Source organism: Thrips palmi, unplaced genomic scaffold, assembly GCF_012932325.1.
Source record: "Thrips palmi isolate BJ-2018 unplaced genomic scaffold, TpBJ-2018v1 HiC_scaffold_5, whole genome shotgun sequence".
Taxonomy (NCBI): domain Eukaryota; kingdom Metazoa; phylum Arthropoda; class Insecta; order Thysanoptera; family Thripidae; genus Thrips; species Thrips palmi.
Window position 1 is genome coordinate 18,263,000 of NW_023144632.1, and position 68,612 is coordinate 18,331,611.

General features: G+C 48.0%; 6 protein-coding genes across 10 annotated transcripts in view; 1 reads left to right on the forward strand and 5 right to left on the reverse strand.

Moving 5' to 3' along the window:
• Window positions 1–22,496: 22,496 nt before the first annotated feature.
• On the reverse strand, window positions 22,497–23,192 carry LOC117651231 (protein unc-13 homolog C-like). The gene has a single exon (XM_034395048.1). It carries the CDS (start codon window positions 23,190–23,192, stop codon window positions 22,497–22,499), a length of 696 nt encoding a protein of 231 aa, XP_034250939.1.
• Window positions 23,193–39,481: 16,289 nt separating this feature from the next.
• LOC117651071 (multidrug resistance-associated protein 5-like) lies at window positions 39,482–48,077 on the forward strand. 3 transcript variants are annotated; one of them, XM_034394802.1, is made up of 25 exons: window positions 39,482–39,616; window positions 39,756–39,918; window positions 40,130–40,279; window positions 40,373–40,531; window positions 40,600–40,747; window positions 40,848–40,990; window positions 41,069–41,159; window positions 41,268–41,441; window positions 41,527–41,674; window positions 41,756–41,904; window positions 42,325–42,435; window positions 43,745–43,920; window positions 44,006–44,108; window positions 44,178–44,374; window positions 44,484–44,633; window positions 44,715–45,276; window positions 45,371–45,517; window positions 45,663–45,792; window positions 45,886–46,039; window positions 46,231–46,359; window positions 46,446–46,537; window positions 46,619–46,963; window positions 47,038–47,221; window positions 47,311–47,668; window positions 47,760–48,077. In XM_034394802.1, the coding sequence occupies exons 2-25, from the start codon at window positions 39,812–39,814 to the stop codon at window positions 47,841–47,843; spliced, it is 4,191 nt and encodes a 1,396-aa protein (XP_034250693.1). In that variant the 5' UTR covers window positions 39,482–39,616; window positions 39,756–39,811; the 3' UTR covers window positions 47,844–48,077. The 3 variants fall into 3 exon arrangements, with proteins under 3 accessions (XP_034250693.1, XP_034250694.1, XP_034250695.1); XM_034394803.1 differs by lacking the exon at window positions 42,325–42,435 and adding an exon at window positions 43,075–43,185; XM_034394804.1 differs by lacking the exon at window positions 42,325–42,435.
• On the reverse strand, window positions 47,974–49,810 carry LOC117651232. Its single transcript, XM_034395049.1, has 3 exons — window positions 49,766–49,810; window positions 48,485–49,015; window positions 47,974–48,402 (listed from the first exon to the last, which is right to left on the reverse strand). Exons 1-3 carry the CDS (start codon window positions 49,808–49,810, stop codon window positions 48,115–48,117), a joined length of 864 nt encoding a protein of 287 aa, XP_034250940.1. The 3' UTR covers window positions 47,974–48,114.
• Window positions 49,556–55,519, reverse strand: LOC117651076 (protein transport protein Sec23A). Of its 3 annotated transcripts, none has more exons than XM_034394816.1 (14): window positions 55,343–55,519; window positions 54,039–54,740; window positions 53,818–53,962; window positions 53,129–53,403; window positions 52,896–53,038; window positions 52,638–52,789; window positions 52,443–52,549; window positions 52,204–52,357; window positions 51,945–52,096; window positions 51,696–51,870; window positions 51,441–51,596; window positions 51,291–51,356; window positions 50,936–50,956; window positions 49,556–49,922 (listed from the first exon to the last, which is right to left on the reverse strand). In XM_034394816.1, the coding sequence occupies exons 2-14, from the start codon at window positions 54,737–54,739 to the stop codon at window positions 49,833–49,835; spliced, it is 2,337 nt and encodes a 778-aa protein (XP_034250707.1). In that variant the 5' UTR covers window position 54,740; window positions 55,343–55,519; the 3' UTR covers window positions 49,556–49,832. The 3 variants fall into 3 exon arrangements, with proteins under 3 accessions (XP_034250707.1, XP_034250708.1, XP_034250709.1); XM_034394817.1 differs by lacking the exon at window positions 55,343–55,519 and adding an exon at window positions 55,121–55,269; XM_034394818.1 differs by lacking the exon at window positions 50,936–50,956 and having other exon boundaries at window positions 55,343–55,518.
• A 749-nt stretch (window positions 55,520–56,268) lies between these two features.
• On the reverse strand, window positions 56,269–58,584 carry LOC117651087 (glutamate-rich WD repeat-containing protein 1). The gene is made up of 8 exons (XM_034394832.1): window positions 58,290–58,584; window positions 58,007–58,140; window positions 57,738–57,893; window positions 57,412–57,640; window positions 57,147–57,321; window positions 56,896–57,064; window positions 56,639–56,809; window positions 56,269–56,532 (listed from the first exon to the last, which is right to left on the reverse strand). The coding sequence occupies exons 1-8, from the start codon at window positions 58,462–58,464 to the stop codon at window positions 56,395–56,397; spliced, it is 1,347 nt and encodes a 448-aa protein (XP_034250723.1). The 5' UTR covers window positions 58,465–58,584; the 3' UTR covers window positions 56,269–56,394.
• A 3,049-nt stretch (window positions 58,585–61,633) lies between these two features.
• Window positions 61,634–68,612, reverse strand: part of LOC117651233 (nose resistant to fluoxetine protein 6-like) — an 8,370-nt gene continuing 1,391 nt past the window's right edge. Inside the window, exons 3-8 of the mRNA XM_034395050.1 lie at window positions 67,790–67,861; window positions 66,784–67,011; window positions 63,542–63,740; window positions 62,809–62,951; window positions 62,376–62,484; window positions 61,634–61,785 (exon numbers count right to left, since the gene is read on the reverse strand). Of these exons, the coding sequence (XP_034250941.1) occupies window positions 61,637–61,785; window positions 62,376–62,484; window positions 62,809–62,951; window positions 63,542–63,740; window positions 66,784–67,011; window positions 67,790–67,861 (900 nt within the window). The 3' untranslated portion in view covers window positions 61,634–61,636. The remainder of the gene's footprint in view (window positions 61,786–62,375; window positions 62,485–62,808; window positions 62,952–63,541; window positions 63,741–66,783; window positions 67,012–67,789; window positions 67,862–68,612) is intronic.

The window sequence follows — 68,612 nt, forward strand, 5'->3', positions numbered from 1 at the left end:
TAGGTCAGTGGGAACAGTGGGTTAGAAGTCCATTTCCGGCCCCTCTAATATTGCAATATTGCATGACTCCGTGCACTGCTTTAAGTGTATCGGAACTTCCATTTAGCAGCCCTGCAACGTTACCTGAGCTTAGCGACCAATGCGAGTGTGACCGTAAGAAACGTGATGCCTAGGCCTATCGCTTTAATCGGGTTTGAATTGACCCAAAACGTGATGGGATTCTCCCAGATTCTTCCGTTTTGGGACCATGCAGTCTAGTTTTAAGAAAATTCCACGCCACGACCACAACGGTATCCTCTCTGTAAATGTTCGAAGAATTTTCATAAATAAAGGAAATATTAGAGTAAATCACAGAAAGATTCCTTCTCGATTCCTCCAGCAATATTTTTCCCTAACGTACCTTTCTAAATCCCCAATTCTTGTCTTAAGAAAGCAGTCCATTTCTGACGTCCCCGTTCCACAGTGACGACACCTACACCGCGCTCTACGTCTTCGGTCCCGATCTGTCCTCCGCGATGTACGTACGTACTCCGCTCCCCTCCCTCCTCCTTCAAACGCATTCTGACATGTTAGTATGGCCTCGCCTGGCTTTGGCTCCCTCGCAGCGGGCTTCCGGGAAAAAACGCGTGCTGCTGCAGACGGCTCCAGAGAGTCGCTTTCGCCGCTCTGTCTCTCTCACACTCGTGGAGCGTCCCGTTCGGGTGCGAGGAAGACAGAGCGGCGAAAACGACTCTCGGAATCAGTCTGCAGGGCAGTGCAGGGTGGGGCGAGGCGAGGCGCTTTGTCGATGGTCCTAAATCGCGCGGAGCGGAAGGCAACTCACATACACTCGGCCAGCGTGTCGTACAGACCGTGTTTCTCGACCCGCCGCGGGGAGAGAGAGGGAGAGAGAGAGAGAGAGAGAGAGAGAGAGATGGGGAAAGGGGCGGGGGGAGAAGAGCGGGACGGGAGCGCACTGACTGCTTTACTTCGCAAAGTGAGCTTGCCCTCATAAAGAGGCAAGACAGGCAACTTTTGGAGCACGTGTTGCAAGAGCCAAATCGACACAATTTGGTGCTCACACTGAATGTGAGTGTACTTTCATTGCACTGTTAAGAGAAGTCGTTATTTTACAACAGTAATCCCAACAAATAGTGTTGTAATTTTAGAAATAATAATTCGTAAAATAACTACAAGATTCATGAAATGAACAGTTGTCATTATTTCCACAAACTTTACTCATAAATTTAGGGATAAATTAGTAATTTTACGGTGAAATATTAATGTTACTGACGAAAAATCGCAGTTTTACTGATAAAATCGTTATCTTACGACTATTCTCGTTTTATCATGTGTAAACTTGATTTCTTACAAATTGAGCTTAATTTTATGAATATTTGCAAGTTAAATTTGTACCACGAACTGCATTGTTTTATTACAAAGTAAATTGTAAATTTACAAATTGTTCATCATTTACTGCTTCTTAAATTTACATGTCAAATCGTTAACTTACAAGTATAATTGTTAAAGCAAATCTGAAAAAATGCGTTTTCGTCCGTTGTTTCCTTACTATATAGGAATTGTGTTTTGCGGGACGCTATACACCGGTAAAACTGGAGCGTCGTTGTATGCTTCATTCAAGCATACAACTCCGCTTGAAGACTTTACGCTAGAAGTCAAGCGTAGAGAAGAATTTCACCCATGCATTTAGAAAGGCGAGAAAGAGGCGAAATGGGGAACTACGCTTGAAGCCGCACTGTAAATGTCTTACGGTGAAAGGCTGCACCAACTTATTATGGTGGGGATTTCCTCCATAATACCAACAAAATTAGTCAAAATATCTACAAGGTACAGTGAATTCTCTATGGTATGTTACGAGGTCAGCTGCACCACCCACCATAATATGGAGAATCTTCACTGTAGAAAATTTAGAGTGTGCCTCCTCCATAATGCACGCCGCCGCTGCCCGGCCCGGCCGCTGCAGCGAACGCTCTGCATGCAACATTCATTACCAATCTTGATCCCGGCGTGTCGATGCCGCCACGGCGGTCCCCACTGGGATTCCCAGGGCGACACACTGCCACACTGCCAACGCGGCCGAGATTGACGCACCAAACACTAATAATCCGGCCAGACGGATGAGGCCTGCGACGGGATGCGACACGGCGAGATTCCGAAGGCACGTTTCGTCGTTCTTTCTCTCTCTCGCACTCACAGGCCGAGGCCCGGCAGGCTGGCATCCCCAGGGACCGCCGCCGGGCCGCACCAGTGCACTGTCAGACCGAGTGCATGCACAAGGCACACTTTCCCTGAGCCGCGTGACTCCCCACACTTGGACGTGTGGGGTTGGCAGTCTCTTCAAGTGTGGAGTAGCTCACAGAGCCCCTATCTCTTGGCATGGTCCAAACGTGTGGAACTCCACCCTTGAAGTGTGGAGACTGCAAATTCTGCACTTCCAAGTGCGGTGACTGAATAATTCGAGTGTGGAGTTCTCCACACTTAGCTTCACTGTGTACCTCACCCTTTTAACCAGCACGGCGCCTCTCTGCCTCAAATTCAGAGCCACACCCTGAATGCCTATACGCCCTAGAGCTGTAAACGCATTTAATGCATTTAGAGATACGAGGGGAACAAAAATATTGTTAGAATACGCACTTCGTTTCTGGACTCTAGAGTAAAAGCTAGCTGACACCTTTGTGTCTCGTAGTATTAGGTGTATATTTTAAAGCAAAGGTAGCAAAAGTATCATCTGCTAAAAACAACCGGGGGTGACAAAATAAGCTTGCTCTTCGAACCTCTCGCGAGTGGGACGAAACGAGCACCGTTCGAGCGTCGACGCCGGGCAGTGCAATGTACGAGCCCTCGGAAGCACACTCGACAAAAGTTTGGAAAAATACCGCGAGGGGGGGGGGGAGGAGCCGTGATGTATTCGCGGGAGGGCCAAGCCAAGGGCCGCAGGGCGTGGCCTTAATGAATGGCAAGGTGATGACTCTGTGGACTGATTCCGTGAGTCACTGCCGTCACTCCGTCTCTCTCGCACCTGTAAATAATGCCCCACGAGTGAGAGAGAGACAGGGCGACGAAGACGGCTCTCGGATTCAGTCTGCTGGCCGCGTGACAATTTAAAATCAGATTACGCAGCGCTGGCCACTCTGGGGAATGAAAACCAGGAAACCCGCGGGGAGAGGGGAGGGCCGCGGTGCGTGCAAACACCTTGCTTTCACGACATCACACTCGGACTTTTCATTAGTTTTTTTTTAATTTTCTTACGTTATTTTTTGTTTCATGTTATATTTTTTTTTAAATTAATTTTTGGGTTTTATGCCCTTATCTGCACTGTGAGGAGAAATCACGCTCTGACCTACGAAGAACATGAAGAAACGGGCGCAAGCCTGATACAAATGTAGTTCTTCTCGGCTTTGCTTCGTATGAAAACGTTTTTTCTGTCTTAAAAAGCGCAAAAAAAGGTTCAAAGAAAAATTTATTGCTTTGTACGTTGAAATCGCTGAAACGGCACAGCTTGGATTTCATTGTAAGGCAATTTAGCCAAGAGTGTAAGTTCTTGTGACTTTGTTCGTGTTTTCCGGTAAATTTGGCCCCATCTGCAGTATTTACCTACTAATGCATGTATACAAGTTTGATGCATGTCGTGTGTCCATGCCGTTCGCTCGTCCGGGAATCTCCTGTGGTCCGATCTAAACCTCATTTGAAATGCAGTTTGTCGGAGTACCCAAAAAACCGCCCGGTGGCAGAAAATCGTATCCAAGCCCAAGGAGCCCTGCTACAGGGTGCATCGTGGCCCACGGAGCGGAGGAAGAGATATATATTTCATCAAATGCACAATGAACGAACACGATGGGTTAAAACCAATATCTTTTTTAACCCCTGGCCCAAGTTTCCTCATCTCAACATCATGTAAGGGACGGATCGCCCGGCAACGAGCACTGCAAAAACCCATTGCAAGTGGGCGTAAAGCACTCTGTCAAACCTAGTGTGGGGAACTCCACGCTCCACACTTAGACGTGTGAAGGTTAAAGTCTCCACACTTTAAGAAGTATCGACAGAGGCCCAGTCTCCTGGCATGGTGCAAGTGGAGAACTCACGCTGCTTAAAGTGCGCAGACTGCAAACCCTGCACTTCCAAGTGCGGACACTGAAAACCCAACACTGCCGCATTTCTAGAGAGTGGGCTTTCTTGTTGGTTTCACAGTGCAGTCCACCTTTCCTCCATGACCCAAAGGCTGGCTACGCGGCTACGCGGCCACACTGCCAGCAACGAGCCGCATGGAGTGCCTGGCCGGATGTATTCCTTCCTACTGCTTGCTCGCACTTCCTGGTCGAGTCATTGAGTCCACAACAATGCCTCGGGGCCGCTTAGTTGTTGTAACAAAGGCATGAGGAGGGCCGCTGGCTGGCCTCGCTCGGCAGGGAGAGAGCGTTTCCATGTCCGAGCACTTTCTTTTAATTTGGCAACCAAAGTCGGACAGTTACAGTAGAGCAAACTTGACAGAATGCGTGAGGCTGGAGGCTACCATTAAGAGAACTTCACTGTGAAACCAAGAGGGAAGAACTCCACACTGCAAATAAGGAGGTGCGGAATTTACAGTATCCGCACTTGAAAGTGCAGAATTTGCACTGTCCAAAATTCAACTGAATAGTGTAGAGCTTTCTTACGTTTTCATCAAGGGGCTCAGTGAGGTCCTCCATATTATAAGAGTGAGGACGTCAAATTCCACACGTCCAAGTGTGGAGAATTACTTTGCACCAGAAAGTATGTACGTAGTTTCTTCACATCAGGAAGTGTGGAGTTTCTCCACCAGGAAGAGTGGAGTTTCTCCACACCAGAAGGAGTGGAATTTCTTCAAACCAGGAATCTCCACACCAGGAAGTGTGGAGTTTCTCCAAACCAGGAGGAGTGGAGTTTCTTCAAACCAGGAGGTGCGGAGTTTATCCACGCTTTGTTCGACAGAGCACGGCGCCTGCAAGCCTCGGGTAGGCAGACCCGCTACACACCCGACCACGGCGGAGTGCCTACTCCAAGTTCGCAGGCGCTTAGCGCGTAGCGTGGGCCCACGCGAAATGGAATCTTATAAACCTTTATTCGACCTTTATTTAAATTGTATAAGACACATATAAGGGCTGTTTCAATTAACTCATTTTAATGTGTCTTATTAAGTTTTATATGGAATATAGGGTCATTCTTATTTAATCTTTATATAAACCTTATACAAACCATATATGTACTGTATTTGGGTGTTTTTCAGATACTGACTCTTTATAAAGAGCAGCAAAAGTGTACACCGAGCGCAAAAGTGCACCCTACTCCCTTGAAAGCATACCAGTCTTTTCCGTTCTATGCGTGGTTGGGTAGGGCACTAAAATTTTGCCACGAGTTTCTATACTAATAGACACTTCTAGCAGGGCCTGAAGTGAAGAACAAGAAGAAGATTATAGACCGGGAACAGTACAAGAAATCGGCCTTTTGCGGGGGTTTTGGCTGGCAGGTTTGAATCAAACAGTATTATAAAATTAAGCTATTTTGAATTTTTGGATTGAGAACATTCGTCATCAAGAAATAAGCGTTATTTGGCTAACTGTTTCCGGCTGACGTTCTTCTTCTTGTTCTTCACTCCAGGCCCTGCTAGAAGTGTCTATTCACACCTCTTTCAACGGGATATCGATTCACGCCCCTTCAATGGCGGGAATCGTTTACGCCCTGTTAGGGTATCGTTTTTATGCCCTTGTTTTGCCAGAGTGTTTTCTCATATGCTAGACCTTCGTAAATAATCTGTCAGGAAGATTGAGCTCGGATTAAAGACTTATCGCGACGTCGGGGGTGCTGAGGCGGGGTGGGGGAGGGGACTAGAGGAGGCCCCCGAGGGGTAAGCGCGAAGGGAAGAGAGGCTGGCCCGGCGCCAAGGCACCCATTTCGACCACGCAGTGCACTGCAGCCAGTTTAGACGCATAGCAAGGCTGGTGACAGCAAAAAGAACCATTTGCACGCCGTGCGTCTCCAAGGAGTGGTCGTGCCGGCCTTCCAGAGAGCACTGCGACGACACAGGGAAAAAATGGATCGGCGAGAGTCCATTTGTTACCGGGCAAATGTCAGGCCACGTTCGGCGGGATGTGAGTTAGCTACCTCACGCTCATTTCAATGCGAGTGCTGTCAAACCAAGCGTGGTGACGCCACACTTACTGGTTCGGAGAAATTCAACACACTTTGACGAGTGGAGTTTGCAGTCTCTACGCTTCAAGTGTGGGGTGGCTCGCAGCGACGCCCCTCGCTCTTGGCATGGTGCAAACGAAGAAAACTTCACACCTGAAGTGGAGACTGAAAACTCTGCACGTCTTAGTGCAGAGACGCAAAGTCAAAACCTCCGCCTTTCCGGGGGTCACTCCCCCGGCACTGACTGTTTCACGCTGATAGTCATGTGGCGTCAAATGTCACGTTCCGGCAGACATGGAAGAATACAGAGCCCTTCCGCAGCGGTCGAGCCCAAAGGCCTCGAGGTCGCTTGTTTGGCAACGATTTTCAAAGTGGCGCCAGCACCTCCTTTCAGTGTGGGGCACGTGGCTAGGCTGCTCGGGAGGGAGCGTGTCAGCTCCACCACGGCAAGGCGCGGCACGGCAAGGCACGGCAAGGCACGGCGCGGCACGGCACGGCACGGCACGGCAAGGCACGGGGCGGCACAGCACGGCAAGGCACGGCGCGGCACGGCACGGCATGGCACGGCAGCCACGGCGCCAATCAAGAACGCTATTGTGACGCTGGTGCCCTTGCTCCACACGAGGAGAGCTGATCCGAGCCGAGGAAGACACAGGCATTGGATGCGGTTCTTGCAACGTAGGGGCGTTTCTTTCCCCTCAGAGCCGCGGCAGCACTGTACAACAAGCCAAGCGAAGGAGGAACATCGCACTTGCGGCGTGGTGGTCAGACCTGTGAAAGGCTGCCCCAACATGGTGAAGATTTCCTCCAAAATAGCTACAAAATAAGTTCTACACAATACCTACAAGATACACAGAATTTTCAAAAGAAAAGTCAGGCAGTCAGCTGCACCACCGCCGATTTAAGCCTTACGAAGTAAAATTGCTTGATATGACAAACTATTTTCAGCATATATAAGGTTACGACGAAAATACTTTGTCATTAAAGAACTATTCTTCGTATTAGACACTGAATAAGGTTGAACCTTAGATATGGTCAAAATACTTCGCAAGGTTTCAAGCGTGCTGCAGTTGGCAAGGTACGGACGGTCCAGGTAAACAATTGACCAGACATGTACTCTACTTTTATTCCTGTTTTTCGCTCTGTCAGTGCCCAGGGCTTTAGGACGCCGCGCCGCGGCCACCCCACTGGAGCCGCTCCGACCAGCCCAGTCCAGGCCCGCAACAAATTTGATTGAGATTTCATTCCGCGGCCAGATTTGCTCGCGGACGTGAGTCTCTCTGGGCCTCTCTCTTGTTTTGCGGGGATGGACTGGACAGGCGGGAAGGGAGAGGGAGAGAGAGAGAGAGTGAGAGAGAGAGGAGAGAGAGAGAGAGAGAGCGGGAGAGGGGGGGAGGGGAGGCACAGCCCACCTTAGGATTCGGGATTGATTGTTACTGGGTCAGTGCGTCTTTGAAATCCGGCCGCTGACGGCTAAAGGCTCAAGCCCGGGGCATGGCTCTTCGCAGTGTGCACTGCGCGGCCCGAGGGGTCTGACGCCAGCGCTGCGTAACAAAAAAGAAGCAAACACAGCCTCTCTCTCTCTCTCTCTCTCTCTCTCTCTCTCTCTCTCTCTCTCTCTCTCTCTCTCTCTCTCTCTCTCTCTCTCTCTCTCTCTCTCTCTCTCTCTCAAAGTGGAAGCTTACTTTACTGGAAAAATCAAACATTTCAGTGGGACTTCCGTTCTGCCTCACCATCACGGCAGTGGTTTTATCTTCCATCTCTCTTGGAACTGTCTCCCTTCATATCTTCTTTTTTTATTTTATTCATAAATCGTTTTTAGATTATTTTTTTAGGTGAAAAAGCTGCCACTCGACCCCTTGAGCTGTCACCAGCGAACTTCGGACGCAAATAAGAAAGGTTGTCGAAGTTGGTGACTCTTGTTTGGCCCGAGTGGCGGGGCGGGGTGCAGTAGGGTGGGGTGGTGGTGGGACCCCGGGGGGGGGGGGGGGGGGGGGTAGGATGGGGCGGGCGGGCCGCTTGCTGTAGGCCGTCTCGTGATGCTCCGCTGTGGATGAAAGCCAAATCGGGCCAATATGTGTAAATATATCACGTCATCGAATATCGCCGAGAGCCGCCTCGGCGTCCTGTCATTAGCAGCGAGAGATTTACTGCGTAGGCCCGGGCCGCTCCGCAGCGAGGCCCGCTGCGCGCTCCAACGGCGTACATTATTTCATTCCAAGGCGGGGGCGCGCATGACACAATACGTGTGTTCGATGGCCGTGTTTACTGAATGTCCTTTTTAAGCGTCTATACCATTCATTTCAGAGTCCAGAGGGAGCTCGCTCTTACTGTCAAAAACCAAGTGTGGAGGACTCCGCCGTTCCTGGTGCGGGGAGATTCTCCACACTTGGACCTCGCAATGCACACCAAATATCTAAGGTCAGTATTTGTTTACAGCGAGGAACAATTCAGATGCCCATAGCAGGCTGAGAACAGCTATTGCGGATACTCATGCACTGTACGCAAAATTTTCTGCGGTTGCATCCTGAGGACAATATTAAAACCAGAGTGGAAACTGTCGGCTGTGAACAATTTTAGCGTCTTGTTTATTAACAACAACGCTTCAACACAATTGTGGACAAGTTGGTCGAAGGTTTATGTTGGAATAAATCGCCATTTGGTAACGTAAGACCAGGGACACAAAATCGTTCGGTAGCTACACTAAAAATAATGTCCATGTCTTTGTTTGGTGGGGAGTAGCTGAAACCCTGTATACCTTGACATGGTGCAAAGGTGGAGAACACGCACTGGCAAACCCAGCAATGTCTCACACTTACAAGCGTGAGACAAACGTGGCTAACAAAAACTAGGTGTGTCTGAAGTTACCCCTAATAGTGGAATAACTTGAGACAAAGTTGGAGGCTTCTGCCCCCAATTATGGGAAACCCAAAGAAAGTTCACATGTGCCAAACCGATTGTACATGTGAAATTCAATACAGTTGGGATTCGGGTCGGTGACAGGAGTTTTGTAGACACGCGGCCCAAAAAGAGGTGAAATATTGTCCTAAGCTACGCCGGTTTACGGTACCTTCCAACGAACGTGACATCGTATTCAAAACAAGCGTGACATCGTCTTCAAAACAAACGTTAAATCGTGTTCAAAGCAAGCGTGACATCGTATTCTCAAAACAAACGTGACATCGTATTCAAAACAAACGGGACAAAATTTCCCATTCTAACGCACATGATGTCACATTGGTCGAATGACAGTGTGACCTCGGCCGGCCGGCACGGCACAGGCGCAGCACACTGCGATCTGGGCAATAAAACCCGAGCCGTAAACCTCAGGTACGAGGAAGCCGAACGCTCTGGGCACCCTGCTGCGGAGCTGGCTGACGTCAAATTGGTAATTCGTAATCCGGATGACCTGCAATTTGGAGACAATCCGGGGTAATCCGTGAAAATTTTAGGGTAACCCGGGTTAATCCTGCGTGATCCAAAAGTAATCCAAGGAGTTGATGTTGTCCGCAAGTAATCCACTGGTAATCCGGGTAATCCGTAATCCAGCTGACACAAAATTTTTAAGTCGTTACTCCCTCGCCTGCTCCAGACTAATTCCGAGCGGGGGGAGGGAGGATTCTTACTCCAAGTCGGAAGGTGAGACTTGTCGTCCTTTCAAAGTTTGAGGCAGATGTGTCTGACCGTAAAAGGGTTACACTAACACTGAAATAGGCACATTGGCAAAATGCGAACATACTTCTGGGAAAAAATGTTATTGCGCAGGAACTTTTGTAAACTCACGAAGATTTTTGTCGTATTCACGGAAAATAATCCTCGCGAATTGACTATGAACGTTCGTAGTTTGACAAAGAATTTTGCTTGATTTACGAAGGGACCCTCGTCCAATTTCCTCCAGAGGTACCTTCGTCAATTCCTAATTACTTTCTAACAGTGTGCTAGACCCGCGCCATCAAACGGCGATCTGATTAGCTCGGAGTGTCTTCGGATTTCCCCAAGGCCCTAATCACATCAGAGGCTCGCCGCGCAGGGCAACATCCCGACGGCCACCGCACCAGCCCACCTGACGGATTCAGAGAGTCGTTTTTACGTCGCTCTGTCTCTCTCGCACTCGAGGGGCCTCCCGCATGGATGTGTAAGAGACAGAGCGACAAGAACGACTTTCGGAATCAGTCAACAGTGGAACACCTCAAGGCGCCGTCTTTGAGGTAGGCCCGGCAAGGCCTTTCCATTCGCGCGTCAAGCTGACTGCCGCTCTCTGAGGCACGGCGCGGTCTGACGTCCCTATTAGACGATTACGGGTTGTCCGCTTATTACGTAACGTTTCTTCATTGCTCTGTCCTTGTGGCTCCAAGCCACTGAGTGCGAGAGACAGAACACGCTACGGTATAAATGAATCTCTGAGCCACCGTGGCTGGGTCAAGCCAAAAACTTGAGTAACGAAATTTTTACTTAAAGTGTTTTTGTACAAATTTTGTGCAAGACGTTACTGATTTTCCGTACTTAAGAAGAATGTATGTGGAATATTGAGGAGTTTTTACAAACCCGTGAGGTTTCGGTCGGTGTCTTCAAGATGACACTTACAAACAAAGGGGGATATCTCTTATGGGTGCGCGTGGCCCGTCTGCGCAGCGCACCGGCAGCAGTGGTGCCAACATCTGAACCGAAAAGTGAGAGCCGACCCAGCGTGGTCCGGCAAGATGCTGCGCTGGACCGCTGTCTTCACATGAGATCGGTAGCGCAGTGGTTAGCGTAACCGCATACGGCTCGGGGGATGCGGGTTCGACACCCACCCGGGTACACCGCTTTTACCGCAATTTCTGTTCTCTACGTTGGTACCACTGCCTTGGGGGCGCTGACGTCGCGATTGGGAGGCCGTCTTTCGTAGCATGGAGTTATACCCCTTTGCTTACAAACGTGTAGGGAACGGTAGGGCCCGGTTCACAGTGGGGGCTAGAAGATCGGCACCAGCGGCCAAAACACCTAATGCTCCAGTTTGTTGTGCACAATCCGGGCGGATGAACTTTTCGTAAGATTTTCAAACGAGAAATTGCTCATATGTATCCCTATCTTTGTGGGGAAATCGCATACAAATTCTCGTAAACGACATTGACCGTAGAGGTTTCCAAATAAGTGGCATCAGAGTAGAACCTATTTCGAATGGCGTTTCGATCGAGTCCGTGCGGGGTTTCGTTTTGCAGCCGTAAGGCTTCACGACAAATCTAAAGGTATCATTTTCAGTATCTTCAGTATCAGGTTGAGTTTCAGATGTACAGTATCTTGCAGGTTGCCTTTATCTTTAACCAGCAAAGCCGGGTGAATTCAATGCCACGCTGGAGTGTCCCACGGTATGGTTCATTGACCGGACATTGATGGCCATCTACACTGTCATTCCAGGAGCGTGAAATCACGATGAAACGATCGTGGCAAAATGTCACGCTCAAACAAGAACATTGTGTGTGAAATTTGGTTAGCGGCAGACTGATTGCAAGGCAGACGAGCGATACTTTGAGAATCCTTGGGGGCTAGAGGCTATAGGCTCCTCTCCAAAACGGTCCCCTTAATTCAAACACACGCCTCAATCGCCATGAAGTTTACATATAAACGGCCATCAAAATAAACATCGTTCGCCGAAGAGCCGCCTTTTTTTTTTCTCCAGCGTGTGTGAAGCGGCCTGCCTCTCCGTTTTCATTTCGCGAGGCTCTCTCTCACTCTAATCCCGTTTCATAACTCGGGGTGTGTATCCCATTAACGTAAGAGCATTACAAGTGAGGGTGCGAGCGGTCCCTGGTGCTGCCGCGCCGTCGCGCCGTCGCCAGAGACGGCCTGCCGCGACCAACACCGGAGACGCCGACATGGCGCCAAAACGGCACTAAAACGGCGCCAAAACGGCACCAAAACGGCACCAAAAAGGCGCCAAAACGGCACCAAAACGGCACCAAAACGGCACCAAAAAGGCGCCAAAACGGCGCCAAAACGGCACCAAAACGGCACCAAAAAGGCGCCAAAACGGCGCCAAAACGGCACTAAAACGGCGCCAAAACGGCACCAAAAAGGCGCCAAAACGGCGCCAAAACGGCACCAAAACGGCTCCAAAAAGGCGCCAAAACGGCTTCGGGTCTCTCGAACAAAGAACGATCTCCATTTTCTAACCTCTCAACGCGATGTCTGATTCGACACAGACCCTGGTAAACTCACCACACTCGCACTCAGTTGTACCCATTTTCAGTCAATGGGAGACCTTTTGAAACAGTACATCGTAACACGTCTGATATCTTCAAGACATCCTTCAGGTTAACGCCAACCCTCGACCAATCATCAATTTTCATTTTTCTCTTATCGCGAGTTGGGGTGGAGGAGGCGAGGCGAGCGGAGGAGTCTCTGAGACTCGGGCACGAAGATCCGCCAGACTGATTCGGAAAGTCGCCTTGTCGCTCCGTCTCTCTCGCACTCATCGGGCGTTCCGTATAGGTTCGAGGAGAGAGACGGAGCGACTAAAACGACTCTCGGAATCGACGTATCCCAGCAGAAGAGCGACCGCAAGCAAAAGGCGGATCTGTAGGAGGCCCACGAAGAAGGGTGGATCTGTTTTTGATACCACAAAAAAGGGCGGATCCAACTTTTTGGTCGATTTTTTGAGTACCATAGCAAAATAATCCTTACTTTCTGAAACGTATTTTTGAACAAAAATCTCAAAATCGACCAAAAAGTTGGATCCGCCCTTTTTTGCGGTAACAAAAACAGATCTGCCCTTCTTCTTGGGCCTCCACGGTAAAAACGGAACCTGGTTTTCCCAGGAAGCCTACGGTAGAGACATAGGCGATTTCCAGGGAGCTCCTGGGTAAACCAGGAACCGTTTTTACCGTGTCCTATACAGATCCGCCTTTTCCTGCGGTCGCTTCTCAGATACGCCTGTTCTGCTGGGATGCGTCGGAATCAGTGTGCTGGCGGCGGTGCCCTGGCGGTGCCCTGGCGGTGCCCTGGCGGTTCACTCAGCTGGATGAGCCGCGCCGGCCGGCCGCCTTGCAGCGAAGCAACAAGTCCTTTTCCAATTTGACGGGTGGAGTGGAGTGCGAGCGGCCGGTCCGGCCGGGGCAAGCCGGGCCACTGCCGGGCAGTGTGGGGCCCCCGTCGCTGCCACGCCACTGCCACGCCCTGTGCGTGCGTCCGCCCCGTCATTTGAATACGTGCATCGCCCCGCCAGGCCCGCCAGCCTGCAGACTGATTCCGAGAGTCGTTTTCGTCGCTCGGTCTCTCTCGCACCAACACGGGACGCCGCATGAGTGCGGGAGAGACCGATCGACGAAACTCTCGGAATCAGTCTGCAGGGTAAGCCAGGGTCCTCCTACAGTGGGGCGGTGACGGTCACGGAGAAGTCCCAGAGCGCCAGAGGCCCTAGTTCGCCAAAGGGGCCCAGGGGTGCGGTACTGCCGGTACTGCAGTGTGGCAGTACTCGAAGGAGGAGCCGGGCGCCGCCGCCGCCTCGCCTCTCGCCTCATTTGGCCCGCCTTTGTGGCAACGGAAGCCCTGCTCCAACATTATTAAACGGTTGCTTGTCTGATCCCCGCGGGTACCGACCGCCCCACACACACACACACACACACACACACACACACACACACACACACACACACACACACACACACACACACACACACACACACACACACACACACACACACACACACACACACACACACACACACACACACACACACACACACACACACACACACACACACACACACAAACACACACACACATGCTGTCACGCGCACACACAAACGCGTAAGCGAACGAGGACCTTGCGTGAACACGTGAACAAAGAAACCATCGGCAACATTTTTCTACCCAGAGGAACTTTGCGTTCGTCTCGGTTCGTTTCCAACTTTTGTTCACAGTGTGCGAGAGAAATGATTTCCACACGTGGATCGCAGAGCTCGTTCCCGTCGCAAAACACTCCGAGGCGCGAATCATTTCCAGTGGTGTTGACTGCTGTCATCCTGTGTGCAGACTCTTACACTCACACGGACAAAACGCGCGCGCGCACACACACGCACGTACGCTCCTCTCTCTCTCTCTCTCTCTCTCTCTCTCTCTCTCTCTCTCTCTCTCTCTCCACACACACACACACACACACACACACACACACACACGCACACACGCAGTGCGTCGTTTTTGGCGTCTTGCCGTCTTTGTCGCAAACGGGGCGTTACTGGTGTTGACAAACTCCGCTCCCCCGCCGCTCCGCGCACGCACCGCGCCGCGCCTCAGCGCCTCGGAAACGAGTTAAACATTTGTTAAGTTGCACAATGTTATGACTAATGAGCTGAAAACGCGGCGAAACTGCGCGCCGCTAACGCCAGAGTGCGTAATTGTGTTCGCGTTAGACCTAGGGAAGGGAGGGGGGGGAGAGGGAGGGGAGGGGAGGGGGGACGCACGGCGGCAACCACCGCCGCCAGGTGGGCGAGCGCGATGATGGCAGTCAAACAAACTAACACAGCATCTCGTTAGCACGGCCATTCCGCAGACCGATTCCGACGAATCGTCCCGTCACTCCGTCTCTCTCGCACTCGCGCGGGGCGTCGCGTGCGGGTGCGACAGAGACGGAGCGACGGAGGGAACTCCATCGGAATCGGGCGGCCATGGCTTATGCAGCCTACGACTCATCGATCGCGTGTCTCGGCGGCGCGCCCCGCCCCTCCTTCCCCGGCAATCCGTTGGCGGAAACTCGCGCGCAAACTCGCTAATTAGCTGAGAAAGCGGGTAAATGGACCCGCTGTCCGTTCGCGCACGGTAAAAACGGAACCTGGTTTTCCCAGGAAGCCAATGGTGAAGGTATAGGCGATTTCCAGGAGGTTCCTGGGAAAACCAGGAACCGTTTTTACCGTGCGCCGTTCGGGCCGGGCCCGGCCGATCTCGTGGCCCGCAGCGCTACGCAGCGCAGGCGAGCAAGCGGCCACGCGTCCCGGCCGCTGGTGGTGATGGGCCCCGCGACATAAACGCACTGGGCCTCCCACTCGGTGTGACGACATGCCGAGTGGGAATCCAACGAGAAAATCCAACGGTCGTCTCCACACCGTCGGGCGGCAGCTCCAGCCTGAATGCATGTGCGTGAGAGGCGAGAGAGAGAGAGAGAGAGAGAGAGAGAGAGAGAGAGAGAGAGAGAGAGAGAGAGAGAGAGAGAGAGAGAGAGAGAGAGAGAGACCCTTGCAGGGCTGCACGGTGCACGCGCCGTATGCAAGCGAAGCGAGTTTGTGCGTTCAATTTTGTGTGTGTGTGTGTTTTTTTTTGTGTTTGTGTGTTAGTGTGAGTGTGTGTAAGTGCTTGCGAGCCCGCATCATCACTGCATATGCATCCAAAATACCACGAGCCGACCGGCGCCGCGACCCGCTTAGCGCGCCTGCCAGGACGAGGGTATGCAACACGCCGCACGTCGCTGCACAGCGTGCGGCCCAGCCTCGATTCGGCGGGCGGACACACTCGCCCTGCCGCAACTAGCGCGCACCACACTGGTCAAAACTAACTCTAGACGCGTTTTGAGCTCCAGAGTCGCTAAACAGGACTCGAACCAAAGGTGTGACCCCACCAATGGATTCCTTGTTCGGAGAGCAATCCATTGGTGGGGTCACACGTCCGATTCGAGCGTCATTGAGCGACTGTGGGGATCAAAACGCGTCCGGGATTTTGAGTGCACTGCAAACCTAACTGTCTACCAAGTACACACTTACAAATGCGTCCTTGCAAGTACACACTAACAAACCCCTGCTGGACGCCGTATAACTCCATGTGTCAAACATGCGTTTGTAAGTGTGTACTTGCAAGCATGCATTAGTAAGTGTGTACTTAGTAGTCAGTTAGGTTTGTAGTGTCGGTGGCGCTCAGCTCAGTCCCTCGCGAGGCACTGTCGCCGCGGCACTGCGAAGGAAGAGCAGCATCTCGGTGGCGGTGCTTTGGTTTCGCTACGGTGCCCCCTCAGTGCCGGGGCGGGGACCGCCAGGGGGACCGCGCCGAGTGGCAGGCGGCATCGCCCCGCCCCGCTAACGACAAGAGTACTTTATGACATCCTAACTACCAATTAAACGTCGGAATGGCGGCATAAAGGCCGCGAGTGCACAGTGCCCTGCAGTGTGGGGCCGTGGCGACGCCGCGCGGCCGGAGTGCGCGCCTTTTTCGGATCCGCCGTCCCTTCCCTCGTTACGGGCCGCGACGGCCGGGACGCTTGGAGAGCGCACCTGTTAGATAGCGCGGCCGGGCGGCACACTGACTCGGAGCACTCTCGTCAGGCTCTCTCTCTCGCACTCGTGGGGCGTCCCATGGGGGTGCGAGAGAGAGAGACTGACGAGAGCAGAGCTCGGAATTAGTCTGTTGGTGGAGCTCATCACGCCGGAGGAGAGGGGAGGGCTGCCACCGAGACGGCCCGCCCACGACCGGAAGCGCGACCCGGCTTTCCATGAAACTATAAATGTAAATATCTTTAAGCTACAATGAATTGTGGTGAAAGTTCTTTGTATTATGGTGAAAATGCTCTATGTGATGGTAGTTGGCTTTCTACTTTGTAACCATTGAGAATTCATTGTAGCTTATAGATATTTTGACGAATTTTGTTTATGGTGGAGATTTTCTCCATAATACAAAAAAAAATATCGGCAACTCAATGGTATGTTATAAAGTCAGCAGCACCACCATCATGTAGAGAATTTTCACCACAGTGCAGAGAATTTTCACCATACGACAGAGAATCTTTCAGAGTGTATCACCAGTGAGCGCACGGCTGGTACATCAACCGTTCCACGGGTTCCGAGAGTGCATGACGGTCCAAAGAAGCTGACCTGCAGCCTCGGCCGCCTGCGCTACAGACGGCACTACTTCGCGCTGCCACTGGTCCCTGCGAGGCACCGCCAGGCAACGCCAGGCACCGCCACGCAACGCCAGGCAACGCCAGGCAACGCCAGGCACCGCCAGGCAACGCCAGGCATGCCCGCGCACCTAGAAGGGCGCTTTCAAGCCGAGCCTGCGGACACTGTGGACACAGCCAAGCGAACGGCGGACCGTATCCGCATACCCATAACGCCCTTTACGACCGCCGGCCCCGCAGACCCTGCTCTCTCTCTCTCTCTCTCTCTCTCTCTCTCTCTCTCTCTCTCTCTCTCTCTCTCTCTCTCTCTCTCTCTCTCTCTCTCTTTCCCTCTCTCTCTCTCTCTCTTTCTCTCTCTCTCTCCCTCTCTCTCCCTCTCTCCCTCTCTCCCTCTCTGTTTTACCAGCCCACTGCCCGGTCCCTCCAAGATAAACCGGCTGAAATGAACGAAAAACAAAAGGAAAGGGCGCTGCCGCGGCCGAGAGGGGTTGGTCTGAAAAGCTCACGCGTGTCAAATGGAAACGCTTTGAGGAGGCGGCGGTGCGGCCGCGGCGGGGGCACTGTGGGGGACGGGCCTTCAAAGTGGTTTAGCCACGTGCAAATGAAAGGGCCGGCGCGGCACTGTGGAACCAAGTGCGGAGAAGTCCACTCTTGAAATGTGGAGGTGTATAAAATTCATTCATCGCGAGTGGCGCCTCGCCCCGCAGTACGCTGTGAAAATTTGAGTCGTCACTTGATGTCAATTTAAAGGCTAATTTCCCTTAGGATGACATTGTTGTCACACCCAAGTAAAAAGTATAGGAGCTTTGATGAAAATGTCATCAATTTGTGATGAGATTGTCATCATTTGATGGAAATATCATCCACGAATTCATCATAAAGTGACAACAAATTTGGACAGTGCACAGGCGCGTGGCTACGCGTGGCCCCTCGCCACTGCGGCCTCCCCTGTTCCTTGATCCCCAATCTGTCAGTGTTGTGGCGGCCGCGGTGGCCGCGAGGAAGAGGGGGGGGGGGGGGGCAGAAGGGTAGCACCCTGCCTAACCGCGCGCGCCACCAGATCGGGACGAGCAGAGCCATGGCAATGCAGGCGGACATAGTGACATGAAAATCAAAAAAACTCAGTGTCCGATTAATATTTAACGGTATTTGAGGTACTTTGGTCACGGGGCGTTTACTAGGCACGCACGCACGTCCGCACAAACACACACACCGTGGGGTGGTTCCGAGCGGGGATGACTTTCGTTTGACGAACATGAGCACTGTAAGTCGCGAGATAGAAGGTGATCATGGTGTTAACTGAATCAGGTTTGACCAAAAGTCTTTTCTATTGTTTAGTTTGAATTAAGCGCATGCGCATTGAAATTTTTTGATTTTCTCCTAATTATTTAACAGTTGGCACTGGCACGGTCCAATACATGGCTATTTTAAAAATTTTATAATTAAAATCCTGCGAGTTCTATTACAAATTATCAGTTTACCAGTTATGAAAATGGAAACACCTTGCAATGCGATTAGCATTGGAATTTTTCTCTCTCTTTTTGTCTTTATCTATCTCGTAAGCCTCCCCCTCCTCTCTCCCGCCCCTACGCAAACGCCCTAAACAGAGAAGAAAAATCCGTCCCTGTTATCAGCGGCTTGAGCACAACGATCCATTTTATTGGCCAGCAAGGTTGGGCGGTGCGGACTGCAGCGGCTGTGGAGGAACATCCCCCCCCCCCCCAATCCCCTCCGCCTTTTCCCCCTCCCTCTCCCTCCTACCTCACCATGGCGCCGGTGAATCTAACCCAGACGAGCAGGTGATGGACCAGTAGGGAGATAAAGGACTCACAGGGAGGGAGATTTGATTTGATTTGATTTGATTTATTGTTAAGGACTTACAAACAAGCACTTAAGAGTGCCACTGGCATGCAAGCCCGCCCTCCAAATCAATAATTACAAATTCATGATAAAAATAGTTATAAACGAAAAATAGAGATAAACACTTATATGCTTGTCGCAAAGGACACCTTAAACTAATGGAACAACATAATTAATTATACAAAAATAGTTTGTACTCTAATTTGGTTTTAAAAGAAACGATCGTAATCACTTATAAACTAAAGGAACAACGTAATTAGCTTGTATAAAAAATATTTTGTCTATTTGGTTACATTATGAACAAGAATCACATCACAACAGACATGGTCGCATGAGGTCATAAGGAGGATAAGCTCTTTTCAACGAGATTTTTCACAAAGTTAACAGATCTGCCCAGGTGCTCATAAAGGTGGAGGTCGTTCCACATTTTGCTAGACTGTAGGAGAAATGAATTATGATATTTTTCTGTTCTGTGAATAGGTATTTGTAACTGTAACTTGCTTGACCTAGTGGAGCATCTATTACTTGTAGATATAAATTTGTATTTCTCAAATAAGTATGCTGGGGTTTCTGACTTAATAATTTTAAAGACCATCAGAGCAACAGCCAAAGCCCTTCTATTTTCGATTTTTAGAAACTGTAACTTGTCATAATAGGGTGTAATGTGCTCAAATCTGGAGGCTCCAGTTATGAAACGCACACATGCATTTTGCACTCTTTGCAGTCTAGCATTATTACAGTCAGTAATATCAGTAAAAAGTGCAGAGGCATAGTCAAGATGAGGCATCACCAGGGTCATGATCAGCATTTTCCTAATATTTGGAGGTATAAAAGAGAACGACCGCCTCAGCTGTGCTAAAGTTCCTAATATTTTCTGTATTAACAAAGTGCATTGGTCGGTCCAGCTCAGTGATCCATCGAACAACACTCCTAGATTATTAACAGTACTCTTATATGGAATGACACAGTCATTGACAATCAGCTCTGTAACAGTCATCCTGGATAAAATATTTAGAAATCTTTGGGATCCTAATATAATGGATTGAGTCTTTGATACATTTAGCAATAAATTATGCTTTTCACAATAATCTATTATATTCACCATATCGCTTCTTAGATAGTTCAAGTTATCATCCAAGGCATTCAAAGGAAAGTGAATATATAGCTGTATGTCATCAGCATACATCACGTATTTACAATGCTTTAAAACAGTAGGGAGATCAAATAAATATATAAGGAACAGCAATGGTCCCAGCACACTGCCCTGTGGTACCCCTGTGGTGATCTCAGCCCAGTCAGACATTTGATCTGATGCCACGACAACTCTATGACAGCGCATGGTGAGATATGACCGGAACCAATTTATAGCGGACTTTGAGAAACCTAGGCACTCCAGTTTGGTACATAGTAGTTCATGATGGACACAGTCAAAGGCTTTGCTTAGATCTAACAACACCAATAAAGATAGAAGTCTCTTGTCAATGGCTTCTCTGATATCATCAGTGACTTTTAGCAGTGCGGTAACAGTACTAAAACCCTTTCTAAATCCAGACTGGTTTTCTGCAAAAAGCTTTTTATCATTCAAAAACTCTGTGACTTGAGAGTGCACTAGTTTTTCCAGAATCTTACCCAGCACGCACAGTATGCTGACTGGCCTGTAATCCTTACTCTCTTTGGGATTTTTCACCTTTGGTATTGGTATAATATTGGCCCTCTTCCATATATCAGGATACAAACCATTTTGTAGGCTAAAATTGAACAGATGATCAAGTACAGGTAACAAAGCTGGTAAGCACATTTTAATGAACAATACTGAGATACCATCCACCCCAACAGCCTTTGACTTTATAGAGTAAACAGCTTTAACAATTTGCTCAGGTAGTACATACCTAAAATGGAATTTATCCATAATATCAGACGACTTATCTTTTCCTGTTCTCATCTTATATTTCAATACAGTATCACGTATAAGCTCTTCGTTTCTTACAGATGATACGGAGGCATAATGTTTATTAAGATCAGATGCACCCACCACTGGGTCAGGGTGTTTATCTTTAGACTTGCCTACATTTAGAGATCTAATTGTATTCCAGATCGACTTGGAGTCCCTTCCATTCTCAAACTTCTCATAAAAGTATTTCATCTTTGCACTACGAATCATTCTTTTCACTCTATTTCGGGCCCTTTTAAAATTATCCAAGTCATCCGGACTGTCGGTTCTGTTGTGAATTTTTTTGAGCTTATTTCTCTGTTTAATCAGACCTCGAATTGTGTTATCCATCCATGGAGCAGAATTTTTCTTTATGGTCTTAGTACTTACAGGTGCATGATCATCCATGAGTTTGTTGAAGATACAATTAAATTTATCCACTTTGTCGTCTATATTACTCTCCGTATAAACTTGACTCCAGTCTGAGTTCTCTACATCACTTAACAGTTCCTCCACGTTTACCCTACTAAAGTTTCTAAAAGTTAGCTCTTGCTTAACATTACGTGGGGTGGACAGATCAAAAACAGCACTAATCATATCATGGGAAGAAAAACCAGAAGCAGAGGTTTGTCCACACGTGACTAGTTTGTCAGGACAGTTACTGCAAATAACGTCTAAAATAGAGTCACAATTATTAACATGGTAGGTTGCCTGATGAGGAACACAATATAAGTTACAAAGACTAAGTAATTCAGGCACTACAAGAGCATCATCCCCTCCCCTGCCAAAACCTGCATTGAGGTCCCCACAAAGAAAAGAGTATTTGAATCCTGGTGAGAATTTATAGAATTCCTCGATAAAAGTACTCACGTGACCACCCTTTGGCTTCCTGTACATAGCTGCCAGCAGAATTTTATTTGTACCCACCAGAATGTCAAGCAGAATAAAATCTGGCTTCTCGTAATCTCCTTCTGAAACAGACAGTACTTTCACAGAGTATAACGTTTTTACATAGACAGCCACTCCACCTCCATTTCTTCCTATTCGATTGGCTCCAAACATTTTGTAACCTGGAAGCTGAAGTACATTTTCATTATTTCTAAACCACGTCTCAGACACCACTATGACATCAATGCCACAGTCAGAAAAGGTATCAATAAATTCAGATTGATGTGAAATATCTCTTAACGATTGAGCATTTATATGTACAATTTTAAATTTAGTTGGTTGTTCCGCAGTGATTTTCTTAACATAATCTCTCAACATCAAGACATTTCCCACACTCATAGATTAGGCATGGCACGTTGGGAAGCTATCAGTCAGCCAATTCTTACATGCTAAATAAAAGAAAACATTTAAAAGTAATGAGAGCAAAAAGTCACATTAAGTATAAAGAAAAGATACAAAACATAAAAATAAAACAGCATATTATTACTAGCTAGGTAAGAGAAAACATTTGTACTTAGTAGGAGATAAAAATAAAATGAAATATAAAAAATAGAACTAAAAGTAAAACACAACACAACATATTGAAAAAGAAAATGAACATAAGTAAACGGAGAGAGAAAAATAGATGAACAGCAATGAAAGTGAAATATAAAAAAATAGAACTAAAAGTAAAACACAACACAACATATTAAAAAGGAAATGAGCATAAGTAAACAGAGAGAGAAAAGTAGATGAACAGCAACAGTGTATAAGAGATCAATGTTGTAGCTCACTGGGTGGGTGGTTCTTCATAAGTTTGTTGAGGTCCCCGTCACTCCTGACCCGGAAGGGTCTGTCCTTGTTCACCTTGACCAGGATCACTCCATCGATGGTCCACACTGCATTGTTTGAATAATGTGACACAGCAGTTTTCAGTAGGTCCATTCTCATTTTAGTTAAATCTTCACGTATTGTGACTCCAGTTCCTTTCAATCTCTTCTTCGCAGAGAACAGGGACGAACGTTCTGCATAGCTGACAAATTTCACAATGATAGGTCTCGGCCTTTCTCCAGCTTTACCGATGCGATGAGATCGGTCAATGTGATAATGTTCCAGGTGGACTCCCATTTTCTTAGCCAGATCAATCACCAAGTTGTTTGTGTCCTCATTACTCTGCTCCTTGACACCAAAAATTCTCACATTATTTCGTCTGCTGTACTGCTCCCTCTCGTCTAACCCAACTTTCACTGCTGTCTCCAACTGTTGAATTTGTTGATCTTTGTCCGCAAGCTCCTCCGACAGTTTCTCAACTGTCTCCCTCAGGCTGGTTATTTCTAGTTGCAAGGTATTCACACTATCTTGGAGAGGTTTCATGGCGGCGCCTACTGCCTGTGTTATCATTAATTGGAGATCGTCAACACTCATTTCTGTCACCGCCAGTTTTTTCGTCTGCTGGTGCTGCTTTGGTGGCATGATGGTAAAGTTGGCAGCGCCGGAAGGATCACTCCACTGGGGTCTTCTTGTTGGCAGGGTTGGTAGTACGGCACGGTCCGCTCCACTGGGGCCCCTCTAACCTCACTTTCCCGCTCGAGTCCAGTTTTGATAAGTGCCGATTTCAAGGTGACCACAAATGGCACACGACTGCTACCAATGTCAGGCCTTCAGAAGCGTCCACTGCAAGTCCAGCGCTCAGTTTTGAATGTTTTCTTCATGAATCACCTTCAGAAACACTTTGATAGCTTCCTCATCTGCTCAGTCGCTACTCCATGAGAGAGAGAGAGAGAGAGAGAGAGAGAGAGAGAGAGGAGAGAGAGAGAGAGAGAGAGAGAGAGAGAGAGAGAGAGATTGCTGCAGTCCGGCATGATTCGCTCGTGGGGCCGCCAGGCGCCAGGTCTGCCGGGGCGGTGGTGGAATGCACTGGCCAGGAGCCCGCCAGGATCGCTCGCAAGTTAATTCCAAGTTAGTCGGTGAGGGGGAAAGAGCCGCCGGACTGACGCCGTTTCCTATCAGCCACTTGGCCCTGCAGACTGAGAGTCGTTTCCGTCGCTCTGTCTCCCTCGCACTAATGGGGCGTCCCGTGTGGGTGCGAGAGAGACAGAGCGACGGAAACGACTCGCGGAGTCAGTCTGCTGGCACCGAACCCGATCCCCTTAAACACGCGAGAATATTTATTGAAGTCCCAGTCGATCAAGTTCACTTCACTTACCCGTTTACGGCGTCCTCGCCCCGGCACACGCCAACGGGATGCTTCGCTTTTTGTCGAATTGCTAAATCCGTGTGTTCCCTTAAAATACGCCAAACAATTTTTGCATAGAACACAGGGAATACTGCAGTGCAGTCACTCTCTCGGTCTAGGAACGTGCACTGAGAAAACCTTACAAACTATTTCAGGCCTTACGAAGCAAAGCAGTTTTTAAGAACAAAGTATTTTGAGCATACATAAGCTTACAAAGAAAATGCTTCGCAATTTACGAACTATTTCTTCGTATAACAAAGTAAAGTAGTTTGTACGTATGTATGCTCAAAATACTTCGTAATGTTAAAAGGGTGTGACATCACGTTGAAACGAACACCGGCAGAACAGAGCGTACTTTGACGCCTTTCTTCAAGCGTACATAAACTCTTGTGGAGTTTTTGAATGCATATGCACAGATACGTACGTACGGTGTGTATAATGCATCACTCATACATTTTATGAACGAATGTGACACGATGCTGAAAGGCACGTGACATGTTGTCACATTCGTCTCAACGTGGTGTCTCGTTCCTGGAATAGTGTCCACATTGACCATCGAATTGACACGTTGCAGTGAACCCGGCGAAAACACAAATTATCCATAGTGCAAATCGATTTCGGATCTTCATAGTGGGATACAAAAGGAAACCTTTCGAGAACGAAGAAAAGCTACGTTGGTTGGCCTACCATGCTTGCACCACTTTCTTCGCATTATACAGGGTTTTTTTTATCGAGGGACATTTAGAGTGTACCACGCCGCGCCGCGCCGGGGCACGCGGCTGCGGTATGAGGAGGAACAAAATACTTCATCGAAACAAAGTGAGGACGTAAAGCACCCTATAACTCGCTGGAGCTACAATGGCCACTTGGAGCTGGACCGCCTCGCCCCGCGCTTCGCGCCGCCTCGCACCCAGCGACCCTGGGCGGCGCGGCCTGCAGCCTAGGGCCGGCCCTCCGAGGCCTTCCGGGCCAGGCTGTCGCAAGAAAGTACAGCCACGGTACACACGAAACAAAAATTATGAAAGGAGGGGGAGCTGGGTTCACATTGTTGGGTTTCGCTTCGGAGTTTTTAAATGCAGGTCCTACCAACCACGGTCATACGGCATGCAGTGGTGGAGGGTCCCCCCGGCCGAAGCAGAACCGTGGCAAATAAACTACAACCAAGTGTGGAGCACTCCTAACTTCCTGGGTGCGTATTAGCGACTGGAGCAGACTCCACTCTTCAAGTATTGTCTAGGGGCTCACAGAGCTCTTTTCTCTTGCAAACGTAGAGAACTCCATGGAGTGTGGAGTAGACAGCAAACTCCACTGTACAAAAATGTCCTGTCAATGCCGTTAATTTATTATCAATGTTTGCTGTCATGCGATTCACGGCGTTTGCTGTGAACTAGTTCACGGCGTTCACTGTGATCTCGGTCACAGGGTTCACTATGATCTGGCCACAGTAAACACCGTGAATTGGAGCCTGATTTGCAGTACTTTGGTGCTCAGCGGCGTCAAACTCACAGTGTTTACTGTTCACCAGATCACAGTTAACACTGCGAACAAGATCACAGTGAGTCCCGTGAGCAGATCACAGTAAACGCTGTGAATTGACCTACAGTGAAAGTCGAGTGAAAGCTGGTAATAAATTAACGGCATTGACAGGACTTTTTTGTTACAGTGTCTCCACTTCCGAGTGCAAACCTTACAAACTATTTAAGGCCTTACAAAGGAAAGCAGTTTACGAAGTTCGTAATATGTATGCTCAAAATACTTTGTAAAGTTGTAAGCGTGCGGAGACTAAAACTTCCACACCTCCGCTCTTGGAACGCGGCGGTGTGGAAGTTTTAGTCTCCACAGTGGAGAGACAAAGTTCCAGCTTTCCTCTTCCTGCAAACCTTGTGAGGCAGCTATCCGAGGATGGCCTCGTTATCCTCCACGGCCCGTCGGCCACGCTCAGGCACTGTGAAACCACCACGGTTTGACAGTGGAGTCCCGCGGGGGTCAGTGGGCGAGGCGGGGCGTGAATGTTATCGCCAAGAGGCGCCCCGACAGGCCCAGGACGCCCAGCACACTGAGAGTCACTCTCGTCACCCTTGCCTCTCTCGCGCTCGTGGGGGGTCTCGTATACACTCCAAATCCAGGGTGTCTAGAAACTATACGCCTTAGGCGTATGCCACAGAAATGGAACTGCCTTAAGGCGCCTTGATTCTACACGCCAAAGGCGTATGTATACCCCATTGAGCACCTTTTGCAGATAGAAGTTAGCATGTGAACACCATTGGTCGAAGGAAAGGTGCGTGCATTGTACACACCCTGGATCATAGGCACTGAGCTCAACAGGACTCAAGGTGCGTAGAATGTAAACACCCTTTAAGGCCTCGGTAGGCATGGCCTCGGCCAAGGGCGGTGTTTGCATTCATTCTTTCTCCAAGATGACCACAAAGACAACCTTCTCTCAAGAGCTGAACATTTCATAACAAACACTTTGAAATTTACAGGGCTTTGAAATTCCACTGATTTTAGTGATCCATATGGGTCTGGCCTAAACATGGATAACCCCCTCTCGCGTTTTGATAGGAGCGTTCCGATAACTTCCGGTCGTCTATATATTGACTCTCAGAGAGAGAGAGCGCTTCCGCACTTGGAATCAGTGTGGTGTGCAGGCATCGGATCGCAGCCAGCCGCAGCCCCGCCCGGCCCGGCCCTGTACTAGCGCGCCGATTAAACTCGCCCGCAATTTATTCGCATTCCCTAATGAGGGCTTTCGGCCCCACTTATATTGCTCCATAAAGTTACATGGGCCGCCGGCCTAAGACGGTGTGGAGAGGGCCACGGCGGGGCGGGGTGGGACGGGGCGTGGCACGGCTGCCTACGCTGTGTCGGCGGCCTAGGCCTACGTCGAAGCATCCGCCTACAGCTACAGCCAATTACAAGAGCTGCTCTTCTTTACTTCGTCACGAAGAAACTCTTTTTAGCAGATGATTGTTAAATCAGCTTGCTTTGACTCTCGATCGCAGCCAACAGTTTTGCAATCAGACGTATACCAGAGCAAGTGCAAATGCAGCAATATCACCGTTTTTCGGTCATACTTTTTGTATCACCGTTTTTCGGTCATACTTTTTGTATCGCCGTTTTTCGGTCATACTTTTTGTATCACCGTTTTTCGGTCATCCTTTTTGTATCACCGAGAATCGGTCAGATGTCTCGCCCTTCCCATTTCAGTATGAGGTGGCCGGGTTTTCACAGTGCCACCCGGAAACGGCAGCGCGGTGTCGAGTCGGTCCAAGTTCAGGGGCGCATAGCGCGCAGCGAGCGCCGCGCCGAGATAGGGGGCAGCGGGTCGCGGCTGACATTCTCTTAGTATGCAAAAAAGGCGGGGTGGGGCGGGGCGGCAAGAGAGCCCCAGTTAAAATAATGGGCGCCATTTTCTCTCACGCCGCGATCCCTTCGGCCCGTATAGCGCAATCAGTGCCGGGGGATTTTTCTCACATTATGCACTGGAAGAAAGAGAGAGAAAAAAGGAGGAACGAAATCAAGCAGTGATAACACGGAAGCACACTGTCAAACCAAGTGCGGAGGTCGTCAAACACGATGCAAAAGTGCGATACGAATGAACGACACACACCAATTAATCGGTGTAATCCGATATATTTTTTTAAAATCACAAGACAAACCTTGAATGGTGGAACTGCACTCTTTAGCTGCTTGCGAAGACAAGAGGAACTTAAATCTTAACATGACATCTGACTGCCAAGATTTCGATAAAACAGAGTAAGTTTTGCAGTGAATACTACTCCGATCATCAAAATAATCGCGACTATTTCCGATTAATCGATTCATTGCCAGGTGGTTGAGGTGTAGCGGCAGCGCTCGACCCACACTCCCTCAGTCGCCATTGGCGTGGAAGCAATGCGATACCCGCCAATGGCGACTGAGAGAGTCTGGGTCGAACGCTGCCGCCGCTGCGCCCAAGAAAACGTGTTGGCGTTGATTCAAGCGAGAAAATCTTTAAAAGCTCCGCGCTGCTACTCGAACCGCCCCCAATTAGCGCCCTGCTGGTAATCGTCCCCACGTCGGCCGGGCGGGGCGGGGTGGGGCAGGGTGGGGCTCAGCACGGCGTGCTGCGGCGTGGCCGCGCGGCGGACAGCACAGTGTTTACGACACTCATCTTTTGGGCAGCCGCCAGAATCAATACAATTAGCAAGGGCGCCGCTCTGCTCTAGCCCGCTTAGCCCGCTTTGCCCCGCTTTGCCCCACTTTGCCCCGCTTTGCCCCGCTTTGCCCCACTTTGCCCCGCTTTGCCCCGCTTTGCCCCGCTTAGCCCGCTTTGCCCCGCTTTGCCCCACTTTGCCCCGCTTTGCCCCGCTTTGCCCCACTTTACCCCGCTTTGCCCCACTTGGCCCCGCTTTATTTCTCATCTAAAATAGAAATTCCGCATATCCACACACATGCAATTTTGATTCCGATCAGTAAGTTTCAGAGTTCCGTAAGATAAACTTCCGTAAGGGTATACGACCGCCTCCTCAGCTTGGGAGATTTGTGTGTCACCTGGAGTCTACACCGCGCAGCACAGTGGGCCAGAGGACCATTGGCGGCGGCCAAAAGTCCCGACGCGTTTTGAGCATCAGAGTCGCCAAACAGAACTCGAGCCGAGCGCATGACTCCACCAATGTCCCCGTTCGGAGAGCAATCCATTGGTGGGAGCAATCCACACGTTCGGTTCGAGTTCCATCTAGCCAGTCTGGAACTCAAAACGCGCCTAGAATTCTGGCCGCCTCCACCGGTCTTCTGAGCCACTGTACGCTTCCAGATAAAACTCCGGGATCTCCGCGAGCAATTAATTACGAAGGGACTGCAGGCAGGCAGGGCGGGGCGGGGCTGGGCGCCCCCATTTCCCCGTGGCGCCACGACCCGCCTCGGATTCTCGGATCAGTACGACTGGCAGTCTGTCGAGCGAATCCGCTGTCTCTCTCGCACCCCTACGGCACGCCCCATGAGTGCGAGAGAGACAGCGCGAGGGGTGTGCGAGCGGCAGTGGAGTCGCTCTGGCAGGCGATGGAGCAGGGCGCACTGGCGCCGACGCGCTGCAAGGCGACGAAGGCAAAGGCGGCCCGCTCGCGTCAAGCCATTTAATTTTTTGAGGGACGTGATAAGGAAGGGGGAGGGAGGGGGATGGGTTCGAGACGCGCCGGCGACAGTCTGCGACAGTCTTCGACGGCGGGGCCGCCAGCCTTGCCGCCAGCTCAGCTCCAGATAAAAGTTTGCCGCGACTCACCGGGTGACTGACTACCGCGCCGCGTCTCTGCGGCGGTGATGCAGCAGACTGATTCCGTCCGCGAGTCCGTTTTCGTCGCTCTGTCTCTCTCGCTCCTCCACGGAACGCCCCACGAGTGCGAGAGAGACGGAGCGACGAAAACGACCCTCGGAATCGGTCTGCCGGAGGACTGCAGAGAAGGCGTGCAACGCCGGCCTTCCAGCGTGGCGGCTCCAGGGAGTGGTCCAGGGGGCCATGACCCCCCCCCTCTTTTTTCGGTCCGATCTGCTACCGCGAAGGACGGCAATAAGTATGACACTCCGCCTGAAGGCAGGCAAAAAGATGCCACGGCGGATCTAAAGGAACAACGGGCAGAGCATTTTGCTCTACCCCCCTCCCCCTACTCTTTTGGCCCTCATAGAGCGGCCTGGAATGTATACACTACAAACCTAACTGTCTACTAAGTACACACTTACAAATGCATGCTTGCAAGTATACACTTACAAACGCATGATTGACGCCGTATAACTCCAAGCGTCAAGCATGCGTTTGTAAGTGTGTACTTGCAAGCATGCATTTGTACTTAGTAGACAGTTAGGTTTGCAGTGTAGGCAAACGGCAGTGTAAATGGGCAAAAAGCGACACATTGCCCCTCCCTCAGGACAATCACGGCCCGGCCAACAAATGTGACGTCATATTCGTTCGAATGTGAATGTTGTCACGTGTCGCTTGCATGTGATGTCACATTCGTTTGAACGTGACTCGGCCGTTTAAGCAGGGTGTCACATTCGATTGAACGTGGATCAACATTCAAACGAATGTGACATCATATTCAAACGAACCTGACAAAATTCACATTCGAACGAATATGACGTCACATTCGTTGGTTACCAGTGATTCTGGATCCAAGGTGCACCCTTGGAATCCAATCGGTACCATCGTGCGTTTGTAGACCGAATGGCTCGAAACGCGAACGTAGAAGTGAACGCAAAAACTCCAGTCCCACCAGATTTGCGGAGCAAAACGCGCAGGAAATAAGAGGAAAGCCTGTTTTAATCATCAGAATGTGGATTTGTTTTCGGCCACCCACAAAGGCCACGCCACTGGCCGCGCACGCACCGAGAGCGTCACGCCGGAGATTCATCAGCCTCGCAAGATAAATGGAGGCGGTGCGGCCGGGGGGCGCGGGGGGGGGGGGGGGGGGGGGGGCTGCCGAACGCGGTGCGCGGACCTCGGGGAAGTTAGTTCCGTAAATCACCAGGTGAGCATCCAAGACCTTTCCACACACGGCAACTTTCGCCCGCTGCGCTCCGACCCGCCGCACCCCACCCCGCCCTTACCTCGCCCCACACTGCCGCGCCCCGCCCTGCCCCACACTGCCGCGCGCCGCCCCTCGCTCTACAAGTCCAGCAAGCCGGCCCGGCTTGTCGGTCAGCGAAAAGGGGGCGCAAGGCAACAGCAGCATTAGAAACAATCCGTTCTCTGTAAACTCGGCCGGACGAACTGCAGACTTCGATAGCAACTGCCCGTTTACTTAAGTGAACAGACTCGCCAACTTTTGGCATGCCAACGCAGTACATGCAGAAAGGGGAAGTGCGGATGAGGCAATTACTTGAATCGTCATTCGCGCCACAAGAGGTTTGACGTTTGAACATTTAGAGTGTACGGGGAAAGGGCTAGGTGATTCCCATCCCCTCTTTTTTCCGTGACACCTAGAGAGGCACCTTTGAGGCGCAAGGAGAAACCTGTCAGTAGTCAAAGAGTGCTACGTACTTCGCCCCTGCTACTGCTACTGCCAGTGTCCACTGGTCAGTATCTTGCACACACTTAATGTTTTTGTACAACGCTTGTACGAGACATCACAGTTTTTTGTGCTCACGAGCTTTTCGTACAAATTTGTACAAAATTTTGTAGAATATTGTACAAAAATGGCGAAAAATGTGCAATTTTTCGTACGAAAATTTCGTGTGCACAAAAAACTGTGATGTCTCGTACAAAATATTGTACATAACATTTAGTGTGCATGGCCACTCCACTGGCGCTCTATTCAGAATGCCGAATTTTGACATTCAAAATAGAGCGCCACTGCCGAGGAACGCGAGGGATTTGCAGTGGTGCACGAGGGAGGGGGGAGGGGGGAGAGAAAGGGGGAGAGAGAGAGAGAGAGAGAGAGAGAGAGAGAGAGAGAGAGAGAGAGAGAGAGAGAGAGAGAGAGAGAGAGAAAGAAAGAGAGAGAGAGTCAGAGCGACGCAGCCACAGTTCGGAGTCAGACAGCCTTGGCCAGTCCACTACCATTACTCAGGGATGCCAGCAGTCCGGCTGCTTTCCACGGATTTCGGCTCTAATCCACTCATTCACCTGCTGCCGTGTGTGTGTTGGTGAGTGTGTGAGTGTAGGTATGCGCGCGTGAGTGTCTGTGTGTGTGAGGTCTGCCTACGGGGGCCGTCGGGTCGTGGCCACAGCTAAGTTAGTCTGCAAACATTGACTTAGGCGCAGGCAGCTGCAGGCAACAATCTCCCCCGCCGCGCGGGGTCTCCTCCTCCTCCTCCTGGCCTACGGGCCTACAGGACTGCAGACTGATTCGTCGCTCTGTCTCTCTCGCACTCATGCGGCGTCCCGTATCGGTGCGAAAGAGACAGAGCGACGAGGACGACTCTCGGCATCGCGGCGCGAGGCTGAGGCTGGTTCTGCCCGGGGCCCTGCGGGGCAGCGCGCTCGAAGGCCCGGCCGGAGCCACTAGGCGCCACTACGGCCTACGAGTCGTGCGGCCTAGAGTCCTTAAGTGTCTAGAGAGGCGCGGGGCATGTCGCCCTGACCTGCCATCTTGTAACGAACCCCCCTCCCTCCTCAAGTCACGCTGGTCCGAGTCGGATTCGGGCGCGAGCGCGAACAGAGACGAGCCGAGCCTAGAGCCGAGCCGAGTCCAGCCTAGAGCCGAGCCGAGCACCGACGCTCCCGAACCGGCCGAACCGAACCCCGAGCCGAGCGCGAGCCGAGTGCGCCTCGGGCAACGTCGGGACGCCATTTTGAAACGAAGTATGAGAAATAAATCGGTCGTTCTTTCCCGATGTATGACGAACTGCGCATACCGTTTTCCAGCCCCGCGCCTCTCTAGACACTTAAGGACTCTAGTGCGGCCCACCGCGGCAACCCCCCCCCCCCTCCCCCCTCCCCCGCGGAGGAAGTTGGTGGGTGCAACAGTTCGGGAGTTAATCGTGTTTCAACGTCGCGGGGCACCGCCGCCACCGCGGCTCCGCCGAGATACTTCCACCTCCAGATCAAGTCTGGAGATAGTCTGCCAGGTGAGGCAGGTGCACTCCCTCCCCCTCCCCCTGCCCCCCACTGCCACTGCGCCCCTTCCCCTGCCCCTGCCCCTTCAGCAAACCGCCTCGCCTACGTCTCAAGTAGGTCTCAAGACATGAGAAGCAACACACTTATGATTGCCACCATTTTCGCAGCTCCGTTAGTATTTACGAAGGTTCGCAATTTTGCGCACAATGTGTACCGTCAACGGCTGTAACTTGGGACACTTTTTCACGTTGAGTCGTAAATGTACGACATATTTGTCGCTCATTTTGATAGCGACACGTTTCGTTTTAAAACGAATTAAGTCGTAAATTTACGACTTAATCGTAAGTTTACGAACAATCGTAAATTATCTTTGGAATATGTCGTGCAGTTATGACTTTATTCTTACATTTACGACTCTTGTCGTAAATTTGTGTTATAAATCGTAAATGAACGACACAAATCGTAAATAAGTGAGCAAAATTGTAACTTTTCACCTCCTTTTCGGGGATTTCAGGTGTCAAAATATGTAATCGTGATTACGACATTGTCGTAGAGATTTATTAGTCGTTCAGTTACGACGAAGTAGTTTAGGAACGATTTCCGTCGCTATCAAAATTAGCGACTTTTTTGTCGCTAATTTACGACAGAATTTCTAACAGTGCAAGTCACCCCCGGTGTCCCAAGTTACCCCCGTGGACGGTACGAAAATTTCGTGTGCACAAAAAAATGTCATGCCTCACTCGTGTAAATTTTGTCAGTGTGTCAGACACAAGTCTGAAATCCTGATGAAAATTCGCGCACTTCTAAAAGCTGAAATTCTGAAAACTTACTCCGATATTGATGGTTTGACTCCTACAGAATGTCAGGAGATGTTTTCAGCTTTCAGAAGAGCGCGAATTTTGAGCAGGTTTTCAGACACGTTTCTGACTTTCCGAGAAGATTTACACGAGTGCTCGTACAAACTTGTACATAGCATTTAGCGTGCACCCCATGGGGCGTCCCGTACAGGTGTGAGGGACGGCGCGAAGAAAACGACTCGCGGAATCAGTCTGCTGTTGTAGGGCTCAAAGCTGAGCCGGCCCTGGAGATAATTCACTGGCCGAGGTAAAAATCAATTAAGCGGGGATTGACGCGCGCCACCAAACTCGCTCCCTCCCTCTCCCTCCCCTTCTCTCTCTCTCTCTCTCTCTCTCTCTCTCTCTCTCTCTCTCTCTCCCTCCCTCTCTCTCTCTCCCTCCCTCTCTCTCTCTCCCTCCCTCTCTCTCTCTCTCTCTCTCTCTCTCTCTCTCTCTCTCTCCCTCTCTCTCCCTCTCTCTCTCTCTCTCTCTCTCTCTCCTCTCTCTCTCTCTCTCTCTCTCTCTCTCTCTCCCTCGGCGGCGAGGCGGCGAGGCGGAGTACGGCTTAGAGTGGCCGTCGAGCAGTGAAGTGGTTCGTCTGCCTGTGGACTGATTCCGAGAGTCGTTTTCGTCTCTCTGTCTCCCTCGCACTGACACGGGGCGTCGATGAGTGCGAGAGAGACAGAGCGACGAAAACGACTTGAAGGGTGAAGACTGCAACCTCTGCACTTCCAAGTGTGGAGACTGAAAATTCCACTCCTCCGCACTTCGAACGTGGAGCTCTCCACGTTGGTTTCACAGTGATACGCACTAGAACTGTGGAGACTGTAAACTCTACAGTTCAGAGGCAGTTGTTCGGTTCTGCAGAACAGAGTTCCTCACACTTGGTTTCACAGTGCAGACCCGTTCGAGTCCCGTGAAGGGTGCCGCTGGTTTGCCGAGGAGCAAACAGCTTACCACATTTGACCACATTCCACATCACTCGTGTAAATCTTGCCAGAGTGTCAGAAACCTGTCAGAAAACCTGATCAAAATTCGCGCACCTCTGTAAGCTAAAAACGTCTTCTGACATACCCTAGAACTCAGGCTATAAATATGAGAGCAAGTTTTCAGAATTTCCGCTGCGCGAATTTTGATCTGGATTTCAGACACTTTTCTGACATCTGACAAAGTTTACACGAGTGATTCAGGTGGCAAAAACGCCTGTAAGTAGGCAACATGGGAGGCAAAAACGCCAGAAATCTTGCACATTCTTGCACATTCACACAATCATTGTACACAGAATTTGACAGTGGGTCACCCCACTCGTGGTTTGCAGTGCGGTGGACCGCCCTTCGCCTTCGGCCCTGGCGCGGTATGGACTCGTGCTGCCGGAGACGGCCTTCCGAGTGGCGTGGTCCTTGGCCACGCCCAGGACGCCCTGCAGACCGATTCCGAGAGTCGCTTTCGTCGCTCCGTCTCCCCTGTCGCTGCGAGAGAGAGAGAGAGAGGGCGACGACGCTCGGAGTCAGTGGCTACAGGACGGCCGGAATGCGTTGGGGGCGTCCCTTTCGGCCCTTTTTTGCGTTCGGGGTCACTGCGTCACCGCGTCACCGCGGCCGCCATTAAGGCCGACGGCAGGCCGCGGCTACAATGGCCAGCAAGCGCCTTTGTACTGCCCACGGCACTGGGAAACCAAGTGTGGACAGCGCCGCTCTTGGAATGCGGAGGTGCGGAGTTTGCGGTGCGCCCACTTGGAAGTGCAGAGTTTGCAGTCTCCACACAAGAGTTGTCCACGTTTGCACCACCAAGGGTCCCGTTCAAGGGGGTAACGACTTCGGGAATCCGGCTGACAGCAAATTTGTAATCCGTAATCCGGATAACCCGATATTTTGAGGTAATCCGGTGTAATCCGGGAAATTTGTGAGGTAATCCGGGGTAATCCTGCTAAATCCAAAGGTAATCCAGGATTTTTTTGTTGTAATCCGGAGGTAATTTGGAGGTAATCCTGGGTAATCCGTAATCCGGCTGACACGAAATTTACCAGTCGCTACCCCCTCGGTCCCGTGAGCTACTCCGCACTTAAGGTGTGGAGACTGCAAACTCCACACGTCCAAGAGAGGAGGATTGGATTACTCCTCAAGAAAGTGTACAGTTGTCCAACCTTGGCTTCGCAGTCGAGTTCGGAGTGCACTCTGCTGGCGACTGCTGCGAGCGGCCCGCTAGACTTACAGTGCCGTGTCCATGGCGCTGGGGAACATCCTTCCCTCCTCGGCCAACAGTCAGGGCGCTATCGGCTCGAGATAAAAGACTGGTCGGCCGCCCTGCCGTGGCTCCGCCGAGCCGCCCCACCCCTCCGAGTAATTTATTCCGCCTCACCTGTCAGCGCCTTGCAGCTTCCAGCAGACTGATTCCGAGAGTCGTCTTCGTCGCTCAGTCTCTCTCTCACTCTTAGGGCGTCCCGCATAGGAGCGAGAGAGACGGAGCGACGAGAAGGACTTTCGGAGTCAGTCTGCAGCCTTGCCTCCAGCCCTCCAGTCCGGGACAGTATCGTCCCCATCATAAATAAAGCGCGTTTTGTCTCGCACCAGTCATCAGTTTTGGCTCACTTCACTCTAAATGTTTTACAATCAAATTTGAGCTCTGATACAGTGCGCAAGAATAAGGGAATAACATTAAAGGAAATTCTTATACAAAAGAAACCATTTTTTTCATTGGAAGGTAGATAAGAAAAACCTGCATAAGTCCAAGAAAGAACTATGAACTACGTTCTATAATTAGGTTTACGCCCTTTCATATCATGGAGAATTTGCGTCAGACATTGAGAATGTGACTGCAAACGTGCCCAAGTTACACATGCTTAAAGTTTCGTACTATTGCCCAAGCCTCTTTCATTCTCAGTGCTGGCGCGCTAGCATTATAACTTTTTGTTTATCTTTTCTCTTTTTCGTCATAAAAAGTTTGGTGCCGCGAGCGGCGCGTGTCGAACGCGTGATAGCAAATCGATTTGCGAGGCGGCAGGCGCGAGAAAAAAGGAAGATCAAGCGTCACGGCCACACGTACTGTACAGGCGCGCGCACACACAGACACACCTAAAACGAACACACACTCTTTGCTCACACGTACCAACACCTACGCCCATCTCTCTCTCTCTCTCTCTCTCTCTCTCTCTCTCTCTCTCTCTCTCTCTCTCTCTCTCTCTCTCTCTCTCTCTCTCTCTCTCTCTCTCTCTCTCTCTCTCGCTTTCTCTCGCTCTCTCTCGCTCTCTCGTTCTCTCTCTCTCTCTCTCTCTCTCTCTCTTTCTCTCGCTCTCTCTCGCTCTCTCTCGCTCTCTCTCGCTCTCTCGTTCTCTCTCTCTCTCTCTCTCACTCTCTCTCTCTCTCTCTCTCTCTCTCTCACACACACACACACTCACACTACTCACTCACACGTGCGCAGAGCCACGCGAAATACTCGCCCCCAACAACACTGCGTTCGACACGAGTTTGTCGGCCGATGCACGACGTTTCCATTAACTCGGCGAGTCACTCCCAGCGAGGCAGCCAGGCAGGCAGGCCGGGCATTCCCTGCCCAAAACGTCGGCCGGCGTTGTTGCCAATCCGCTGGCGCGCCGCGAAGCGGCCCCCCACCTGCCCGCGCCACGCCACGCCTTGCCAAGCCACACCACGCCATGCCACGCCATGCAACGCCATGCCACGGCACACCACGCCATGCAACGCCGTGCCACACCACGCCATGCTACGCCATGCCACGCCACGCCGTGCCGTGCCACGCCACGCCATGCCACACCATGCCACGCCGTGCCACGCCACGCCCCATCAATATTTGACGAACGACCTGGGCCGACGCCTTAAGTCCTTCAAACACCAAGTTTGCGCTGTCGCCGCCGTCTAGCCGCCCTGCCTGCGAATACATATCTCGCGCTGCAGACTGACTCCGAGAGAGTCCCTGTCGTCGCCCTGTCTCTCTCGCACCTGTACGGGACGCCCCGTGAGTGGGAGAGAGACAGAGCGAAGACTCTCGGAATGCTGCCGGCACCACCGCGGGAGGGAGCGGGTGACAGGAACGCAGCTGTAGTACGGAGGGGAGGGATGAAAGAACGGGGAGGAGGGGGAGGAGGCGGGAGTTCATTGAAAAATGACAAACTGCCTCACCTCTGCGCGCAAACTTCCCGCTGCCGCTCTTCTGCACACTGGATCGTCGTGTACTTCTGGCTATGGCTATGGACTTTTTCCATAGCTACTGACAGATTCGTACTACTACATACTATGTTAGCTTGTGTACATAACTTAGGCAGGGATCCTTACCTCGAAAGGGCATCATAACTTACGAATTCTTCTTTTCCACTCTCGTGTAAATTTTGTCAGAATATCAGGTACATGTCTGAAATCCTGATCCAAATTCGTGCACCTGCAGAGTGTCAGAATATGTTTTCGGCTTTCGGAGGTACGCGAATTTTGATCAGCTTTTCAGACACGTTTCTGACATTCTGTCCTGATTTACACGAGTGGCAGCTTCTCGAATTTGTGTTTGGTAGTACTTGGAACACAGTCCATGCCCTTTAACCCTCATCGAATATTGTCTTACGTAACGAAAGCAGTGTTAGTAAAACGTTAACTTAGCATAACATTGCTCTCTTCTTTCGGGTGGCCCCCGACGAGGGCAACTAACATCAGTAATTCTCTTTACCTATCAAAAGAAGCCGATTTGTAATCCACTAACGGTTCCGCCCCTTTTTGCGTCTCCTAGGGAGAGAGAGATTGGGGGGGAGGGAGAGAGAGAGACGGACAGACAGACAGACAGACTGCACACACGTTCTCCGCGACAGCTAGAGAAGAGAAAGTGGGAAAACGTCGGCAGCGCCGACGCCGCAGAGGCCGAAGTGACGTCTGTCCAAAATAACCTCGTACGACAAAGTCACGTCTGGAATTTATCATGAGCGACGCGACAAATCAAGAGGGGAGGGCGATGGCTGGATGGCCGATGGATGGCCGCTGGATGGCCGCTGGATGGCCGGCTGGCCGGATTGGAGGCGAGGCGACACGCCGCGACACGCCGCGCCAAAACGGGGGCCGGACTTATCCGGACCCAATGCCTTCCTGAGTCGCCCTCCCCGTGACCTGTGCGCGTGATGGCGGCAGAGAGAGAGAGAGAGAGAGAGATAAAGAGAGAGAGAGAGAGAGAGAGAGAGAGAGAGAGAGAGAGAGAGAGAGAGAGAGAGAGAGAGAGAGAGAGAGAGAGAGAGAGAGAGAGAACCGAGGGCTTGATGAACACGTACTGATTCACTCTCCGCACCAACGTCTGCTTGTTTTCATTTGCAGGATGTTTACAGCACTGGAGAGAAATGCGGGGAAACGAGCGCGAATACACTTTTAATTTCTGGGCGGGCCGGACCGGACCGGAGTGGCCCGAAGGGATTCCCGATAGTTACCAGTGTCCGTCCCTAGGTCTTCAGACACTGTGAAACCAAGTGTGGGAAACTCTACTTTGGAAATGCGGAGGTGAGGAATTTGCAGTCCCCGCACTTGGAAGTGTGGAGTTCTACACGTTTGCACCGTGGCCCGCGATAGGGGCTCTGTTGGGATGGAGACGTTTCTGGGCGGGGCGCGGCGCCAGACTCTGTGAGAGAGGGAGGGGGGGATTGGAAGATTTATTTCTCGATACACATCATGGGTCCTCCAATGGCCATCGGCCCAAAAACAACCATGTCAAATATCCTTTGGCAATCGTTTGCAAATACTAGCCAACAGGAGACTGGAACAGCAGCATGCTATATTCAGTTAAGGATTTTCTGTTTTCACTCCCGGGGTGAGTGTGGATTCTAGAGGCGTAGATCCACGCCTCTTCGGGTGTGAAAACGCGCGCTCACGCCGGAGGTAGCGGGGTCGACGGAGGACACGAGAACGTTCTCTCGCGAACTGAGTCTACAGTAGCCGATGCCAAGAAAATGGACAAAACCGTTTCTGGAATCCGAAAGTTTTTTTCTTTAACTCAAACGGGGTTGGAGGCTGGGACCTTAACTTAACTCGATTTTTCGACCCTTTGAAGGAATCTTGTGATAAATAACCTCACGGAGTACTGCTTATGTGCTAAAGAACGAATCCTTAGCACTGATTTGGGAGAAAATGCTCAGGATATTTAAATATCTCCAGTTATAAGCTCCTGCTGGCGTCGTCTGCTGGTCTCAGTTCGTGAATTTGCCATACTTTCGTTCCGCCATATTTCGCGTATTGCACGGGCCCTATTGTGACAGGACGACGGTGACATGAATGTCTTCTACAGGTTTTATCCGGACTGCACACAGTCAGGCGCAGTGGTAGGGGATACTATTTTACACTAGTCGCACCGTTTCTTTCATTATGCAGACTCGGGAAACTGTTGAACGGGAAAAACCCGCTCTACTCCGATCATTGACATAACCTGTTGCTTGACGCTTGTTTACATTTTGGTTTCAGTGACAAGACTGCATGTCGTTCGTGAGCTGTATTTCGTCTGCTTCCCCACTTTTAAAATGTCCAGCCCAGTCAGTGAAGAGAGGGGAGATGCATCTCCCAGGCCATCAATAGCGGTCAATTTGGATCATGGTGTAGCAGACCATCAATTGGATCCGGAAGATGGGTCAGTACTATTTAGTTTGATAGCTGCACTCCTATCTGTTCCATGTGTTTTCTGAATCAGTAGTCAAAATTACACTTTGGGAAAGTATCATTAGTGACCTTTTAATCTTGACATGAAGAGAAGCCAAACTACTGAGTCACCGTGATGTTTTGAATTTCAACTGGGTGACATGTGTTTCTCTCTACATCGTACATCTTTATTCTCTCAACAGTTTTTTGGATATTGATTTGGGCAATGGTCCTCTACCTCAGCAGCTGCCAAGGATACATGCCCGTTCAAGAGCTCCATACATTCCCCAAGAAGGACTGGTACGCTATCAAGCAGCCCTCAGAAGCTTGATTCCTGTCAGAAGAAACACTGCGTGCGTGTTAACACTGTGGAATATCTCTTTCTACTTCATTTGAAACAGACTACGTTTTAATTTAATGGTACTGGTTGTTTCATTCATTCAAAGCAAGAAGACTGAAATCGGGGTGGACCAGGCTGGTTTGTTTTCCTTCATACTGAGCACCTGGCTGTCACGTCTAATGTATAAGGCCTATCGGAAGGGTCTTGTACTTGAGGACATTCCCCGAGGCTCTCCTCTTGAATCATGTGACCACAATGTGCAGAGGTAAATTCACTTCTTAGCCTTGTTCCAAGGCTAAATCTATAATTCTATTAAATTTGTCTTTGTTTCAGGTTGGAAATGCTTTGGCAAGAAGAATTACGGAATAAAGGACCTAGCAGCGCATCTTTCTCCTGTGCAGTTTGGCGATTTATTAGAACCCGCTTTATTGCTGACTGCCTGGTCTTTGCAGCAGTGTGCATTTTAGGTTTTCTTACTCCCGTTCGTATTTTTAAAAACATCTTGTCTTATTTTAGTATTATTTACTGACATCAGCCTTATCAACATTATTTTTTGATTTCACTATTTATTTATTTTTTAGATGGTCTTTATGCGGAAGCTCTTGGAATTTGCCCAAGACCCTGATGCCGATATTCTAACTGGTTTAATGTGGGCTTTTCTCCTGATGTCATGTGAAGTATTCAGAATTCTGAGTTTCTCATGGAGGTGGTCTATAGCATATAGGTAAGTTGTAACTTCTTTCCCTTCCTTCAACTGTGTGTAAAATTTTCATTCTGTATTACAATTAATCTTTTTTCTCAGAACGGGTACCAGATTACGTGCAGCCTGTCTTGGGATGATGTATAGGAAAATTGTTCGATTGAATAATTTTGAAGAAAAGTCAATGGGTCAGGTAGGCTGTCACTGCCAACTCCAAGTATGGCTTTCAGTTGATATGGCCTTAGGCCATGATTTCACATTCTTTGCCTTTCAGTATTTCTAGTATTTCATTTTCTTGCAGCTGATAAATGTATTTGCAAACGATTGCCAAAGGATATTTGACATGGTTGTTTTTGGGCCGATGGCCATTGGAGGACCCATGATGCTGGTTAGTGGCATTACTTATGTACTTTGTGTCCTGGGACCTTGGGCCCTACTTGGTGTATTGGTATTTGTGGCATTTTATCCTGTTCAGGTAAGCTGTCTCTGAATTATTGTAGAGTGGTTCAGGTCTGCCTGAAATAGTTTTCATTTTAGTTCTTGTACCATTTTTTTTTCAGTACTTAACTTCTCGCATGGCAGGCTTGTTAAAAGCAATTGCTATTCGTGCCTCTGACAAAAGAATCAGTATTATGACTGAGATCCTCACTCATATGAAAACTATTAAAATGAATGCCTGGGAGGACTGGTTTGAAGACCAAATTCGTGGTCTGTATCATGGAATATTTTAATCCCTTCTGTTCTTTGAGTACTGTATTATTTGTGACCTTGATTTATTGTATGATTTAGGTGTGAGAGCCCAAGAACAAACATACACAAAAAGGATTTCATATCTGTTAAGTCTAGGAACGTCATTGGCTCCAACAGTTCCTATAATTTCTGCTATTGTAGCTTTTGTTGCCTATGTGGCGTCGGGTAACTCATTGACTGCTGCACAGGTAAATCATAAATTTTAATAAGCCGGTGTTTCTCAGTTTTACAAACTATTTATTAAAACAAAACTTAGTTGTTTTTCATTGTTTTGTTCTTTGCACATTTAAGATGTTTAAAGATTTGATGCAAATTTTAAAAATTGGGTGCAAGTTCAGTTGTCAATGCTTACTGTTGAACATATACAGGCCTTGCCTGTGAACATTTTCCTGTCCAAGAATGCTTAACTTGCCCTAACCAATTTTAGAGAACCTTTGTGCACCTAATTTAAAGAGTGCATTCAGAGAATTAAGGTAGACTAAATTGTAGAGTTTTGAAAAGCCCCCTATTAATCTTTTGTTAAAAAAATGTGTACACAAAAATTTGAGCATAACTCCTGAGTACTTAAGTCGAATGAAACAATGAAATAATCAAATTCCTCATTACAGGCCTTTTCTGTACAAGCTGTATTTTATCATTCAATACGAAGTTCATTGCGGCATACTCAGTTTGCCATTACAGCCTATTTTGAAGCCAGGATTGGATTGAACAGACTGCAGGTTTTTGTCATTTATTCTTTAAATTTTTTATTGTACTCAACTTGTTTATTAAAATCATTATCAGCTCATATTTGAACTCAATAGACACTAAGTATTGGAAATGGGTTTTTGAATGGCAAGGGATTGCATGAGGTTAAAATTATCTTAAATAATGTGTACATACGGTAGTGTCCCAACATAACTTGCACTCTCCAAGAGCTGTGATGCCTAATGCAATGCAACATGTTGCTTGGTGCACTCACAATCTTAATTTACTTCAAATGCTGTAAGGGATTTTCTCTCTTCTTTTCAGGGTACTTTTTGAAAACTGAATATAATTTTGTCATCTTATTAAGCACTACTACATAATTCTGTAAGAGAAATTAATCTGTGAACTATGTTATGTGTTCTTGAATTTTGCATGACTGTCTTCTATTATTACTTTCTACCATAGAGGATGCAGTTAAAAGCAATTAAAAGCTTTATTAGTGCTTGCATTTCTAACTTAAGCATTTTGCTTGGATCTAGTCAGTTTATTTAAGGCTGTGCATTTCTTCCACAGTAATGTGCCTTAAATGAGTTTGTGTTGGGTAAAACACACTTGCATTATCGAAAGAATCAGAACAACCATCATTAAATCCTAGCTCTTTATGTTTTCAGGCGTTTCCCTTTGTAACCTTCTTGGTTTCACCAGCGAGACACCTCTTAAGTTTTACTCTGCTTGGGTTTAAAAAGTCAATTGAGGCTGGTGTAGGTTTCAAAAGAATCAAGGTGAATTCTGACTTGTAGTTTGAATTGTTATGGTCGGAACAGCCAGCCATGTTTGGATGTTGCTTTTGTTTACTGCTCTTAATGGTAGGGTATCTTTACAAAGAAAGAAAGTGAGGTGGGATAGGGTATTGAGTTAATTCTTTATACCTATAATTCCGTCCCGAAAATTGTGACTGACAAGGATAATTATTTCTTCCATTATCCTTGTAATAACACAAACTCCCAATCATTTCCTTGGGCTCATCTCATAAGGCATGTTTATGTTGCTTTAAAAAGCTATCAGTATCTTATTATTTTCTGTAACCTTTATACAGTATAGATTGCACTGTCAGCAGTCTTCTTTTTCCTAACTCAGTCGTGGTCTTTGCCGCTCGCAAGAGTGTTGGCTCTGCTAGTGCATGCTGGTGCAGCATGGTTTTTTACCCTCTTGAAGGAGCATTTTTGTTTCTTCATGCTTTTGGTTGTTTAGAAGGATGCTTGCTTAACATTATTATTATCAATTTATTATTATCACTGTATCAAATATAAATGGTCAATCTTTGCATTCATTCGATTGTAGGAGTGTCTTCTTGTGGAGGAAGTCCAACCTAGGATCCATCGACCTATTGATAGGGCTCAATCAGTATCTATTGGGGGAGCCACCTTCACTTGGAGCGACACCTGGAGCCCTTCAACTCACCAAAAACCAAGGAAAAAACAGAAAAAAATACCTGAAAACAAATGCCAAAAATCTGAGTAAGAGCTTTTGACTGTCATGCTCTAAAGAAACTCGTGCATTTTGTAGATGTACCTTCCTAGTTTCTTCTTGTTTTCTTTGCAGTCTTGAGGGAGATTGTGAGGAGAAAGAAAAGTTAAATGAAGATGCAAATCAGTTGCATGGGTTCAAACCTGTGCTATATGAGATAAACTTTTGTGCTCCCAAGGTATGGAAATCTCCTGAAGTACATTTCTGCACTTGCTCCAGCATTCCTGTAATGTTTTATTTCTTTTAGGGCTACTTAGTGGGTGTATGTGGCACAGTGGGTTCAGGGAAGACTTCTCTATTACTGTCGATCATGGGTCAAATGCGACTTCTGAATGGTCAGCTGGCTCGAGATGGGTCTTGTGCCTTTGTTAGTCAACAAGCATGGATAACAAATGGAACACTTCGAGATAACATTTTGTTTGGAGAGACATTTGCTAGCACACGGTAAGCTATTTTCACTTGGCTACCATTATTCGTGCTCCTCCCTCCTCCCTTGTTATTATCTCCAATTTTTATTAAAAAAAGAGTCCAATAATGTTCATTTTATTTTCAGGTACTACACTGTCATTAATAGCTGTGCACTGAATGAAGACATAAATCAGCTCCCAGGAGGTGATTTAACGGAAATAGGAGAAAGAGGCGTTAATTTGTCTGGAGGTCAGAAACAACGTGTAGCATTAGCCAGAGCACTCTATGCCAACAGGTTTTTAATTTTTAATTTTTTAAACAATCGTTTCTTTTCTTTTTGGAATTCTTGCCCTTTTATGGTTTTGTGATGTTTCAGAGATATTTACTTACTGGATGATCCACTTAGTGCAGTTGACGTTAATGTTGGTTCCCATATCTTTGAAAGTTACGTCCAGAGAGAACTCCGAAATAAGACTGTTGTCTTGGTCACCCATCAAATTCAATACCTCAGCCATTGTGATCAAATATACCTCATGAAAGAGGGCCGCATTCTAGAGAAAGGAACACATGAGGAATTGCTGAAGATGGGTAGGGAGTATGCCACAATGGTCAATCAAACTCAGTGCTCATCTCCTGAGGAAACACCACATTCAACAAATAACAGTCAAATTAATAGATATGTGAAGAAAAAAGAAGCATCAGAACAATTGAAAAACAATGACTATAAAAGCACCCTTGTGAAGCCAGTTGAAGATACTTTAATTGTCAACGAGCCATCCAATACCAGCAGTTTGAAAACTGACACTTTCTGCAGATATATATCTGCTGTGGGAGGGTATGTCATGACAACGTTGGTGTTTCTAACCATACTGATAAATGCTGGCAGCACAGCATTTAGTTCATGGTGGCTGGCAACATGGATTAAGGCTGGTGGAGGTGTAAGTACTCTTTTTTTCCATTCACAGTTTTAAGGCTTGCAAGTAACTAGTTCTGTTATCTCTCTCTCTCTCTCTTTTTTTTTGTGAGGAACAGAACATTACTATTGAGGTGAATAACAGAACAATTACCAGTACAAACTTGGGTGACAACCCTGACTATGAATTTTACCTCAGTATTTATGCATCGTGTATTGGGCTAATTCTTCTGACATGTGCTTTAAGATGTTTTGTTTTCACAAAGGTATTTATATTTATTATTATTATTATTATTATTATTATTATTATTATTATTATTATTATTATTATTATTATTATTATTATTATTGCCTTAATCTGGTAGCCTCTCCTGTGGCTCTTGTTTCTCAACTTTTCTTTTCTGTTTAAAGGCAACCATAAGAGCATCTTTTGTACTTCACAATGATCTGTTTCAAAAAGTATTGCGCAGCCCAATGCTCTTCTTTGAGACAAATCCCATTGGAAGAATGCAGAATGTTTTCTCTAAAGATTTGGATGAAGGTTTGTTATCTAGTAAAATGCTTGCCCCATTTCTTTGCAGCAGTTTTTGTGCTCATTAATTCATACGTATTTCACACATCTTTTTCATTGCAGTTGACTCTAGATTACCGTCAACACTGGAAAATATTATAAGTAGTTTTTATGCCTTGGCCTTTGCATTCTTGTTCATTTGTATTGTCTTCCCATGGTTCTTCATTGCTTTCATTCCTCTTGGCATCATTTATTATTTTGGAAGCAGGATATTCAGGTAATGTTCTTATTTTGTTTTTGTGTGTCTCTGTCTCTTTATTTTCTTTTTTATGGAACAATATGGTAATTGTTCATCCATTACCATGTCCCCAATTTGACCAAACTTTTATGTCTGATACTATGCTTTAAAAATTTAAAGTATTGAAATTAAAGTTAACTTCATTATATGTCCTTACTTTTCACCTTCAGGAAAGGAATACGAGACCTTAAGCGACTTGAAAACACCAGTCGAGCTCCTGTGTTTAGCAACCTGGTAGAAACTGTCCAGGGCATAAATACTATTCATGCTTTTGGAAAAGAATCAGAATATACTCAAAGGTAAGCATGTGACCATTTAAGAAATGTAATGTTGAATATTCATGTAATGAACTAGCAGTGTATCTGAATCTACTTTTCATTTTTAGATTTTTCCAATTATTGGATGAAAATATTACCTGCAATTACATGTGCAATGTGGGAACGAGATGGCTAGCTGTGCGATTAGATCTGCTTGCAGGTATGTATTACTTGAATCAGACCTAAGTTTGTAGAATTGCTTTACTAAGTTGTTAACTAAATTTTTAAAAATTATTTCCAGTTTTTATTGTGAGTATCACAGCATCCCTTGTTGTTGGGCTCCATGGAATTGTAGTTCCTGCAATGGCAGGTCTTGCACTGTCGTACTCTTGGCAGATCTGCGGAGTCTTGCAGTATGCAACCAGGCTCCTTTCTGAAGGAGAAGTACGTTTTATATCAGTGGAGCGAATTTTAGCCTACACGGACACAACTTTTAATGAAGAGAAAGGATCAAGCTGCAAGATACCACCCTCATGGCCCAATGAGGGTCGCATTCATTTTCAAAATGTTAGCATGAGCTATCACAAAAATTTGCCTAATTGTCTACACAATGTTAATTTCAGTATCAAGCCAGGAGAAAAAATAGGTTGGTGCCAAAACTCAATGAATCAATATGCTAAAGACATCTGTCACATACCATGATGTTTCAACTTTATGCAGGTATTGTGGGTCGCACGGGGTCTGGTAAAAGCTCTCTTACTGCTGCATTATTTCGCCTCATTGAACCAAATAGTGGACACATCAAGCTGGATGGTATGGACATTTCCAATGTTCCCTTGTCCATCTTGAGAGTGAAGATTTCCATCATACCTCAGGAACCTGTTCTCTTTTCTGGAACTATACGGTATTCTTTGAGCCTCCACAATCTTTGCTTAAAATGTTGGCTCATCTACACAAATTACTTCATAACTCTTTGCATATTTCCTATTGTAGATCCAATCTTGACCCTCAAAGTAAATGTACTGATGAAGAGCTGTGGGATGCCTTGGCAGAGACTAAACTATCAGAAAAAATTGGTACTATGCCTCTCAAATTAGAAACTGAGCTCGGCTCTGGATCCATTGGACTGTCTGTGGGAGAAAGCCAGCTTTTATGTCTAGCAAGAGCCCTCTTAAGAAATTCAAAGGTATTAATCTTGGATGAAGCAACTGCTTCAATTGATCCTGAAGTTGAAGCTGCAGTGCAAACTTCTATTGAGGAAGCCTTTAAGAACTGTACCGTTATTATGATTGCACATCGCCTCATAACTGTCACGAATTGTGATCGAATACTAGTCATGAGTGAAGGCAGGGTAAGTAAGGCTTTAGTTGTTTTCCTTTTGAATCATTTTTCTGTCTGATTCATTTCTTAATATTATTTTTCCTGATTCTCTACTCACACAGGTTGTTGAATTTGATGAACCCAACAAATTATTGGCAGACCCAAGTTCATTATTTGCGAAGATGAAAGCATCCTCAGAGGCCTAATGGAGACATGTTTAAATGTTCATTGTTCATTTGACAAATTTCCAACTTATTTTACTTGTAAGTTCTGCATGCAGTCTAAGGTGGCACTAGCTGGTGCCAGATTGAGTCTATAAGAACAATTTTCACTATGTAAGGAATATAAATGATAGAAGCTTTTTTATTTTCACATTAAATCTGTTTTATTTATGTAAAATTTTAATAATTTTAAATAAAGTCTGTTGATGGGAACTGTTATTCTAAGAAGTAAATTTGAGAACCTAGGTAATGGGGATCACTGAAACTCATCCCAAGTTTTCATGCGTTGATACATAGTGAAGCTATTGCTTGTATGTTGTTCTCCTCTTGTTCGACAAGGTGGATCCCTTGGAATATGATATTCTTCTGAAAACGTTGGAGTGAAAAATTGAGAAAGATGAGGCTCTTTATCTTTCACCCTTGCTCTGTATTTACTGGCTGGTCGAGATGAACTAGATTCAATAAGATCAGTATCCGAAACATTTAAAGCTACCAAGTCGTGATACAAATGCTCTTCATACAAAAAGTTAACTTGCTGCAGCACCTGAAAAAGAATGAATCATCATCATATCAGGGATTTTATCTAGTTTGCAGAAACGGTAAATGGACAAAGCAAGACAACGCACTTTTCCTTCATCCACCAACTTGGCACACTGGGTGCTCGATGGTTTGGCTTTGGCCGCCTGTTTCATTTCCTTCACTAGTCGAAGAGCCGAATTGAGACATGGTGCAGACAAGTTGGTTTTGTACAAGCCACAACATGAAGCACCCTTGGGAGATTCCTTCTTTTTGGGCTCTTGAACAGGAACATCTGACTTGTAGATGGTGGGGTAAACTGTCAGTTCTGTGTTCCTAACCAAAGTCTTGCGGGGCTCGCCTTTCGGAAACTTGCTTCTCAATCCTTTCCCTTGTCGCGATTCAGCTCCGAGAGGCCCTGCCTTGGCACTTTGATGGAAAAGCACTCCTGGCTTCGGATTGTTATAAGCCTCAGACATTGCAACGCAACGGTTCGCCCCTTTTTCACCACCAAAATGACATTGTTTACACTCCTTCCATTCGATTCTATTCCATTCAACGCGCCACAAGCTGGGAAGCGCGAGCGTGGGAAGCAGATCCGAGATCCGATGGCAGCGCCCCTGGTGGCCGAGTGGGAGAGACTAGGACAGACTGCAGGCCGCGCACGAAGGGAAGCCTACCCACACGGCGCTTCGCCGCACGAGAGTCGTTTCGCCGCCTCGCCCTGTCTCTGTCGCACGCATGCGGCTGTGCGGAGTGAGAGGGAGAAAGAGCGACAAACCGCTCCCCTGAATCGCTCGGCTGGACGGCCCACTTCTCGGCAGGGAGGCGAGCATTCAATTTTCCTCTATTTGGATAATGTTTTAAGCTACCGAAACCGCAATTAAACAAGGAACATAGCTAAAACATGTTCGAATTCGAAAATTTGAAGAAAGAGTTCGTTGCTGCACGCCCGCAGAGAGCCACCTGTCAAGCCGTCTTTGTGCACTTTGCGAGGCCGGCATCTGCACTGCCAAAACAGGCTGCGCCGACAATAAGAAAATGAACATGGAGGACGATGCAACTGAAGTGAACAGAGGAAAATGTTGCCATGTTCCAGTGAGGGTGAGGGCACACTGTGCTGTCTTCCATTGCACCGCGGCCATAATTCTTTGTACATGTATTAATAATGTCTACAGAAATAAAAGACTATTTTGAAGTTGTTTTAATATTCACAATGTATTTCTTTCTCACAATAAATTATTTAAAAAGTAAATGCTTTAGAGGATTAAACTCATTACATTTGTACAATAGTTGTTTTTTTTTATATTGGGTATGAAATTCATTTACATTAATTCATTTTTCATTTACATTCAGAAACCTCCCCTCCCCTTAGTGAAATAAAGTTTTACAAGAAAGGCAGCCTCAGTTGCCATATGTAACATGCCATAAGACATGTTTCAGCTCAACGCAAGGAAACTATGCAGTTGATGATACAGCGAGCTTCTTCAAATGTTCCATGAATACTTGCAAACTCACATCATCGGTAAGAACTGGAGCGCCACTCTCCTGCAAAAAAAAAATATTGCAATGATGTTAGGTACATTATCAGTTTAAGTGATTCCCCAGGCAACCAATCCCCATGCAAGTCAATAACACCTGAGTTAAAATCCACTCTAAGATTGAAAAGAAAAGTGACGGAAAAACAATAGTTGGCGATCTTGATAGAGTCTTATCTAAATAAAAGAACAGTGCTCCCACAGAAGACACCTACACTGATAATACTGAGGGGACAAAACCAAAACATTGAAAGATTATAAGAAGAATGAGATCTCACAAGTGGCAAGGAAACGGGAAGGCTGCTCAGTGAAAAATATGCAAACCAATTTCTTCAATGTACCAAACGATGCCACCCTCAGCTTTATAAAGACAAGATTTGTGAAGCAGTGCTAGCACAACAAATAAACGTACAAAAGCATCTGACACACACACTTCAGTAATGGGTCACTCCTCAAAGCTAAATGATGCAGATACAACACTCTCACAGAAAGCACTCTGTTGCCCTGGGACATTTAGACCACTTCAACCAAATGGTAAGTTGATAATGACATGCCTACTCAGAGACCTCAAAGCCACATTTAGGGCTCTTCTGCCAAGACATGTCTGATGTCTGTCATATTGGTGACATTTAAGCTGAAGATGGAGGGGGGAAATGGCCCCTATCTCCAGTCCTTCCAAGTTTGTTGGATTTCTGAATTTCATTTCACTTTGCCCCTTACTTGAATGAGCCTTGCCAAAACACGAGTAAAATACTGAGAATGAGACAGATGTCAACAGCAAGCCAGCGTGTTATGTGAAATAGAAATAGCAGAAAAGACAAGACTGGTGATTAAGATGATGAAGATGATACACATGAAGTCGTAAATATACAGACAACAGCAAGGAAAAGTCCTCCAGAGATGCACAGGAATGTTAGAATCGACCAGATAAATGAAAAAGAGTGGTAAATGAGATTCCAGCCACCCCCTTACTGCATTCAATCAAAACAAAGTAACTAATTGATGGAAAATAAAATAAAATACCCCAGAGCTTGCAGGCACCATCTGTTTACCAAAACAAAAAAAAAGGAAAGGAAAAAAGTTGCATTAGTAATGAAAACCAAAGGGCATTCCTTTACAACCAAATCAGAATCTGCTAAAAAAAAAAAAAAAAAAAAAAAAAAAAAAAAAAAAAAAAAGGTAAAAGAAAACATGTAACTTGAATTGGTTCAATCCAGGTCAGACTAACCTCAGAGTTCCAACCCTAACCAAAATATAAACAAACATGCATTGTTTCTAAATATCTATCTAACCCATCAAAATGTACTAAAACATATCAAGTGCAACTAAAAGAACTTCTACAACTGGTAGCTTAGTTAAAATTTAAAATGTAACTTACCCCTCCATATGCATACATATTGTTGTGTGTTTGAGAGGGATTGACTTTGGAAAGCAGGAAACGGGCCTGAAACACAGTTAAATAAATTTATGTTAAGGAGGAGGAGTGAGGAGTAATATAGGATATTACCATAATGAATTGTAGCTGTACCTGAGAGCCTCCTTGTTCAGTATCAATATAGCGAGGCATGGGGAAGCGAGTTTGCAGAATTTCCTGTGCATCGTCAACAGGTGCTTGCAGTAGTTGGCGGAAGTTTTCATACTCAGGTAGATCCTGGTATCCTTGAGAGCGCCACTGTGCGATAGTCTATGAGTAGAATGTTAAACAATCAACATTTTATCAGTAATGAATAATATAATAAAGTAACTGTAAAACTTTTCTTATGAACTAGTTGAGCACACTTACTTCACCATGGAAAATCAAAATTTGGAAGAATGTGTCCATGAGTAGAATTCTGTCAGGTTGAATACTGCTCGTATCCAAAAGGACTGGTTCAGGAGGACCATTGAAACTATAGCTATACAAAATAGGCTGAATCATAATCAATGACTGACACAAGTCTTCTCTCATGAGCATGTGCCTGGAAGGGAAAAAAGAATTAGGAATTAGGCACTGGCAAGTAATGCTTGAAAATATATTTAGAGTGTCCTGTACCTGTAGAAAGATGTTTCATCTGGACTGTTATTGAACACTTGCAAGAACTGGGAGCGACGCAAGTGGTACATAAATTGAGGGTACAAACTGAAGTTTTCCGAGAGGCGGAAACTGTTGGGATCATCTTTGTTGTACTCCCCGAATTTCTGGCACTATATAGAATATGAAAAGAGTACAAAGTTGAACAATCAAAACAGATAAGTCAATATACACAATAATTCATTTAACTTTTAGATTGATTTTTAATATTTGCACTCACCAGCCTGATAAGCATTCGGTCAACCCATCGCAGAACATCTGGACCGTCATCAGTTTCAGCACGATAAACAACCATACGAGACATTTGAACAGCAGCTGCCTCCTGATCAAACCCAGCACTGATGTGATGCAAATTACCAGATGCATCAGCCCAGCTGTAAGCAAGTAGATATTGAGTTTACATTTCAGCCTACTGCTGGACAGCTTTAAAGAAAGAAAATAATATGTAATGAGACCTACTTGCGAGCAATTGTAGTGACTCGAATACGTCTTTGACCACTTGAATGTTGGTATTGAGTGATAAATTGAATACAACCTCGACCACCCTGGGGAATAGGAGCTGCATGCTGAAAGGAAATTATATGAGTAAGAATTAATGCATTCCACTACATTGCATGAGTATCTCAAGATATTTCTGATAACAAATAAAATAACCTGATTAACAACTTCAAAGAAAAAGGCACATGTTGTGCTTGGGCTGAGAGTGCAGAACTTCCACTGACATGTTCCACCCATTCCCACTTCTGTTTCCGAGACACAAGGACCCTTCACATTTAAGGGAACACAAGAACCAATTGCTCCAGACACTAAAAATATTGAGAAGAAAAAAATATATAACAAATCCACATTTACAGTAAAGAAAAATGTAAATCATGGCCTATAAATTGTTTTTCAAAATGAGAAGGTACTTGCCTTTCAACTCCCTTGAAGATTTGATCTCTAAAGTACCATTGAAAGCCATTTTCAATTCCTGTTTCTGATCACGGGCAAAGACCCTCTGGAATGTTTGCTTGAATAGGGATGAATTGAAAGAGTCACCCATAACCATGTGACCTCTACATTAAAAAAAAAAAAAAGAAAAAAGTGGTATTTAGTACAGCACAGCTGGGTATGATAAATCATAAGGGAAATCAGAAGAAACATACCCAGTTGAATTGCAGCACTGCTTCATTTCAAGTAGGCCAGTCTGATCTAATGCGCAAGAGTAAATATCAATAGCATGGCCATTGTTAGCTGCACGCACAGCTAGAGCTTCATAATGCTTAATAGCCTTCTTCATATATTTTGCAGCATCTTTATGAATATCGTGGTGGGAACGAATAGGTTCGCGCAGATCATCATTGACAACTTGACCTGGTCCTTGAGAGCAGGCACCACCAACAAACATCATGATGCGGCCTCCTGTGTTGGGGTACATGCACTGCAGATACAGAGTAAATACATTAATGACAATGAAAAAGGCCTACATTCAAACATTAACCTGACTTGTGAGGATTTTGAAACAATCTCAAAATTTTACACTCAAAAAGCTCAAGCACTGGAAAATCATGCATTTTGAGGAATGCAATAAGACATTGTTCAAATCAAGCCTTTCAATAATGATACATCTTCTTCATTATATGTATGATCCAAAAGCATTAGTTCTCGAATGCCAACACCTATCTGCATGTTATGAGAAACACATGTTTTTAACTCTACAAAAATATTACCCTGGCTGGTACATCTTTGAAATGAGGGCCTAGCCCTAAAGTTGCCTAACAGGAATACCATCTTTTATCAAAAAGTGAATCAAGGACAGTGGACCAGGATTGCAAAAATATAGAATATGACTAACCTCTAGCAAGCCTACAGCAATGGAAAGAGCCACTCCAGTTGACCGCAAAGGACGTTTTCCAGGTGCAACAGGCCACGGATCCCGCTGAAGTTCACCCAGTAAGTCGGTCAGGCTCATGTCGCATTTATGAACTGGCTGAAGGAACCTGCAAATGATTGCAATGGACTTCAGTCATTTTTCCTGACTTTGCTGAAGGAGGAAGCAAGACACTTGACACATACCGGTTGCTTGGCAGAGGCTGCTGGGATCCAGGAGCGCGTTGCTGCTGCTGCTGCTGCTGTTGTTGCGGACCTGAATATTTGCCGATGCCAAGCATGTCTTGAATCTGCTTGGCAGTCAGGTCTTTAGTGCCACGAAAGACATAGCTTTTAGAGCAGCCTTCACAACCAAGTTCATGTACTTGAACCATTTTACCAAAAGTGATGAGACCTATTAAGGCATTGGGTGGCACCAATGATAGTGACATCTGGAGAGAGTCTTTCAAAGCCCCTAATTCTTCATCATCTACACAAGTGTCCACAACTAGGAGGAATATAGGGGGCAATGACTGGGCCCTTGTTATTGTGTACTCAATGGTTGAAAACATTGGAATGAGCTCGGCGGGCTGGTGTTGTTCTGAAATCGCTCCATATTGTGGAGGGAAAGGATTTCTCTGAAAGCAAAAGTTGCAGACCCACAACTTTGCCCGATAATCCACTTGACAGATGGGATTTAAGATGGCTCGGCACGTTGTGCGAGTGCAAAGAACAGGGTCATACTGGATGGGTGGAAGGTCTGGCCTCTCTCTGATGGGCTGATACAGACAGCCAAGGGGGACCACCAGTCTCGTTGCTTCCACGCGACTTGATGGCCACACATTCCAAGTAAAGCGGACTCCATCTCGCTCTTCATTTTGTTGAATAAATTCTTCGTAGGTTGCCATACTGCAAAACAGAAGGGTGAAACAGATATTAGAGATCATGCTAACACGCTGAGAAGTATAATAAGTAAGGTGGAAGAGATGCCTTGTAACTGAGATGAGATATGAGAATAACCATTTGTGAGCATTTTCAAAGTAATTCATACATTGCTCTAAGACCCGTCTGTACATTAAGTTATTTGGAGGGGGAGGTTAAGTACCACGTACTTTAGTGAAAACTGCTCGATAGACAACAACTTATTGAGATTAGAAAAAACACATCCGAAATCAAAGAAGTACATTTTCTTTAAATATATTATAGGTACATCGTAAAAACAGCTGGAAGCCAGTCTAAACAATTCATCACGGACGAGAGGTGGGTTTGAAGCTTGCACCGAAACTTGCCTTTACGATAACAATAAAACGAGGGGAGAAAATCTGCCACGTTCAATCTATCTCAACAGGTTTTGACAGTCTTCTTGTTAAATTAATTGTAAAGAATCAGGTATGAAAGTAAATTAAGAAACAAATAGTTGTCAAAGGGGGAGTTTGACAGACGTCTGCTGGCCTCTTCCAACTCGCATTTCTCACAAAGTAAGAAGTTCACAGTGCTAAATGTATACTCACATAATTTTTCAAGTTAGTACGACTCAGAGAGAAATTCCAAAACAGAGAATGAGAGAGGATAAGTCCTCTGGAACGAAAAATTACTTGTCACAACATAGTCACATCACCACATCCACGTCACCCGTGTAACCGTGATGCGTACACATTCACGTTCAGATTGACTGAAGTGCAGCCAACGTGGTGAAGCAAAATGAGAAAGGCCTACATGCCCAAGGGGCAGGCCAAAAAATTATTAACGGATGTCCCCCCCCCCCCCAAAATGAGAAAGCAGCACCTGGGAGAGTTAGTTGGACCCGAAGAGACTCCAAGTAACTCCAAGCAGACTGTCACTGTTTCATTTCCGGCGTTTCTGTGGTTATTTTGAACCATTGAACCATGGAGTCACCGTCACCGGTGAAGGTTTGGGATAGAACAGACTGGTATTGTTATTTTGTGCGTCATACTTAAATAAATTTGTGTTGTATGTTCTACTGAGAATGAATTGGTATCTCTCGCTAACTTTCTAATGGATACCGAAAATTATTCTTTGCCTGCCTGACTTTAATTTTGATTTAAGCAAGATAAAACAGACTTTTGAATAGGATAAAAAGAAACATTTACAAAAGTAGCTAGTTCAAATCCAAGAGAGCGAAATCATCCAAATATTATAGAATGTAGTGGTTTAAGAGGGAAGGACCATTATGAAGGGTAGTATGAAAGTTCAAATTGGTTCTATCATTTGACAGTGAGTTCTTCCTGGTTTTCTAACGAATGCATAGGAGTTTGCATCTCCTTGTGCTTCAGCATGCTATAGTGCAAAAATTAGTATAAGGCCGTGGAATATAGCTCAAATTATGAGTTGAAGAATTACATACATGTCAATACTAATAATGAATTTGTCACAAATTCAATCACAAATAAAAAGACTGAAAGCAGAAACTGCAATCCTCCTGTGCTTTGTTTAATTTATTAACAGCCTTCAGTTCATTCTATAGAAATGATGTCTTATAACTTAAGGACGAATATCCAATTGAAAATAAGATAAGATATAAATATACATATAAATTTACTTGCTAAACACTTATTGTCCGGAATACATTGAAACCATTCTGAGCTGTACTGATAATAGAAGATGTGATTTGAGGATGCCAGTGGAGTTCTTTGATATCTCTCTGTCCTTGATGAATGAATAGAAGTTGAGGTGGAAGTTCCTGTAACGATTCCAATTGAATGTTAGAAAGCTTGACCATTAAGCAACAGCGGACGGAAGAAAAATGATATTAGAAGAGTTGGTGATTATATCAAGAGATGTTATACCTGAATGTCTTCCTCATTGGCTGTATCAGAATCTTTTTCTACAGATAGGTCCCAAAGTGCTATCTGGTTGTCAGCTCCTCCAGATGCAAACACACTGGGCTCAGTGGGGTGCCATTCTACAGTAGTCACCGGCTGGGTATGATGCTTGAATGTTGCAACAGAAGCACCAGCCTTTGGACAACAAATGGAAATTTAATAATTGATTAAAACACTAAAGCAAAACGATGTAAAATGAAATATTAAAACAATGTTTGCACCTTAAATTGACGCAAATCCCAAATGTGGAGGAAGCCATCATCTCCACCTGAGATAATGAATGGTTCTTTCTTATTCCAGCTGATAACATTAACATCTGACAAATGAGCTCCAGCTACGGTAAGCTGATTTGCTTTGTTGGGGGCTGCTCTCGTATCCCAAATGCGAATGCTGCAAAGGCAAAATTGTACCAGTCAAACAAGGAAATTGGCTAATGCTGAGATAGAGCACAGGCAGCTCTCGGATAGAATACCTCTTGTCAACCGAGCATGAAGCCAGAACATGGGGTTCGTTAGGAGACCACTGCAAATCCTCAACCGAATCTGTGTGTCCCATAAGTGGACGCTGGTCCACCTTCCAAGAAGAGAGGTTGTCATCAGGAGTCCAAACATGAATATGTTTTGTACAGTCACCAGTAGCCAGAACACCTGAATCAGGGGTATGTGTTTGGAACAAAATATTTACCACTTGACATTAAAAAAAGTCTTCAACCACAAGGCAATGAAGGCATCACATACCTGGCATAGTCGGACTCCAATCAATGCCATAACCTTCAGTTTGATGGCCAGTGAAGATAAACTCGGGGGAAACTGAGTTTGCCATCTTACCATATCCTTCTCTCTTGACTTTTTTCGGCAACTGTTTGTTCAGCTCAACATCACGAATTGGTTTGTTGAGGTTCCAAATTGAGACACGTGCTAGTTCAGACCAAGATGCAGCAAGAACAGTCCCATTAATTTCCATACTCTGGAAGAAAAGGTTCCATTCACGAGTCAGATGCACCACTATTATCAGCAAGAAAGAGTAAACAGAGAGGTGAGCATTACCAACACGTCATACTAACCCTGACTCTGTTCACACAACCCAAATGTTTCAATATTGAGAAATGCATAATAGGCTTCTTGCTTTCACTGACTTCATCGTTGTCTTCATCTTCAGATTCATCGTCCTCGTCACTAGAGTCATCATCTTTAATTTGGGTTTTCACCAAATTGGACATCTGAAAAGGCAAAAAATTATTAGAACTCAATGATCAAAGATTGACAGGAATTAAAAAGGTAAGGAAAAAGATAGTCCACAAATAGAGTAGCATTATCTCAGCGTAGCACAAACCTTTATCACTAAAAGGCAGTTGTCGCCTTTCTTCGGGGACTGTGTGCCACCAACAATGTATGCAGTGTGAGGGAACGCCTCTCTGTTGTCACCTAAATTGTCCTTGATGATGTCAAAACTAAGACATGGTGATCCTGGAAATGTTTCATACAAATCAAGGAATCAGCTCCAGTTAACACTAACCAAGAGCAGCAGTCACTGCAGGCACCAGGTAAGCACAACAGAGGCTAGCTGTGTGAAAAGATGAAGAAAAATGTCGTAAAACTAAAGAAAAAGTCCTTACCCGCTTTGCACTCATGCCTCATGAGGTAAACCGAGTCATCGCATTCCAAAACTTCTCCCTCGTTCAGCGGCTTTCCAGGCAGGTACACTTTTCTCGCAGTCTTCTCCGCTGGCGTACCGTCCTCCACCATCTCCTCGTCATTTTCCACTTCCATTTGCTCGTCTTCCATTTTCATGCAATGTACTAGCCTGTTAGAGGCAAAGATCAAGTACAAAAATATAAAAACACGGAGTGGACACACAAAACACGTGTGCGACTAGACAACACACTCAAATCCCAACCGCAATGTTACATGTCCGCAGCCGTGCCGTGAATTCGAACCTGTATCTGAATAGAGTAGCTAACGAGGGGGCAGAAGAGAAATTTCTGCGTAGCTTTTTAGCTGCTTGGCGCGAGATGTTTGACCTCTGTGTTTGATGGTCGCGGTCCAAGAGAGCTCCTTCAAGTCAGACTGAAAGAGTTTGTTTGGATCATTTTTACAACGAAGTATCTCCTGACATTCTGTAGAACTCAAATCATCAGTATCAGAGTACCGAACGTTTGACCCCACCAATGGATTCCTCGTTCGGAGAGCAATCAACTAGAGTCCTCCAGGGAAGAGAACTGCGAACTGCGTCCATTAGATTTGTACGCGTAATTTCTCATAGTCGCCATTTTCCACGGAAATCAGCGGCATGATTCAAAGATGGAACACAGTGTGGGTTTTACGAAGGGAGTGAGAACAATTTGAATGCATATTGTAGGTTATTGTGCATCATGAGTGATTTCCTGAAGCATGGGTTACAAGAATTGTGCGTAAAGTAGGGTCTGTTGTAAACGTCAACAACACGCAACTGCCGCCATTTTCCACGGACGCACCGCCATTTTTCACGGAAGATGAGAATATACGCATAGCAAACCGCCAAGTATGAGAAGCGTGCGCGTAGCATTTCAGGGCTTCGCAGTTCTCTTCCCTGGAGGACTCTACAATCAACCTAGGCTTGGGAAGCCTGTCCGGGCGAAATAAAATTCAACTTAACCTAACCTAACCTAACCCAACCGCAACTAAGCAAAATTTTTTTTCCGTCCGATGGAGCCAGAATGGCCTCAGTAGGGCTAGGTTAGGCTAGGTTAGTGCAACCTAGGCTTGGGAAGCCTGTCCGGGCGAAATAAAATTCGGCTTAACCTCACCCAACCGAACCTAAGCAAAATTTTTTCCGTCCGATGGGGCCAGAAAGGCCTCAGTAGGACTAGGTTAGGCTAGGTTAGTGCAACCTAGGGTTGGGAGGCCTGTCCGGGCGAAATAAAATTCGGCTTAACCTAACCTAACCTAACCCAACGTAACAACCGAACCTTAGCAAAAATTTTTCCGTCCGATGGGGCCAGAATGGCCTCAGTAGGGCTAGGTTAGGCTAGGTTAGTGCAACCGAGGCTTGGGAAGCCTGTCCGGGCGAAATAAAATTCGGCTTAACCTAACCTAATCTTACCTAACCCAACCGAACCTAAGCAAAATTTTTTCCGTCTGATGGGTTCGGTTGTGTTAGGTTGTGTTAGGTTAGGTTAGGTTAAGCCGAATTTTATTTCGCCCGGACAGGCTTCCCAAGCCTAGATTGCACTAACCTAGCCTAACCTAGCCCTACTGAGGCCATTCTGGCCCCATCGGACGGAAAAATTTTTGCTTAGGTTCGGTTGTGTTAGGTTGGGTTAGGTTAGGTTAGGTAAGGTTGGGTTAGGTTAGGTTAGGTTAGGTTAGGTTGGTTTAGGTTAGGTTAAGATAGAATAGGATATGTTGGACCATAGTTTTAAAGGGGAATGTGGCCTTTCGACGCGATCGAATATTTTCATTGAATATTTTTGTTTAATATTTTTATTGAATTATTTAGACATCCGAGAAGTATAAAACTAAATGTATTTTGATTATAAACTAGAAATTATCTTAAGTATGCAGATTATAATGGTATTACTTCAGCAACAGCACTTATTAGACACAGTAATTAATTTAAATGTTACTAAATGTTTGCTGAAGATATGCAAGAAATTTTTAATATTCTAGTGCTTTGGGAAAAAGTTATACTTAGTGTATCTTTGCATTCCAGACCATTCAAATATTTTTTCACTGTCCTAAAAATTTTATTTTTCTCGAAAGAAATGAAATGTTTACAATATTTAAATCTACTGATGCTTTTAGACAAGTTCATTGTGTTATCCTGAAAACTTGTGAGCAATGTATCATTCAGTCACCTAGTCATCGTTTATGACAGTTTCCCTTCCCCCCTCAGGCCGTCTCTGGATCCGCCACTGCAGCATAGAGGCATTCAAATACACACTAAATTCTTATGGACTTTTTTAATGCATAATGAAGCATTTTTTATGCATAGTTATGCATGCTTAGAAACGTCCATAAGGTATGTATATAATTACGCATCACTGTGTACATTTTATGCATCTTCCTGCATAAAATGTACACAGTGATGCATAATTTTATACATACCTTATGGACGTTCCTAAGTATGCATAACTATGCATAAAAAAGTCCATAAGAATTTAGTGTGTAGGGTACGTACTCCAATGAATCTTGAAACGGAAGACGAGGAACAAAAGTGAGCCCTAGAAACAGTATCCTGCGCATGCGCAGACGTTCCCCCACCACCCGGTGCGCACGCGCAGAAGCTGTTTTTAGGGCCTACTTTTGTTCTTCGTCTTCCGCTTCAAGATTCATTGGAGTACCCTATTGCTGAACTGCAGGCGCGGATCCAGGGGGGGGGGGGGCTCTGAAGCGACGAAGCCGCCTGAAAGGTAGGCAGTTAGTCGCACTTAGCCCCTGTTGGTAGGCAACTTATGCGACATCGCCCCCCCCCCTCAACCCGTCTCGGGATCCGCCCTTGCTGAACTGTCTATGCAAAGTGCAAAGGCTAACTACGTACTTCGGGGCTACGGAATCCGCCACAAGCCACCTCTGCATCCACCTGGATCCTCCCCAAAGAATCACAAATCCCGGAACCCATCCAACCCGCAGTCCCGCCGGCAGCCCCCGCTACCACCGACGTCCCGGCCCAGAGGCGCCCAGAGGCCCGGCGGAATTTCCTGGAATCTCTCCCCCCGCGGATCAGGCGCGCTGGGCCTCGCCCTGTGCAGTACGGACGACTGATTCCGAGAGTGGTTTTCGTCGCTCTGTCTCTCTCGCACCCAGACGGGAAGCCCTTGAGTGCGAGAGAGACAGAGCGACGAAAACGACTCTCCTAATCAGTCTGCAGCTGGGTCCAAAAGGAAAAAAAAGTTCGCCAAGGAAACGAGATTGATGTCGTTGGGGTCGTTTATTGTACATGTCGTATGGTTTTTGGTGATTAGAGCACTATCCCCTCCGAGGATCACATGTTGGTCGTGCAGGTCGAGCTCCTCCTGGACGTGTCCTCGTGCACGTCCTCGGAGTCGTCGGGGGCCTCGGGGGCCTGCTGCGCCACCTCGTCCGCAGGGCCCCTCTCCTTGGTCAGGGCGGCGGAGTCCGAGTTCTGGAACCCTGCGGAGCCGAGCGAGCGAGAGGGTTGAAAGTCAGTTGGTCCCGGGTTCAAATGCCAGCCCCGCCTCCCCGGCAAGAAAACAGTGGCGTGCGCACCAAATTGGTGCAATGCTTTTGCATTGCACGAGAAGTGCAATGCCTTCCCATGCATTAGCATAGGACATTTTCGGGACGCATAGCACGTAAGGTGCAAGGCCATGGTGCACGTTTGGTGCAATATCTCAATGCACTGCACCATACGTGCTATACTCACAGCGTTTGGAATCTCAATGCAGAGCTCGAGACAAGCAAATTGCAACGCATTTCGCTAGAAACCCAACAACAGTGGCCAGAAGACTGGCACCGGCGGCCGAAACTCTAGACGCGTTTTGAGGTCTAGAGTCGCTAAACAAGACTCGAACGGACCGTGTGACCCCACCAATGGATTCCTCGTTCGGAGAGCAATCCATTGGCGAGGTCACACGTTCGGTTCGAGTCCCATTTAGCGACTCTGGCTGGAGCTCAAAACGCGCCTCCACCGGTCTTCTGGTCCACCTCCTTCATACGTTTCTGGGCACGCCACTGCAAGAAAAAGCGGAAATGGGACTCACAGTAGCCGACGACGATGGCCAGCACGTTCGCCATGGGGGCCTCGACGCAGAAGTGCAGCACCGTGCCCATGATGTAGGAGACGACGACGGTGCCGACGGACTGGCCCACCTGCAGCGGAACAAGGTTGGTCGAGGGAGGTCAAAACAGCAAACAAGGGCCTAAAGTTGGCCAGAAGGCCGGTAGAGGCGGCCAAAAACCTAGACGCGTTTTGAGCTCCAGAAGTGCTAAAAGTGGGACTCGAGCCGAATGAGTGACCCCACCAATGGATTCCTCGTTCGGAGAGCAATCCATTGGTGGGGTCACACGTCCGGTTCGAGTCCCGTTTAGCGACTCTGGAGCTCAAAACGCGTCTCGAGTTTTGGCCGCCTCCACCGGTCTTCTGGCCGAACCGCGGCCCGGCCGCCCTGATCGCTGCGGTGCTGAGACACTGACCAGGCTGTAGTCGCTGACGTACATCGGGTGGCGCGCGATGCCCGACGACACCAGGATGACGGCGACGTGCGCCAAGTACACCGAGTACGTGATGCGGCCCAGCGTCACCACGGGCTTCCACGTCAGGATGCTGTCGAACAGGCCTGCAACGACACGGGGACCAAATCGCGATGCGCTTGGGCCGAAAGGGTTGCCAACCTCAGCACGCCAGACGCGGATCCGGGGGGGGGGGGGGGGGGGGGGAAGAGAGAGAGAGAGAGAGAGAGAGAGAGAGAGATTGCCTCCTTCTGGTTAGGTTGCAAAGCCGCCTGATAGGTAGGCAACTAGTCGCACCTAGTCCCTGTTTGTAGGCAACTTTTGCGCCCCCCCCCTGAACCCGTCTCTGGATCCGCCCTTGCAGCAGGTTGGGCCAGAACACCAAAATTGTGCAGGCGCAAATCCAGGAGAAGAAGAGATGGATGCGTCACCCTACAGTGGGCCAGGAGACCGATGGAGGTGGACAAAACTCGAAACGCGATAAGATCTCCCGAGTCGCAAAACAGGACTCGAAGAGAGCGTGTGACCCCATCAATGGATTCCTCGTTCGGAGAGCAATCTATAGGTTTGGGTCACACGTTTGGTTCGAGTCCCATTTAGCGACTCTGGAGCTCAAAACGCGTTGATTTTGCCAGCCGCCACCGGTCCTCTGGCCCACTGTGCTCAGCCTGCCGACTAGGCAACTTCTCGAACTCACCGCCGTGGCCCACGCCGCAGGTGAAGATGATCCAGGCGGCGGGCAGCGAGAACCCCAGCAGCCGCGCGGGGCCGTAGGCCGTGTCCAGCAGCGGCCGCGCCTCGAACGAGGGCAGGTAGAAGACGACCATCGAGAAGAAGGAGGCGAGCAGGATGACGAGGGTCAGGGGGATCCCCAGCCACATCAAGGTCCCCGTCGTCTGCGAAGTTGGCAGTGTGGTGAGTCTCGCTGTTCCCTTCTCAGGCAAGGATCCGAGGACGAGCAGCCCCCCCCCCCCCCCCCCCCCCCCCCCCCCGGGTGAAGCCGCCTGAAAGGCAGGCAAGAAGCCGCACTTTTGCCGCCCCCTCGCTCCACAGTGGGCCAGAAGACCGGTGGAGGCGGACAAAATCCCGGACACGTTTCGAGCTCCAGAGTTGCTAAATGGGACTCGAATCGAACGTGTGACCCCATCAATGGATTGCTCTCCGAACGAGGAATCCATTGGTGGGTCACACGATCGGTTCCAGTCCCATTTAGCGACTCTGGAGCTCAAAACGCGTCCGGGGTTTTGACCGCCTCCACCGGTCTTCTGGCCCACTGTGCAGCGTCGGAAACGACGCAGTGCGCCTCCTCAAGAGACGCAGACACTCACCCGCAGAGCTTGGTGTACTCGCAGGACAGCTGGTGCGCGCGGCGCTGCAGGTGCCCCAGGCCCTGCGGCGAGGCGAGCTGGACGCCGCTGAGCTGGCGCAGGGCCTTGGGGTCGGCGCCGAGGAGCGCCTTGCTCTGGAGCGTGACGGAGCACTCGGGCTCGCAGGACAGCCGCAGCCCGCCCAGCCACGCCGACAAGGCCCCCGTCACGTCCGTCACCGGCACCGCCGCCACACTGGTCGGAACGTCGTCCCTGCCGAACAGAAATCGCAACAAGGTTAGAGTGGGCCAGAGGACCGGTGGAGGCGGACAAAACTCTAGACGCGTTTTGAGCTCCAGAGTCGCTAAACAGGACTCGAACCGAACGTGTGACCCCACCAATGGATTGCTCTCCGAACGATGATCCATTGGTGGGGTCACACGCTCGCTTCGAGTCCTTGCTAAGCGACTCTGGAGCTCAAAACGCGTCTTGAGTTTCGGCCGCTTCCAAGAGCAAAACCTCCGACTCGATGCACAACATAGAGTCGAAAGGGATGCCATTCAGCGCCAGTCCCGACTTAACAGCAATAAACAACAATAAAAGCGGAGATAAAAGCGGAAACCGAAAGAGCCGCCGCACAGTGGGCGGAATGACCGCTTTCAACAAGAAAAAGTCAAAATGTTGCGATAGGTGTATGAAAATTCGTATCTGGGAGTTTAGGGTCATCTAAACACGTTTCTGAAGTTAAATAAACTGTAGGACAGCAATTTGACATAGTTTACTTAATGGCCTAAGTATAACTTTTGAGTAATTTACATGAAAATTTCATTTTTTTTCCCTCAAAATTAATGTAGAACAAACAAAAACTTTTATTCTTCTGCGGAGGGCAACTTTACTTCCCTCCGCAGAAGAATAAAATTTTTTGTTTGTACTCTACATTAATTTTGAAAAAGAATGAAGTTTTTTCATGTAAATTACCCAAAAGTTGTACTTAGGTTATTAAGTAAACTATGTCAAATTGCTGTCCAATAGTTTTTTTAACTTCAGAAACGTGTTTAGATGACCCTAAAACCCCCAGATACGAGTTTCCATGCACCTATCGCGACATTTTTCTTGTCGAAAGCGGTCATTCCGCCCACTGTGTGGCGGTATCTGTAGTGAACGAAACGTGATTTTGCCGCTGCGCGCTCACACAAATCGGCCAAGAACTCCCGTTTGCGCAGCTATGCGCAGCCAATTTTTTTTTCCTCTTGAAGTGTACACTAAAACTATCAAATGCGCGCAGAGCGGGCGCCAGGTAACCTCAGCTTTTTTCTACGCCCAATGCGAAAATATTTTTTTATGTTCATTACAAAGTTTGCTAAAACACACGCAGTTTTGCCATTTCTCAACCAAATGCGTTTCCGAAAACAGTTAAGATTCAAAGGCATGCCCTTTCGAACGATATACTTGGATTTACTTGTAACTACTTTGGTGCTGGAGAAAAACGTTTGCAACATGGGTTTTGTTATAGGGGAAAAAGGTGCAAAGCACGACCACAGACTTTGACGTGGTGCACACGCAAAAGGAAGACTCGTATGGGGAATAAAAGGCAGATTTAGATTCAGCAGGCATTTTTCAGTCCGGAAAATGTGTTTGGACACGTAGAAAAATATTTGGAACTCGGACTTTTTCTTGTCGAAAGCGGTCATTCCGCCCACTGTGCGCCGGCTGTCTGGCTATCTCTACCGCGAGCTGGTTAGCTGTCCCGACAACCGGAGGCGCCGAGGACAGCTACCAGAGGCCGGGCAGGTAGGCCCGGCCGACCCGGACCGGGGATAGCCGGTAATCCCTCGCCGGCCGTGGTGGTGGGGATGTCTCTGGGACAGCTACCAGGGGCCAACTCGGGACAGTTAACCAAGCTGACTGTATTGGTCTCTGCATGAGCCGGGGCGGTAAAAAGGAAGACCCCGCCAATCACGGGGAGAAAGCCATAGCGCACCGAAACTAACCAGCCGACGGACCAGCTGACCAGTGGTCTGCGGTTCGATCCCCAGCCGGGCCGGAATAGTTTTGGCGCGAAACGGCGGCGCGAGTTTGATTCAGATTCACCGCGGCGGGGCTGGGCGGGGCGGGGCGCGAGGACGGGCTATTTACGGCCAGTCGGCGGGTGTTCTCGTCCAGCAGACTGATTCCGGGAGTCGTTTTCGTCGCTCTGTCTCTCTCGCACTCACGGGGCGTTCCCTGCAGGTGCGAGAGAGACAGAGCGACGACAAGGACTCTCGGACTGAGTCTCCAGGACGGGTCCAGCACGAGCACGGCACTCACCGCCGTCGCCGTGCCCTGCCCGCGGCCCCGCCCCGGGAGATGCCTCCACGCCGCGACCGCCGCGTTCGACGCCATGCGGTGCTGATTGGCGGTGATGCTCCCATAGACGCGGCGCGCCGCCGGCTGTCTCTCTCGCACTCGCGGGGCGTGCCGTCAAGGTGCGAGAGAGACATCGCGGTGCGCGGCGTCTCGGCGATTACAAATTAGTAGCGGGCTGCTCCGGGCCCCCGCGGCAGCACAAAACGCGTCTATAATTTTGGCTGCCTCCACCGGTCTTCTGGCCCACTGTGCCTCCTGGATCCACCCCTGGGCTTAAGACGAGTACCTTGGAGGGGCGCCACTCGCGCCGGTTGGCCAGGTAGAACAGTGTGCCCGCGATGAGGCCCACCACGTAGGGCACGGCGTTGTTGTGCGTCTGGACGTACTGGTGGACGAAGTGGGGGTCGTCGGCCAGGTTGAGCCGCCGCAGCAGCCTGGAGGCAGTGTGGTGGTCAAGAACGTACTCGGCGCTCACAGCGTGCTTGCATTGTGTCAGTGTTGCCACGTCAGTAGGCTGAAATCCCCACAATGCACTACATAGTGTTGAAAGGGTTGTCAACCTCGAGCTGCCTATAAGGTAAACTCTCGGGAGCGCAAAGCTCAGGTATTGCACTCTTGATGTTGTACAGAGAAGATTCTCCATATTATGGTGAAAATGTTCCATATCATGGTGGTGCAGCTGACTTCGTAACATACCATAGAGAATTCACTGTACCTTATAGATATTTTGACGAATTTTGTTGCAGCCTTTTTTGTGCAGCCTTTTACCGTAAGGCATTTACCGTGTGCCTTGTACGCAGGCTGAGGTTGCCAGCCCTTTTGACACTGTTGCATCGTCGGAGTTGTTGCTTATTAACGTGGCAGCACTGGGGCCAGGCGTCACGCAGTGGGTCCGAAGACCGGTGGAGGCGGCCAAAACTCTAGACGCGTTTGGAGCTCCAGAGTCGCTGAATGGGGCTCGAATCGAACGTGTGACCCCACCAATGGATTCCTCGTTCGGAGAGCAATCCATTGGTGGGGTCACACCTTCGGTTCGAGTCCTAGCGACGCTGGAGCTCGAAACGTGTCCGGGATTTTGTCCGCCCGCCTCCACCGGTCTCACCAATGGATTCCTTGCTCGGAGAGCAATCTATAAGTGGGGTCACACGTGGTACTCACTGGGGGTAGATGTGCAGGGAGGGCAGCAGGCCCTGCTGCAGCGCGGTGGCGTAGTACGTGGCGGCGGCGGCGGCCAGCAGCAGCCCCAGCAGGCAGCAGCCCGGCCACAGCGCGCGCAGCGTCCACCGACTCACCAGCCACATGAGCAGCGGCGTGGCCAGGTACATCTGCAGGATGGCGGCCACGAACCACGTCTGGATCATGCACTGCGCAAACAGAAAGACGAACCACCTCGAGTTAGCAGGGCAAAGTAGCAGGCTACCCGGGGCCATGAGAAAAGGGCGACCTTCTCTCATGACGAGGCGATCGAACCTGCAGCGACCAGCAGCAGAATGATTCCGAGGGGGAACGTCCCTCTCTCTCTCTCTCTCTCTCTCTCTCTCTCTCCCTCTCTCTCTCCTCTCTCTCTCCTCTATCTCTCTCTCTCTCTCTGTCGTACTTTTTGCCTGGGTGCTTACAGGGCGTCAAAGAGAGGATATTTGCGTAATGTTTGGGCGACTGTCTAGTGTCTAGGGGGCCCGGGGGGGAGAGAGAGAGAGAGAGAGAGAGAGAGAGCGAGAGAGAGAGAGAGAGCGAGAGAGGAGAGAGAGAGCGAGAGAGAGAGAGAGAGCGAGGAGAGAGAAGAGAGCGAGAGAGAGAGAGAGAGGAGAGCGGAGAGGAGAGAGAGCGAGAGAGAGAGAGAGAGCGAGCGAGAGAGAGAGAGAGAGCGAGAGAGAGAGAGAGAGAGAGAGAAGAGAGAGAAGAGGGAGAGAGAGAGAGAGCGAGAGAGAGAGAGAGAGAGAGAGAGAGAGAGAGAGAGAGAGAGAGAGAGAGAGAGAGAGAGAGAGAGAGAGAGAGAGAGAGAGAGAGAGAGAGAGAGAGAGAGAGAGAGAGAGATTGACCTTCCCCACTGCTTTAGCGCCTGCAGGCTGCGGGCTAGGCCGTGCCGCCGCACACGTGTCCTCGGCGGGTTGCCTA

Excerpts from the sequence above, each read along its gene's own strand:
- LOC117651231 (XM_034395048.1), bottom strand. The coding sequence starts at position 23,192 with ATGCCACCAAAGCAGCACCAGCAGACGAAAAAACTGGCGGTGACAGAA.
- LOC117651071 (XM_034394802.1), top strand. The coding sequence starts at position 39,812 with ATGTCCAGCCCAGTCAGTGAAGAGAGGGGAGATGCATCTCCCAGGCCA. Across the intron at positions 42,436-43,744 it reads TTGGATTGAACAGACTGCAG|GAGTGTCTTCTTGTGGAGGA; the intron begins GTTTTTGTCATT and ends ATTCGATTGTAG. Across the intron at positions 46,360-46,445 it reads GAATCAGAATATACTCAAAG|ATTTTTCCAATTATTGGATG; the intron begins GTAAGCATGTGA and ends TTTCATTTTTAG.
- LOC117651232 (XM_034395049.1), bottom strand. The coding sequence starts at position 49,810 with ATGTCTTATGGCATGTTACATATGGCAACTGAGGCTGCCTTTCTT. Across the intron at positions 49,016-49,765 it reads CAACTGAGGCTGCCTTTCTT|TCTCTCCCACTCGGCCACCA; the intron begins GTAAAACTTTAT and ends AGTCTGTCCTAG. Across the intron at positions 48,403-48,484 it reads AGTTGGTGGATGAAGGAAAA|GTGCTGCAGCAAGTTAACTT; the intron begins GTGCGTTGTCTT and ends ATTCTTTTTCAG.
- LOC117651076 (XM_034394816.1), bottom strand. The coding sequence starts at position 54,739 with ATGGCAACCTACGAAGAATTTATTCAACAAAATGAAGAGCGAGATGGA. Across the intron at positions 53,039-53,128 it reads CAGTGCTGCAATTCAACTGG|AGGTCACATGGTTATGGGTG; the intron begins GTATGTTTCTTC and ends TTTTTAATGTAG. Across the intron at positions 52,550-52,637 it reads TCTTTGAAGTTGTTAATCAG|CATGCAGCTCCTATTCCCCA; the intron begins GTTATTTTATTT and ends ATTTCCTTTCAG.
- LOC117651087 (XM_034394832.1), bottom strand. The coding sequence starts at position 58,464 with ATGAAAATGGAAGACGAGCAAATGGAAGTGGAAAATGACGAGGAGATG. Across the intron at positions 58,141-58,289 it reads GAGGCATGAGTGCAAAGCGG|GATCACCATGTCTTAGTTTT; the intron begins GTAAGGACTTTT and ends AAACATTTCCAG. Across the intron at positions 57,322-57,411 it reads TTGGAGTCCGACTATGCCAG|GTGTTCTGGCTACTGGTGAC; the intron begins GTATGTGATGCC and ends CCCCTGATTCAG.